A 56,079-nucleotide genomic window follows, 5' to 3' on the forward strand; every position below is an offset into this window, starting at 1 on the left:
CCTGGCAGAGGCAGGTATTAAATTTATTGTAAATCCTGCACCCTGTTACATAAATCTAGTTAATTTATCAAATTCCAATCTCTTTTAGTCTACAGTATTTCGGAATTGAAATATTTCACTGAAGATATGGTGTTTAATCAGGTGATACCATGCATGCCCAGAAGAAAAAGAAGAATAAAATATTACATGGGTCTGTCAAGTGGACTGGGATATTTCAACCCTTGTGAAAAAATTTGGATAATCGACCCGAGGCTTGCAGAGGGTTGATAGTCGAAATCATTCACGTAGGTTGAGATATTTCTGTTCACCTGAATGGTCCATGTAAGATTCTTTTTCTCCCACACTTTAACCAGAAATGGTGAAAATTCAGTCGATATGAACGTCACTGTGCATGAAAATGGTCAACGCATGTATTGATGAGGTCACTGTCTAGTGCGTGTGAGCTGTCTTTTCCCTACCCCGGAAAAAGACAGAGTTATCTTTTCCCTTCTAATCGCGGGATAACCCTGTGAAGTATGGGAGAAATTCTTATGATTTAACTCAATCAACACCCTATACGCAGAAAAGCATGAAATATTTATACCCATTGCCAGTTATTGGGCTGTACAGGGTTATTCAAATATACCTTGATTATCTTATTATCATAGGTATAGGCTATTTACAAGGTTAATGGAGTAATAAAGTTTATAAAGTATCACTCCTCACCTCCACAGATACTGTACTTGGAGCAGCACTGATGTTTGCACTTGTCAGGGCAATCGGTTCCTGACATGACCTGGCCAGGGACCTGATGAACAATTGATCCGGTATTCTGATCCCTATTAGGGAGACATTGGGGTTTAAACTGGGACTCAGCTCTTCTTTCCTTGTAAATACTACAGTGACAGGGCCAGGGAGCAGCTCCGACAATAACTCCCTAGAGACTGTTACATGACCCCACCTACAAGCCAGAAAGTGTTTTGATAAAAAGCTTAAAGTAAAACATAATTTTATATAGCATTTAATTAGATATATAAATTTCAGATAAAGTGTTCAAGACTATTGATTATGCGAACCATCTAATCGAAGTGTCATACTTTAATCATTCCTTTCATCTTCTCACACATTAACTGATAAATAGACAAAAATATCATTCTGCTCTCTGCAAATTGTTGATTCATTTTAAAGCAAGATTTATTTGTTAATCAAGCATTTCCATTCATATATATATATATATATATATACATGTACATACTTGTATACATCATCAATATCAGCTACACTGATAGCGATTGGTTTCTTCAAATCTCGATTTTTCAGTTGATAGATCCTACTAGTAGCATCATTCCTCTGAGCTAATCCTGCGACTCCATATATAGTATCTGTTGGCACTGCTATGATGTTTCCCGATTTGAGACTTTGTGTTGCCAAGGAAACCACATACTGTAAATCTGAAAAGGGAATAATCATATAAATATTGATCTGTATACAACTTCTTCAAGTCATCAATTGCTTGTTTGTCAAATATTCATACTTACTACACATGTAAATTTTCCTTTTTAAGAAATCTATCATTATACTTGCATCATGGGTTAAATTTACAAGCACATAATAATTATATATATCCATGAACAATCAATATTTCTGAGCTTTAAAGAATTGTTTCCATATAATGTAAACCGGATATATTAAATTGGAATTTAAGTGCACTTTAAGTTGAATGTGGTACTAGTATATGTGAATGAAGTAGCTATTGCTAAATCAAGAAACAGGAAAAACACCTGAGTTGTAACAGACAGTTTGTTACATTATATTGTGGTTTTTTCCTCATTTATATTATTTACAGTAAAGCATGCTCATAACGAACAAGCTTACAATGGATTCATGCTCATAACTTAAAATTTCCATCCCTAGTCAATGTTCTTGTTAGAAATATGCATTTGTGTATATAGGAACTATAACAAAGTGATTTTGTTGGTCCCCAAAGGTTTGTTATAAACATGTTTTAGTGTATAGAGTCCTGACTCTTGTATTGCTTTGGCCAAGGTACATGTAACTTACAACTTGTGTACATCAATTATTTGATTGACAACAACATATCTTGATATTAAAGCCCATGTTTGATTTGAAAATTACTTAGATTTAATTTGGATAACATTGGATAACATCACACAGAGGTAAAATGGTTTTCACGAACCAGTAGAAAATCAACATCAAAGATACTTTTAACATTTGATTATTGCACATGTTATACTTGGCTGGGGACACTCCAGTATATGCAAAATAGTCCTGCATTTGAAGGATCATTTAGCTACTCAAGAGCAGGATTCTGTGAAAAGTTAATGCATAAAGTTGTTTCATACATTTTAGCAAAAATGGGTGTCATATTATTACATGGCACTATACCTAATAAAACTTTCTACTGTTGCAGGATTGGACTGGGTTGATTATCGGTGACCAGGTAGCTCAGTCGGTAGAGCACCAGGCTAGTGTTTGGAGGGTCACGGGTTCAAATCCCAGTCTGGCCACTACATTTTCTTCTCTCCTCTTACAGAGTTGGCGACCAACTAATAAACCATGGTGGTGGTGACCGTGTTTAAAAGGGACTCGTATATCTACTAGGGCGCAGACTTCAAGAAAGGAGGGAAGAGTGTAGCAGGATTAGACTCAGTGGGTCGATCATCAGTGACCAGGTAGTGTTCGGAGGGTCCATGCAGGGTTAGAATCCCCGTCTGGCCGTTCCCCTACACTACATAATTACTCAAATTGGGACAAATTTTATTGTAAAAATTTCCACAAACAAATTCACCCCTATTGTTTACTATGGGGCTAAAAACAGCTGTTAAAATGTCTGTTCTATCTGTAACGATAACAAATGATTAATTCATTATAGATGCAAAATCCCTTGGTAATTCAACATAAAATTGTAACCCAATGTAAATATAAGAACTGAACATCTTTCAGTTGGCATTCATAGCCAATACGAATGCCAACTAGACAGAGGCAAATCCAACATGAAGAGCGCTTCATAGAATTTATTGGCTATAAATACCAACTGAAAGACGTTCAATGCTTGGAATTCAATCGTTTATAAACAAAAACAGTCTTAAATCATATAATTTTACACCGTATATGGTAATCTGAAAATTATGACACCCTTTTTAATGTGCAATTTTAAAACGACTTTTTCCGTTTGAATTTATCCTTCAAACGCAGGACTATTCCTCATAACGGTTACACATTTTGTACATGATTGTTCCCAACCTGTATACAGTTGGTAGTAGACTAAAGGTTACATATTGTGCACACGGTGTGAACTAGGAGTGGACACGGCGTGCACAAGGTTTAGACTACAGGTAGACACAGAGTGCACGAGGTTTAGACTACAGGTAGACACAGAGTGCACGAGGTTTAGACTACAGGTAGACACGGAGTGCACAAGATTTAGACTACAGGTAGACATGGAGTGCACAAGATTTAGACTACAGGTAGACATGGAGCGCACTACGTGTGAACACGGTGTCCACTACAGGTGGACATCATGTCCAGGTAAAATGTCCACTACATCCAGACCACAGACAGACTAGATGATGTGCCACAGAGATATGAGAAAATATGTATTTATTCTGCAGTCTATATGGACTTTGACAGATAGAAATATTTATTGCGATCAGAAACATAATATTTATTGCAACATAAAAATTGCAGTTGGTGACTGGAAATCATTCGTACTGTAATGTTTATTTGAATAGATACATATTAAGTGAAATGTCTCAATATATATATTATCATACAATTTAATTTATAAATAAGGACGTTTATTAGAAGTTATAAAAGCAAATTAACTGTGTTGCAAATTAACTGCGTACGGTAAACCACATACTGGTTATGTCTCATCAAAGGATAGTTCAAGTCTTCTTAGCTAGTAATATGTAGTTTAAAGATGAAATTCTTTTTCGTACGCATAAAGTGATGAACCTTGCGTGGAGTAAGATTTTTAGTGTAAGCAAATCGTCGCCAAAGAGATATTTTGATCGGCAAAATATTTTGATTAAAAAGAATATATTGATGGGCATAATAAAAGCAAGGACATATAAACATAAACAAATTAAATTCTTCATAAAATCTTTAACTATGTATGTATGGAATATTGTTTTCTAAACGGCAAGGTGCACGAAATAGTTTTAATCCTGTCAAATGTATAATATGTATACATTTGCTACATGGAACCTGGCGCGTTGCAAAGCATTGGAAAAATGAGAAATCGTCCATAGACGTTAAAAATCGGCATTAGAAATAACACTTTATTGTGTCAACCGATTGAGGAACCTGTAAGCACTGGCTTAAGAAAGCAAAAATTTATTATCGGGCATGTGGCCTGCTCGTGAGCATCAACGCTGTTTCAAAGGACCGATCGCTAAAATGAAGGTCACATGCCTGATAACAAATCAAACAGACAGAATAAAAATAAATCCAACTTCTACCCATTTAAACATTAGATTCATAGTTGTTGATTAGATTCTGAATTTGTCATAATTATTTTAATTCTAGAAACCTTGATAATTTAATTTGACTACCTGTATACATGAAGTACCCCTTTTCCCGTGTGTCTTCCAGTCTAGCCAACTTTTTGGGATTTTAGTGAGAAACAGGTAGGGTAAAAGGTTGGTCCCAGGGTGAATAGGTGTGTTTTAACTAAAAACAACACAGGTTCTACTAGCACAACACTGACAGCACAGGTAAATTCCAGGGAAAGGGAAAACCATATCCAGTAGATATTCATTAGATGTCGAATATTTGATTAAGAATGATACACTTTTGGTTTATGTTTGGTTTGTAATGTAAAATAAATTGTACATCCATAAACTGTAGTATTAACTTCATGAAACATACAAACAAATGCTATTCAAATGGATCATGTTGATCAAAAATAATTTTTATCAGAAAATTTGTGTACCACATATTAACATATTTAAAGAACGAAGTTAAACAAAAACCGTTACCCAACAGTATTATACATTGGACCTCTTGTCACACATTTAGTGTGTCTGAGTGAGATATAGATAGAAACATTAATCATTATGACAGAAAATTCTAATCTGACAACTTAAATACGATTGAAATTGAAATATAAGGATTGAATCTTGCTTTTGGTCGATTTCATGGGGGTGATGTGAATTGAGTTCCCTTTGAAACAAAACAAAGTTGAAATATGAACTGCCTCCAAAATTGTAGAAATCCAGTCTGTTCCCGGTGGTCCAAAATTTTCGTTTTTTGAAGATTGGAAACCCTCATTTTCAGCACCCCCATAAAAAATTTAACCATCAGTAAACATTCCGCCATAATTTTCCCCCCTCCCCCATGAAAAATAAATCAAAAATAACAATTTTTTGCCCCATCATGAATTAGTCAACTGTTCCCAATTATGTAAGTTTCCCCCATCAGGGTGGTTTTTTTTGTCCCCCCCCCCCTGCCGGAAACATTTTTGTTCAAAAATTTAAAGGTCCATTATAGACACATTGTATATTTTGATAATTACATACCCCCATTTTTTTATTTTCTGAGACATTTTAACTTTTTTACGATTTTCCCACAACATTTTGGCGAAAAGGTTTTTTTTTGCATTTCAAATTAAAGTTTTTTTCTCACAAATAGATGCACACAAATAAACAATAATGGTAATACCCCAGAGGTTTAATTTGAAATTTAAGCAATGAAATAAGGGTAAAAAACGTTTCCCATTTGAAATATGAAAAAACAATTTCCGTAATTTTAATTAATACTTTTTTCCAAAAACTGATTCAAGAGCAATTTTTTCAGAATCTCAGAATAACCCGAGAAAAATCCCCAGTGGGGGTTTTTTTTTATTTTTTGTTCCTGTCGTAAAAATAGGTCGAATAGAAAAAGAGGAAAAAAAGTGGGTTTTTTTCCCCCATCCTTGTAAAAATCAAATTTAAGATGAAAGAAAACTTGTTATTTAAGCTACGCTGAAAAGGGTAATATTTATAATATTAAAGTATCACCCAGGTTAAAATCTTGGCCGTGAACGCGTCCATTAATTTGCTGTAAATATGGTTAATATTTACATTGCAAATTATTGTTTTTTTGTTGTATTTCCGTCCCATTTCCCCCCAAATAAGTTTTTTGGTAAAAGGGTAAAATGATAAAAAAAAAATATAGTACAGATTATGTAAAATATTAAGTAATTGTGGAACAGTAAATAAAATTCCAATTATTGAAAATAAATTATAGGTAGAGTGAAAACTAACTTTTTTAAACTTGAAGACATTAATTAAATTTACCCCCTTGATGGTTTCCCAACTCATGGTATGACCCAAGTCCTTGGACCAAGGTTGTGGGGGACAAAAACAGGAAAAGTTGGCCCAGACTGGAATGATGTTCACAACTTAAAAAGTTGGCTCTAGACTGGAATGAACCCCTTATCTCCAACCCCAGGATGTCCATGTTTATAGCATGCTGTACTTAGGCGGCAGCCTCTCTACATATACATTGTACTCATCACACAAATAACGAACAGTTATACAACAATGGTAAGTCAATAGGGATATGTATTTTAACTGGTAGTAGCATTTTAATTTATTTGATAATGAAGCTTTAGTATATTAAAAATTAACAACATAAATCAAAATACCAAGTGTATAATTAACTAAAACATTTATTTCAAAAGTTATTGGAAAATCATATTTCATCCAATTATCCTTTTTCATTAATATTAATTTTTTTACACTGGCTTTTTAACATATATCAGAAACCTGATTATCATGACTATGTATATAAAATACCAAATTACAATGTTGAATAAGTACATAATCTAAATTAATTTTGATTATAATATATACATGTATTATTGGTAAATTCAAGGTTGTGACAGACATGCTTGATTTACGCATTGTACAGCTCCCGTCAGCTCCACTTCAAGGCTGTCTGTCATGACAATAATTGAGGTGTATTCAGCATCACTTACTATATGTTTTGCCAGCTATTTTTTACCTCCTTCCACCAATCTACCCCCCACCCCCCTCCCCCGGGAAAATGGGTGTACATGTTTACCCAGGCTCTACAACAAACATGTACATGTATCTAATAAGAATGGTACTTTTGTGGTTTCAAACTCACAAACCTATATGATTTTTTAAAAGGTAAAGTGTATTTGTTTGTCTTAACAAACTTCCATTGAAACAATTCTAAAATCACATATTATATAAAGATACTGCCCTCCATTCTCATAAAGCCGTGCAAACACAGAAGACAACGATTCTGCCCTCTGGCCATCTATCGATGGTCACCTTGAGGTACCTGTATAGCTGGATACTGTGGCTTACCTGTATGTTTGACAAGTTATAATTATTGGACCATGACGCAATATACGGTCAAGATAACTTGCGGGGTTGGGATTTCATAAACATATTGTGTTTACCGGTAATTAAGAATCAAAACAAACTGAATTGGGTACTTGTAGGTAGTACTATACATGTAGCTACGTCATAAAGTTTGAAGTGGATTTATTCTGCATGATCTTTTAAAAGACGTTTCAGTTTTTAATAAAGAATATGTACTTAAGCTATTTTTACGTACAATACTTTTAGAACTTGATATAGCAAAGAAAAAATATTATAAAAGTGTATATTTATGAAAGACGATCTACAAGGGTGTCGCTAGAAAAACCGATTGATAGGGACCAAATCTTTTTATTTAAAAGCTATGTATTACCCGGTATATGATTGTATTACTAATAGCTTAAATTATAAAAGAACAAGTGTCTCAAAAGCACAATAGGACTGGTTTTTTGCCGTAGCTGCAAGATTGTAGCTCAAAAGACTTTTAGACAGAAAATGGTGTCGTCTTAGCAGGCCGGGTACGAATATTCGTTCTAGTTTTTGCCGCAATTCAAAGTTGTTTTTGACTTATATTACTATTTCATGTAAAATTTAATGCAATTTACCCATAAAACATTGACTTTTGAAAACGTAATATAGAAAAATTTAAGATATGAAATGGAAACTACTGATATTAACATTAAATAGACATATACTTAATGAATACAAATTAATCTTTATTACTTTTGCAGTGAAAAGGTTTTATTCATGTATACTGAAAAAATATCGTATTATATAGTTATATATACTGTACATTAAATTGTAGATGTTGTAATTTAAAAAAAGAAAACAACTAAAAAATTATAACTATGTATTATTTTAAATTGAAGAACGTATTCTTCCCCGATCCCTAACTATAACACATCACCTTGTCTGTCTAAGTCTGAATGTACCTGGACACCATGTTCCACCTGTAGTGGACACCGTGTTCACACGTAGTGCACTCCGTGTCTACCTGTAGTCTAAATCTTGTGCACTCCGTGTCTACCTGTAGTCTAAATCTTGTGCACTCCGTGTCTACCTGTAGTCTAAATCTTGTGCACTCCGTGTCTACCTGTAGTCTAAACGTAGTGCACTCCGTGTTCTACCTGTAGTCTAAACCTCGTGCACACGCCGTGTCTACCTGTAGTTCTAAACCTCGTGCACTCCGTGTGCACAAGGGTGTAACCTTTAGTCTACTACCAACTGTACTTTGATTGGGCGATCATAATTACCTTAAATTTGAGTGACTCTCTATATACCAACACTTTTCGCTTATTGGTCAGAAGTCGACACAAAATAGGCATACAGTAAAAAAATATTCCCTTTTTATTATACAACTGTTGTGTAGTAAAGTACTCTCGTTGATTCCTTGGATTTACCGATTCATACATAATTCGACATGAGGCCAGCTTTCACGCGATGTTTGAGTTGTGCTCAAGCTGTCGACGACCACAACAGCATGCGCTGCAGTGCGATGGTTGTGATAGAATGGCAACATAGATTGTGTTGGACACTGGTAAGTTCCAATTTATTAAAATTTTAAACACTATACAAGGCTGCTAGCAGACAAAATGACCTAGCGACTTAACTAAATTAGGGACTCCAAAATGTTGTATATGGGTATGTGACAGTATCATGTATAATTTTGAGGGTTTGATTGTGTATTTTTAATTCATATTTATCATAATTATATACTGAATATTATATCAACGCGTATCTATTTAATACTTAAAAAATCGATTGAGTTGTTTAGTACAGTTAAATAAGGAATTTATAACGTACAGAATTTGTGGATAATCGAATGAATCTGAACGAACGCTCGCGAGTTTTGTCCCAGGTCGGAATACTGAAACAGTGCGTGTAGGTGTTTTCGCTTGTCGGGAGGTATGATACGGGGGCAGGTTTGGTTTGGTAACGATAATGTTTTCGCAGTCGGTTACTTATCTGACGAGCCAGGGTTTAATGCATTTTAACAGGTTTGAATTGAGAGCCCCATCCAAACATTTCAACGCGGGCGCGATTAAAACCTATTTTTGATTATTTCCCAATTCTTTCAAATGTATTTTTCATCGTCATTTAAATATGTATATTATAGGTATATCACCATTGAGTTATACCGGTGGCTACCATGCGGGGAAGAGGACGGTCTGATTTAGCATGGGTTTTGCAGAGGACTGTAGTATCCGTCATCACACTTAGTGAATTGGATACGACGGAAAGTTAGGGTGTAAATATTGAATGCCTATGTTTTTAATAGGGTGTACATTTATATTACATTATTAATTAATGTTGGTGTATACAATTCAAAATCACACAGAGTTTTTGATATCTTTTTTTTTTTTTTTTTTTTCTTTTTATTTTTTTCTTTTTATTTTTTTTTTCTTTTTTATTATGAAATTAAAAAAAAACTCGTAACGGCGAGTATATAGCAAAATAAACCATGATGTTAGATTAAAGATTATAATATATCTAGATTTGAGTGACTAATTTTGTCAATCTCTAGTCCGCACCTGTGTATGGATACTTTCCAATCGGCATCCTTCTCCAGTTGCCCGAACCCAGAGATGACCCGCCTGTGTTGGTGGGTACCGTTTCCTTGACCGATGACGCTGGCGCTTGTGATGAAGGTTAAAAAAAAATTCGGTCCACTGTGCTTTTATGCAAATTTTAAAGAGTTCACTACATAGTAATCTTATAATTTAATTTATTATTTTATTTATTCATTATTTAAATATCTGTCGCCATTCCTTAGTTTGGTTGGTTGGGGCTGTCATTTCCGTAATCACATATAATTAATGCATAATCTATTTATTTTAGTATTTTATTGATATAACGAAGCGGAGTTATATCATTTTTTTTTTCGTCTATATTCAACTAATATTTAATTTTTTATTTCTATTTCAGCCAGCACCAACTAACTCCACATTTATAGGATTCCGACCAGACATTCGTCGCAGCTTTGGTGTTTCTCCGGTTCGACGTTCCGATACATTTGTCTTACCGTCTCCCGAAGCGTCGACCACAGACCCCTGACCGCCGTCGTCGGTGATGAGGACGATGCCACATCTCCCCAGCGTCGTACCCACAGACCCCTGCCGCCGTCGTCGGTGATGAGGACGATGCCACATCTCCCCAGCGTCGACCACAGACCCCTGCAGGAGCCGCCGTCGGTGATGAGGACGATGCCAACATCTCCCGAGCGTCGACCACAGACCCCTGCCGTCGGTGATGAGGACTCAGTCGAGTAAGTTCACAAATGCAGTTATTATATTATAAGCGCATGCAATATATGAAAAAGCAACTTGTTCAGTTAATTAGATACTTTGTAACTAATAGATTACAAACCTGTGGAGAAAAGCCGAAAATTTAGTGAATATTTCCAATTGTTATTTTAGAGCATTGTGATTATTTTAAATGCAAGTTATTTTTTTTATTTTTCCAGATAGAATGCATCATTCGACATTCAATGAACCCACACCGCTAGAGGGTATCATTACAATCCTAAGCGACCGACTCTCACAGGATGGATCCGCCAATCATAGAGAGGTATATAATTAATTTGATATTGGGTTCAATTTCATTAAGTAAAAATTATCACAAAAAAATCAAAAATAACCAAGTTATTAATCAAACGCTCATTTATAAAAACAAAGCACCAATGTAGGAGAATATGACATTGATGATATGTATTTCAAATTTTGCTTAAATTGAACTTTTTTATTACAATTTAGGTTTATTTATTTGTATTGTTTGGCAGATCCCTCTCGACGGACCCGTCCTTGCCATCAGATACTATCCTGGAGGACCAGCCCGTCCGATATGAGATAGTAGAGACCGGGACCAACAAACGTCGTCGTAAGCTTGTTTCTACCGACGGCTTCTCCTACACTGTCAAGGTATAAATATAGATATAGACTCATATACATTTATGTACATGCAATTTGATGTTTATTTTTTTATATAATAAAACACAAAATACCTTATATAGTTCTTTACATAGAATGATAGCCGTTTATTAAAATGTTGCATATATGTAAACTTGTATTTTGATATATATATATATATATATATATTACATTTTATCATTTATAGTGTGCCAGCAGCAGGACAACTACATGGAGATGCAGCGTTAGGAACAAGAGCGTCTGGTGCAAGGCAACCGTTTTGCAGAGAGGAGACACCTTCGTCCAGGGATCCTGTGATCACGTTCACGCGCCAGACAACCTTGCCATGAAGAGGGTTCGGATCGCTACTGAGGTATGTAAATGTGCATAATATGTATATAACTATCATCTTATCTGTATTTTTACGGTATATATCTTATGTTTAATAATACATGATACATATATGCATATTGATATATTTATTACAAATTATTAACAAATACATCTATGTCTTATAATATTCTCATTCTAAGATATATTCATTCATTTCTTTTATTATCATTGTACAGGTGAAGGACTCAGCCTTGGCTCATATTCATCGTTCCGCCGGGAGCATAGCAGAGGCCGTGATGACAGAACATCTAGATGACCGGGACTTCAACCTCCCCAGACCCGACTACCTTGCCCGGGCCGCAAACAGACTTCGCCAGAACTTGCGACCACAAGACCCTAAAGATCTGGATTTTGATGTAAGTATACAAAATGTTAAAGGAATATTTTTTTCTGCTTTATCATAAATAGTAACAAAGAAATTATGTTGAATATGAATATGCTCTTAAAACAGCGGGTTAATTTTTTAATTGACAATGTCTTTTATAAACTAGTTTTTTTATTACAGATCGACCACGCCTTCCTCAACTGCCCAGCCTTCGTCATTGGTGACGTCTGGGTTGATAATCAGCGCCATATCCTCTTCGCCACTGCTCAGCAACTCGATCTTCTTCGCCAAGCTCGACGATGGTATCTGGACGGTACATTCAAGGTAGGTCAACTTCTGCTGACTAGTGTGATAATATTATTCATTCCAGAAAAAAGTCGTTCAAAATATCTCTATCAAAAATATGTTTACTAAGCATACTTGCGGTAATTGATAGTGTTTGTTTATACATGAACATTAATAATGATATGATATTTAATTATCAGATGAAAATGATGATGTGATCCATTTTTTATTAGGTCCGGAAAGGTCTATGTCTAATCTAATTTAATGGGGTTTTTTCAGGCTGGCATCATCGCTTGAACGGCAAAGCTGGACGCGCCAACCTCCCCTTCTACATGCTGGTTCCGCTGCTGCTGAAGGAGGCTACACTGGTGACCATCCAACAGCGTTTGGTGTCAGAGAATGCGCTTCAACGTCATCAGAGAGTCGCCTTCCGACGCATCCAGGGTCGCGTACACACCATGTGGGACCAGTACGACCACGATGAGTTGACCACGTCCCAGTTCCTCAAGAAGATAGGAGATGTCTACGCCCCTCGTCCTGTGGTCCTGGAGTAGACTGTGATAGATATGCACAACTCCCTGAAACTCCCTCACATCTTTTAGACTATATATAGACATCTGTATACCATGCTGAATATCATCCTTCCTTTAGAACGTACATTATTAATTTGACTTACTGGACTCTGTGAAATTTATTAATTGTTAGGAAAAAATCGCGTGGCTCTTGTAGAGGGGGCCTCCACGTGGCAAGAGCTGGGCAGCAATGTAACCAATTAGCCAACAAGCTAACGGTTACATTGTTGGCAGACACCCTCATATAAAGTATTTATTATGAAAATAAATCTTAATTACTTATCCGTATCTATGTCGTATCTATACATTTCAACATAATGAAATCAATCGTTTCACAACGATAACATTAATATTATGTGAAAACGGTAATAAATATATATATATATATTATGTACATTAATCTTCACAACATGTACAAAGTTTAATAAAATTTAAATATCTTTTCCCATTAATACACTTGATATAAGTATAATAATCAACTTGTATATATTTATGCATAATACTATATAAATGTAATCATTATCTTATACATATACATTGGCTTATCAATTTCAACAAATTATCTTTTTTTCGATTTATCCTTTAAATAAACTTCAATTAGAACTCTAAATGGACAACATATTAAATACATATGTCTTTAAAAGTATTTTATTACTATGGCTATTTAAAACTAGGGCCGTTTTAACTAGGGCCGTTCTGACGCTAGGGCCGTTTTTACTAGGGCCGTTATTGCACTAGGGCCGTTTTAACCTAGACCTAGAAGTTTACATCTGTAACATGTCGATATGCGCATGCGTGCTGACGGTTTTCACGGTACTTACGATTCTCACGCGACACCGCCATGGAGGCTACCGCTTGGAAGGTAAGTAACAACGACTGTTTTTATATCGACGACCTATTAAGGAAATCTAACTGACACACATGACTTAAATGACAATAGCTAAAAGACTACAATGTAGTTTGATAGAGATATTTCCTTTTTCCTTAAAAAAAATCAGTCGATGCATCGTTTGGTGGACAGTGTTTCTGGGGTTCTTTTTTTTGCGATGGTTTCTGGGGTTAACTATCGTCTGTTGTTTTTTCTGTGACTAAGACTTGATCAGATGATTGCAGTTTTCGTCGGGTAATGAGAGAAATGTAGTACTTTCTTTTAATATTTTCTTAAAATATAAATCGCATCCTTATTGACGTGAAAACATCTCCACAAAATCGGATTTACATCGTGCTAGTTTCGATGGTGTAACGTTGATACAAGGGACCCTCAATGAAAATGAAACGTCATAACGAAATATTGTCGATACAAATGGGGTGATAAAAATTGTGTTCAGTTATTTTTTGTGTTAAGTGGTAGTCGTTTCATGTTTTTTTTACGTATCCAGATCGAAAAAAACAGTTTACGTATTAATATTAAAAAAAAATTCCCGAAGACATTTGCGACTTCCGGTCGTAACAATATGGCGGAATGGCGGGTGAAACGTCTGTTTTCAACGCTTGCATGTTGTCTGCAGTTTTAGCAATTCTTATTATGATATTAGTTTTAATATTTGTCATCTATCGAAAGTGGACACGTTTTTTCAATTTATGGACATTTAATAAGGACATGTCATGATGACAACTTACTGATGACGTTCTTTGGCGACATTGTGTTTAATGTGGAGGCACGTCATTTCAGATATGCTTTGGCGTACGTGCTGTACAATGAAATCAGATGTAGTCTTTTGTTAGAGATCGTAGACTTCAGACAGTGCTATGGACTTCGATTCAAAGATATGGAAGATTTTAATCGTGTATTTGCCTATTGTAATTGTTGTTTGCTCAGAATCAAGACTCGAATGGATTGCAATAGTTTATGTAAGTACTGATTGTCAGCTGAGGCGAACTTAATAACCCTACGTGTTATGGCAGTAGTTGAAGCAAAGTACACACAATGTGATTGTGATTGCACAATTTCTAAATTTGTTTTACAGTTGTGAATATAGTCGGTGTCACTTTTTAATTATCAAGTATGAATTATTCTGTTTTCAGTTAAGAGAGGGAGATATAGTATGGAGTCGGGTCCCAGGAGTGAAGAACGTACTGTGGCCTGTTAAAGTTGATATCACAGGAGATGTTGGGTACTGCAGGAGTGACGATGCCTGGTAAGTTCACAACTCCATGCACAATCCATTGTTGATAGAATATTTATCATTGCGCATATTTAAATTTCCATGTAAATATTTTGCAAAGTTCTGCTTAGTCTAATATTAATCTAAAAAATGCATAAAACATTTCTGGATTAACAGACTAGATTACATTCCAGGTTGGCAATTTACATTCAGTTTTGTTCTTCAAAACTATGTAGGAATTTGGGTGTTGCTGGACTAAATGTGCCTAGATATTTATTAACATTTTCACCAGAAAAAGTTATGTCAATTGATTCATGGAAGCTTATATAGTGTTACAACTTACATGGTCTTAAAAGCATGGCTTTCTCACAATGTAAATACTTTTGTTCATGATTAAATTCATGCAGGTTTCCATTGAAAGATGTTCAACCATTTGAACACATTGAAGAGAAAAAAAAATTGGCAAAGAGTAAGAGGATGTTAATTGTTAAAGGATTGAAGAAAATGTGTTTAGAATATTTGCAGTTATGTTTCTGTTAGCGTTCTTCGCAGAAAGTTTTTATTACCATTTTATATTTTGTTATGCTGTTAAGAACTTTGGTCACTTATTCAGAACTTCAGTATTTGAGTACCTTTAATTTGAGACCCAATTGTCATTAAGCATTTGTTAATCTTGTATCATTAATTCAAAGCCTTCAAAGGTTTAAATTCCTCCTGTGCGGTTAGATGTAGATTTATGTGCAGTAAAAATATTAACCATGGTTTTGGAAAATGTCTGCAATCTAATTCTGAAATTTTGATAGTTAAGTTTTTTGTTGTATGTCAGGTAGTAACTTGATACAGATCTTTTAGTTACTATCATTTATTCATAAAGCAATAGGCAGGTAATGCCATTTTGCTACAACAAAAAGAGGAAAAAACACCTTTTAATTTTGATAGAAACAATGAAAATCTTAAGATAGTAATTGTCAACTCATTATGATTTCGGTTTATATCATACATACTTTCGTGCATGCAAACCTTTACTAACCTATAGATCGAGCTGTTTATCATATATCAGCATTGTGATTCATCACATTTGTATTTAAAGACTATGTCATCCAATTGTATATCTGTGACATTGCCCTCAACAAGAATGGTCTTGTTTGTTAAAAAGACGGACATGATGCATATTTAACAATGTTTGCCAAAGCTCTCGTCTGTAATGAAAATTTGCCAATATGATTGAATTAAAGTTAGAGTGTACATTGTGAGTGTGCCGCACAATATCCATATGAAAAGTTGACTATGGCGAATACATTTACACCTCTCGGCTCCCTGTTTTGAACATCCGGCACCTAGCTGTCTGCTGTGTTAAATAGGTCATGATCATACTACTTTTGACAGGGCAAAAGGTATGGTATTGTGTAGAGACTAAATGAAGATCAACACTTTCCTTCATTCAGATGACTTTATTCCAATCAAATTAAAGGATGACTGCTACCTGCAATACATATACATAATATAATGATTAGTTAGAGACGGTACCTGATGTGCATTTAAAAAAATATTAATTATGTTATTTTGGAGTTAAAATGATTAAAAGTAATAAAATTGTAAAAAAAAATGCAGTTTGATTTGACTCGATAAAAATTACGATGCAGATTTTGCCATTGATAACAGCTCTACTCACTCTATAGACAAATGTTTGTTTTTGTAATTTTATTAAACTTATATGGTTTATACAGTGCTTGAATTTTCATATGTGCTCCTTGAGTTTTACCCATAGATTGAAGAAAGTCGATTAAAAGGTCTTCTGGAAAAAGTGCATGAATTTTGTTTAAAAAAATCTGTATGAACCATGAAAGTGCATGCTTTATCATTTTATGTCCCTCATTTCCTCATTGTTAAAGAGACAGCATACTAAAATATTTGCATATAAATTAAACATCTGTACTTTTCAGTGGATAGTTACTTGTTGTATTTTAAGCTAACAATTCCAAATCAAAAGCTATTAAATGTATGTTCATTATACTCTATAGACTGATTTAGCACACAATATTCAGACTGCTTATGAATGTTGGTAGTAAAACTCCTGTCCAAATAAAACAAACTATTCACTTATGGAAAAAGGGTATAGCAAACCAAACTCTTACTAAGAATATGGTATAAGAGATCTATGTAATTCGACAATTGTTTTGGTTATATTTTGTAATTATTATTTATTTTGGTGTTTTAGAATCTTTGAAGAAGAAGCCGGCAACATATGATGCGTTCCTTTCTGACTTAATCTGGGCCATTGAGAGGACTACAAGAAAGGGTATGTTTCATTGTTAGCAACTGTTATCTGAAAATTATATTGAAATCTTATCTTCAATAATTTGATTCATATCCACATTTTCATGAGCTCTGGATATGTATATTTGGGTAAGAAATTAGATGAGTTGTAAAGCTTCCTTTTTATGAAATTTTTATTTTCCTTTGAGAATTGTTGCCATAGTCTTATTACTTTATTACACAATTGCAGAGGATGATGGTCTGCAGTTAACCACAGAGATAGGAGATGGGTCTGAAGGCTCCTTTGATCCCCAAGATGACGGTCTGCAGTTATCACAGTTAACCACAGAGACAGGAGATGGGTCTGAAAGCACTTTTCATCACCAAGATGACGGTCTGCAGTTAACCACAGAGATAGGAGATGGGTCTGAAGGCTCCTTTGATCCCCAAGATGACGGTCTGCATTAACCATGGTTTTGGAAAATGTCTGCAATCTAATTCTGAAATTTTGACACTTAAGTTTTTTGTTGTATGTCAGGTAGTGACTTGATACAGATCTTTTAGTTACAATCATTTATTCATAAAGCAATAGGCAGGTAATGCCATTTTGCTACAACAAAAAGAGAACAAAACACCTTTTAATTTTGATCGAAACAATGAAAATCTTAAGATAGTAATTGTCAACTCATTATGATTTCGGTTTATATCATACATACTTTCGTGCATGCAAACCTTTACTAACTTATAGATCGAGCTGTTATCATATATCAGCATTGTGATTCATCACATTTGTATTTAAAGACTATGTCATCCAATTGTATATCTGTGACATTGCCCTCAACAAGAATGGTCTTGTTTGTTAAAAAGACGGACATGATGCATATTTAACAATGTTTGCCAAAGCTCTCGTCTGTAATGAAAATTTGCCAATATGATTGAATCAAAGTTAGAGTGTACATTGTGAGTGTGCCGCACAATATCCATATGAAAAGTTGACTATGGCGAATACATTTACACCTCTCGGCTCCCTGTTTTGAACATCCGGCACCTAGCTGTCTGCTGTGTTAAATAGGTCATGCTCATACCACTTTTGACAGGGCAAAAGGTATGGTATTGTGTAGAGACTAAATGAAGATCAACACTTTCCTTCATTCAAATGACTTTATTCCAATCAAATTAAAGGATGACTGCTACCTGCAATACATATACATAATATAATGATTAGTTAGAGACGGTACCTGATGTGCATTTAAAAAAAATGTTATTTTGGAGTTAAAATGATTAAAAGTAATAAAATTGTAAAAAAAAATTGCAGTTTGATTTGACTCGATAAAAATCACGATGCAGATTTTGCCATTGATAACAGCTCTACTCACTCTATAGACAAATGTTTGTTTTTGTAATTTTATTAAACTTATATGGTTTATACAGTGCTTGAATTTTCATATGTGCTCCTTGAGTTTTACCCATAGATTGAAGAAAGTCGATTAAAAGGTCTTCTGGAAAAAGTGCATGAATTTTGTTTAAAAAAATCTGTATGAACCATGAAAGTGCATGCTTTATCATTTTATGTCCCTCATTTCCTCATTGTTAAAGAGACAGCATACTAAAATATTTGCATATAAATTAAACATCTGTACTTTTCAGTGGATAGTTACTTGTTGTATTTTAAGCTAACAATTCCAAATCAAAAGCTATTAAATGTATGTTCATTATACTCTATAGACTGATTTAGCACACAATATTCAGACTGCTTATGAATGTTGGTAGTAAAACTCCTGTCCAAATAAAACAAACTATTCACTTATGGAAAAAGGGTATAGCAAACCAAACTCTTACTAAGAATATGGTATAAGATATCTATGTAATTCGACAATTGTTTTGGTTATATTTTGTAATTATTATTTATTTTGGTGTTTTAGAATCTTTGAAGAAGAAGCCGGCAACATATGATGCGTTCCTTTCTGACTTAATCTGGGCCATTGAGAGGACTACAAGAAAGGGTATGTTTCATTGTTAGCAACTGTTATCTGAAAATTATATTGAAACCTTATCTTCAATAATTTGATTCATATCCACATTTTCATGAGCTCTAGATATGTATATTTTGGGTAAGAAATTAGATGAGTTGTAAAGCTTCCTTTTTATGAAATTTTCATTTTCCTTCGAGAATTGTTGCCATAGTCTTATTACTTTATTACACAATTGCAGAGGATGATGGTCTGCAGTTAACCACAGAGATAGGAGATGGGTCTGAAGGCTCCTTTGATCCCCAAGATGACGGTCTGCAGTTATCACAGTTAACCACAGAGACAGGAGATGGGTCTGAAAGCACTTTTCATCACCAAGATGACGGTCTACAGTTAACCACAGACACAGGAGCTGGGCCTGAAAGCTCCTTGGATCCCCAAGATGACGATCTTCCGTTACCACAGTTAACGACAGAGACAGGAGGTGGGTCTGAAAACTCCTTTGATCCCCAAGATGACAATCTACAGGTACCACAGTTAGTAACAGAGACAGGAGTTGGGCCTGAAAGCTCCTTTGATCCCCAAGTTGATGGTCTACAGTTACCGCAGTTAACCACAGAGACAGGAGCTGAGTCTGAAAACTTCTTTGATCCCCAAGATGACGATCTACGGTTACCACAGTTAACCACAGAGACAGGAGATGGGTCTGAAAAATCCTTTGATCCCCAAGATGAAGATCTACAGTTATCACAGTTAACCACGAAGACAGGATCTAGGCCTGAAGGCTCCTTTGATCCCCAAGATGAAGATCTACAGTTACCGCAGTTAACCACAGAGACAGGAGCTGAGTCTGAAAACTTCTTTGATCCCCAAGATGACGATCTACGGTTACCACAGTTAACCACAGAGACAGGAGATGGGTCTGAAAAATCCTTTGATCCCCAAGATGAAGATCTACAGTTATCACAGTTAACCACGAAGACAGGATCTAGACCTGAAGGCTCCTTTGATCCCCAAGATGATGATCTACAGTTATCACAGTTAACCACGAAGACAGGATCTAGACCTGAAGGCTCCTTTGATCCCCAAGATGATGATCTACAGTTATCACAGTTAACCACGAAGACAGGATGTAGGCCTGAAGGCTCCTTTGATCCCCAAGATGAAGATCTACAGTTATCACAGTTAACCACGAAGACAGGATGTAGGCCTGAAGTCTCCTTTGATCCCCAAGATGAAGATCTACAGTTATCACAGTTAACCACGAAGACAGGATGTAGGCCTGAAGGCTCCTTTGATCCCCAAGATGATGATCTGCAGTTATCACAGTTAACCACGAAGACAGGATCTAGGCCTGAAAGCTCTTTTGATCCCCAAGATGATGATCTGCAGTTATCACAGTTAACCACGAAGACAGGATCTAGGCCTGAAAGCTCTTTTGATCCCCAAGATGACGGTCTACAGTTATCACAGTTAATCGCAGAGACAGGAGATGGGCCTGGAGGTTCCTTTGATCCCCATGATGACTGTCTACAGCTACCACGGGTAACCACAGAGACAGGAGATGGGCCTGGAGGCTCTTTGATCCCCATGATGACTGTCTACAGCTACCACGGGTAACCACAGAGACAGGAGATGGGCCTGGAGGCTCTTTGATCCCCATGATGACTGTCTACAGCTACCACGGGTAACCACAGAGACAGGAGATGGGCCTGGAGGTTCCTTTGATCCCCATGATGACTGTCTACAGCTACCACGGGTAACCACAGAGACAGGAGATGGGCCTGGAGGCTCTTTGATCCCCATGATGACTGTCTACAGCTACCACGGGTAACCACAGAGATGGGAGATGGCTCTGAAGGCACCATTGAAGTCATGGATGCATATGACTGGCAAAGTAATAAAAGAAAGAAAACAATGATTGTGGAGGATTCAGCAGACACCTCTGACTCCGAAGTTTTTCCCATGTTAAGTAGACCTGCAAAGATGAGGAAATCACATTTGCTTGATACCGATGATGAAGATGATGCTGAAACTTTCGATGAAAAAAAGACAGCAAGGGACATTTCGCATAAAGACATTTATGTATCATTAGTGAAAGACAAGTATGTAAGTGGGAAACATACAAAAACAAATCGAACTTACGATTCTAGACATCCATGTATATTTTGCTCAAAGACTGTGTGTAATTTCAGCCATCACATTTTAACCAGGAAACATAGTAATGAAGATGAAGTAAAACAAATACTTAATTCTTGTGGGAAGGAAAGGAAGAACCTCATTGCTAAGTTGAGGTTAAAAGCTGCACACAATCACAACATAAATGTACTGAAAAGAAATAAGGGAGAGATTTTCCTTCTTAGGAGATCAAGATACGAAGCTGGTGAATCTGAAGAAGATGAATCTGAAGAAGATGATGAAGGAAAAGGAGATAAATGTGAACAGACCATTGACATCAGAAAGTATGGACCCTGTCCAAGATGTTTAGGGTGGATTTTGCTGGCATCTATCAAACGCCATTTCAAGGTATGCTGTGCTGCTGATCCAAATCTAAGCCTTTCCTATACCAAAAATTCTTTGATTGTACAATCTGACATTATAATGGGGAAAGTGACAGATGAGGCATCACCTGCTCTTGTGAAAGAGGTATTTCCAATAATGCTAGTTGATGACGTATCCAAGGTAGCCAAGCATGACGACCTGATTGTAAATTTAGGCAATCAGTGGATGTTGAGGAACAGAGGCAACGAAATCATGCGAAAGTATTATACAAGTTCTGTTATGAGACTAGTGGCAAAATTGAAGAAGAACTGCCAGATGATCTCTGAGTTGAATGATGAAAGCATGGATGGATTTCTCCAACCCAAACACTTTGATGTTGTGGTAAAAGCAGCACTGTTGTGTTCTGCTGGAGATGAAGAAGATCTTGAGGATTTAAAATCTCCCAGCAATGCAGTGAAATTAGGTCATGATATTAAAAGGATGCTATCGACAAAACTGGCGAAAGGAATTAAAGAGAGTGACAATCAAAAAAAGAAAGAGGCGGAGGAATTCAGGAAGCTTATGGACATTGAATGGGGTCTTCGGGTGACAAAATTGGCAAGAAGTCTAATGATTGAGGCAACATTCAACCAAGAGAGGAAGCTCCCACTCCCCAATGATCTCAAGAAGTTGGCACAATTTCTCACAAACGAGATAAAGGATCTGGATCTCGAAGATGCTACATTTGCCCAATTTCGAAAAGTGGCCAACCTGAATTTGGTTAGGATAACATTATACAACAGAAGAAGATGTCATGAAGTTCAAGCCATGAGGTAAATATTAATGTTCATAACATTTAAAAACCAGCTCAGTTTTAATGCTTTGGTTTTCATTAGATATTGTTCAAGTTTCTTTAAATATAAGTTTTTTCAAAGATTTCCTATGAAAGCCTGGAGACAATTTCCCAATGAAAGCAATCATTTAATGTTACATTTTAAATAATGATTATAATTTAAAATAAAGACAGATTGAAATATAGAGGTTCATGTTTCCACAGACTGACAGCATATGAAATGAGGAAAACGGGCATAGATGAGGTTGGAGCAGAAATCAGAGGAGAGCTTACAAATTTTGAACGCCATCTCCTTGAGCACCAAGATGTGGTCGTACTCAGAGGAAAAGTATGTAGATTCTTCCATTGTATAAGGATAAATTAATTTTCAGCATTAGTGAGGAACAAGATTCCTGATCAAGATACCAAAAACTCAAATGCTGTTATGACCTCAAACATGTTGAAAAAATAATTGCAATCCAATTGAGACATTTTAGAGTCTTAATATAAGAGAGCAGATGTGTTTTTTCTTTAAACTTATATGTATTTTAACACAGATGCAAATTTGTTTGATTCATTTGAAACTTAAAGGTGGTTTTGATTTTATTCATGAATGAAATGTTATAACGATTGAGAAGTGTTTTTAAGTGTGTTAATGCATCATGTGATGGTGTTACTGGTTTTTGAATAAAATTGAGTGGATCTGTTCAGATAAAATGTAAATATTTAAAAGAAGCTTTCAAAGTGTTGAAAGACAAGCTTCAACAATCCCATAATTACACATTTCAGACTGGAAGAGGAGTTCCAGTAATACTTCCGAATGATGTAAAGGGCTCTTTGCAGTATCTCAGCAACAGTACAGTCAGGAAATCAGCTGGGATTCCACCAAACAACAAATATGTATTTGCAAATGCTGGTGAGTATGTGCTCAATTTAATTCTGGGTTTTTGATTGAATTACACAAGTATCTGAATTTTAAACTTTTTAAGTCTCTGATTGATATCAGATTTTCAACTTGTTTTGTGACAGTAGTAGAGTTTTGTCAAAACTTGACCTAAATATTACGTATGCCTTGGTTTATGCAGGTGCTGGTGTATTTAGGGCATATGATGCTATCAGAGATATTACACAAGATCCGAAAGCAGGATTACAGATGCCAAGCCTCATAAGAACTTCCAATATGCGAAAATATACAGCCACCATGCTACAGGTAAGGAATGCAATCATAATTGTTTTATTTGTCTACAATCATCAGATATTGGTTTGTTTAAATAGCTCTCCATCTGTGATCCATCGTCTGTCTGTTGCGAAATAATCTTTGATATCAGTTTTCCTTGAGAAACCCTGGAATGATGTTTCTGTTGTGTCCAGTCAAATTAAGAGTTTGAGCTGGTTTTATTGTTACATTTCTTAATGTGTCTTCAAAGTACCTTTTAAGTAATATTTTAGGTTTTTTTCTAAATTATACATGTACATGTATGCTTTTATCTCAATAGACGGTTCATCTTTAAGCCCTTGAGCCTTCCATTTTATTCATTAAGATTGTATTGTATGCAAACCACATGTATTTATACATATTTTTTTCAGGCAATGAATACAACAGATGCTGAAAGGCAGTGGGTAATAGATCACCTAGGCCACACCATGAACGTTCACCGGGAACACTATCGTCAGACATCAGATCTCCTAGAGAGGGTGGAGGTAGCTAAGATCCTCTTGATCCAAGATTTAAATCTTGTGGGGAAGTTTCATGGAAAGAAACTTAAAGATATTCAGTTGGATGGTAGGTTGCATTTGATTTCTATCTTGTTACTTCCTAGCAGACCAATGAAAATGTTCACCTATCACTCAAAAGTAATGACGTTTAATAATGAATGGAAAAATTATTCAGGTCTTTTCATTGCAAGGTTAGAATTTCAAGGACATATCTTGACATAACATCAAAATTGAATAATAACCAAAAATCCCAATTGTTTTTTAGCCCACCATCATCAGATGGTGGGCTATTCAAATCGCCTTTCGTCCGTGGTCCGTCGTCCGTCCGTCCTTCCGTCCGTCCGTCCTTCCGTCCGTCCGTCCGTCCGTCCGTTAACAATTCTTGTTACCGCTATTTCTCTAAAAGTACTGAAGGGATCTTTCTCAAATTTCATATGTAGGTTCCCCTAGGACCCTAGTTGTGCATATTGTATTTTGGGACTGATCGGTCAACAAGATGGCCGCCAGGCAGCCATCTTGGATTTTGATAGTTAAAGTTTGTTACCGCTATTTCTCAGAAAGTACTAAAGGGATCTTTATCAAATTTCATATGTAGGTTCCCCTAGGACCCTAGTTGTGCATATTGCATTTTGGGACTGATCGGTCAACAAGATGGCCGACCAGCCGCCATCTTGGATTTTGATAGTTAAAGTTTGTTACGGCTAATTCTCAGAAAGTACTGAAGGGATCTTTCTCAAATTTCATATGTAGGTTCCCCTAGGACCCTAGTAGTGCATATTGCATTTTGGGACTGATTGGTCAACAAGATGGCCACCAGGTAGCCATCTTGGATTTTGATAGTTAAAGTTTGTTACCGCTATTTCTCAGAAAGCACTGAAGGGATCTTTCTCAAATTTCATATGTAGGTTCCCCTAGGACCCTAGTTGTGCATATTGCATTTTGGGACTGATCAGTCAACAAGATGGCCGACCAGCCGCCATCTTGGATTTTGATTGTTAAAGTTTGTAACGGCTAATTCTCAGAAAGTACTGAAGGGATCTTTCTCAAATTTCATATGTAGGTTCCCCTAGGACCCTAGTAGTGCATATTGCATTTTGGGACTGATCAGTCAACAAGATGGCCGCCAGGTAGCCATCTTGGATTTTGATAGTTAAAGTTTGTTACCGCTATTTCTCAGAAAGCACTGAAGGGATCTTTCTCAAATTTCATATGTAGGTTCCCCTAGGACCCTAGTTGTGCATATTATATTTTGGGACTGATCGGTCAACAAGATGGCCACCAGGCAGCCATCTTGGATTTTGATAGTTAAAGTTTGTTACCGCTATTTCTCATAAAGTATTGAAGGGATCTTTCTCAAATTTCATATGTAGGTTCCCGTAGGACCCTAGTTGTGCATATTGCATTTTGGGACTGATCGGTCAACAAGATGGCCGACCAGCCGCCATCTTGGATTTTGATAGTTAAAGTTTGTTACCGCTAATTCTCAGAAAGTACTGAAGGGATCTTTCTCAAATTTCATATGTAGGTTCCCCTAGGACCCCAGTTGTGCATATTGCATTTTGGGACTGATCGGTCAACAAGATGGCCGACCGGTGGCCATCTTGGATTTTGATAGTTAAAGTTTGTTACCGCTATTTCTCAGAAAGTATTGAAGGGATTGTTCTCAAATTTCATATGTAGGTTCCTCTTGGACCCTAGTTCTGCATATTACATTTTGGGACTGATCGGTCAACAAGATGGCCGACAAGCAGCCATCTTGGATTTTGATAGTTAAAGTTTGTTACGGCTATTTCTCAGAAAGTATTGAAGGAATTGTTCTCAAATTTCATATGTAGGTTCCCCTAGGACCCTAGTAGTGCATATTGCATTTTGGGACTGATCAGTCAACAAGATGGCCGCCAGGTAGCCATCTTGGATTTTGATAGTTAAAGTTTGTTACCGCTATTTCTCAAAAAGCACTAAAGGGATCTTTCTCAAATTTCATATGTAGGTTCCCCTAGGACCCCAGTTGTGCATATTGCATTTTGGGACTGATCGGTCAACAAGATGGCCGCCAGGTAGCCATCTTGGATTTTGATAGTTAAAGTTTGTTACCGCTATTTCTCAGAAAGCACTGAAGGGATCTTTCTCAAATTTCATATGTAGGTTCCCCTAGGACCCCAGTTGTGCATATTGCATTTTTGGACTGATCGGTCAACAAGATGGCCGACCGGTGGCCATCTTGGATTTTGATAGTTAAAGTTTGTTACCGCTATTTCTCAGAAAGTATTGAAGGGATTGTTCTCAAATATCATATGTAGGTTCCTCTAGGACCCTAGTTCTGCCTATTGCATTTTGCGACCACCATCTTGGATTTTGATAGTTTAAAGTTTGAAAAGCAGAAAAAAGAATTGTAAGTTTGAAAAGCAGAGAAAAGATCCCTCTTTCATTTGTCAGACATAGATCAATCTTTGGTGGGCGCCAAGATCCCTCTGGGATCTCTTGTTTAGTTATGATTACTATTATGACTATTTCCAGAAATAACAAGATCATTCTCAATGGAACTAACTTATTCAAGATAATCTGTTCCTGCTTCATTCCGATTCAAGTCCAAAACAGTCTTAATATTTTTAATTTTTCAAATTAACAGATATTGTAGCAACAGCAGATGTAGATGCAAATGCAGACCACCCAGCTGCAAGTGACGAGCCAACTGAACACATTCCTGTAGCAAGGGCAGCAGCAATTGGCCAAAATGATGAATACATTCCTGACTTGGATGAGATGCAGCAGTCAGAAGAGGATGATTATTGTAATGAGAATTACTCCAAAAAGAAAAGGAAGAAAGCAGCATCTTCATGCACACGACAGATTTGGACACAAGAAGAAAAAGAGTAACTTGAAATTCTCTTCAGTAAAGAATTGAAGACCAATAAACTTCCAGGGCAGAAAAGGATTGAACAATTAATGTTCAAAAGTAAATGTCAAAAAGGAGTGATCCGTCTTAGGAAAAGGGACACAATTAAAAAGAAGTTATGTAACATGATGACCACGAAAAGGTCACAACAATTCACATAGACAAATGTTCACAGGACATCGGCAAGTGTCTAAACTCCACTCTGGCAAGGTTTTGTTGCTGACTTTAAAAGTTTAACGCTTTCATGTTTTTTTGGGGGTTTTTTTGTCAGAGCATATTCCATTGAATACATCGACTTTTTATCAACTATGGCAACTATTTTGTATGATACAACAACAAGGATTTATTTTGAAAGACTATGAAAATGAAAGATGAACTTTACACGTGATTTTTTTTATCTTATGGGAAAGTTTGCTGTTGTTTCAGTGTGTTGTGATTGTTCCCTGAGATTTATTAGAAGTCTGCTATGAATGACTGTGTAATTGTTAAGTGAGAAAAAACTGAATAGGCAAGCAATGTGTGTCTTACACCATTTCTGGTGAAGAAAAAATAGTACTAGTGGCACTTTGCTAGAATTGAACCAATATTTTCAATGCTAGTAGTATTTCTAGTTTTCAAGTTATTATTTTGATTTAATGTTGTATGATTTGCCCTTAGGTACATGGGATAAAATGTCCTCAAAATAATTATCTCAGCCTATCTCTACCTACCTGCTCCACACTGTAATGTTATGAACTTATTTTGCTAATATTTAGCTCACCTTTATGACTTACATCTGGGTGAGAGATTTTTTTTATAGTATCTTGTTCAAATAGATAAAGATATAATATTACTTTTCTTTCGTAATAAACTATTTCAGTTAAAATGAGAATTCATTGTCTTGGGTTTTTTTTTTAACTAGAATGTCTAAAGAGTAGATACTGCCAAAGCCAATTTTTGGCCCAATTACTTGAAGACAGCAGTACTGATTATTGTTATTTCCAGTAGATGAAATTTTTCACTTGATGAAATTTTAATCCAGATTCAGATTTTCAATTTTTGGGTCAGAAATCTTGCTGTATCTTACTTGACAACATTGTGAGGTTGATGTCCTAGACTGGGGTTTATCGACTGATATAGTACCAAGTACTACAGATTCCTTGCGAGGTTGTTGTCCATGACTGTGGGGTTTATCGACTGATATGATACCAAGCACTACGTATTCCTTGTGAGGTTGTAGTCCATGACTGTGGGGTTTATAGACTGATATAGTACCAAGTACTACGGATTCCTTGTGAGGTTGTAGTCCATGACTGTGGGGTTTATCGACTGAAATAATACCAAGTAATACGGATTCCTTGTGAGGTTGTAGTCCATGACTGTGGGGTTTATCGACTGATATAATACCAAGTACTACGGATTCCTTGTGAGGTTGTAGTCCATGACTGTGGGGTTTATCGACTGATATAATACCAAGTACTACGGATTCCTTGTGAGGTTGTTGTCCATGACTGTGGGGTTTATCGACTGATATAGTACCAAGTACTACAGATTCCTTGTGAGGTTGTAGTCCATGACTGTGGGGTTTATCGACTGATATAATACCAAGTACTACGGATTCCTTGTGAGGTTGTTGTCCATGACTGTGGGGTTTATCGACTGATATAATACCAAGTACTACGGATTCCTTGTGAGGTTGTAGTCCATGACTGTGGGGTTTATCTACTAATATAGTGCCAAGTACTACGTATTCCTTGTGAGGTTGTATTCCATGACTGGGGGTTTATTGACTGATATAGTACTAAGTACTACGGATTTCTTGTGAGGTTGTAGTCCATGACTGTGGGGCTTTTCGACTAATATAATGCCAAGTACTACGGATTCCTTGTGAGGTTGTAGTCCATGACTGTGGGGTTTATCGACTGATATAGTACCAAGTACTACGGATTCCTTGTGAGGTTGTTGTCCATGACTGTGGGGTTTATCGACTGATATAATACCAAGTACTACGGATTCCTTGTGAGGTTGTTGTCCATGACTGTGGGGTTTATCGACTGATATAGTACCAAGTACTATGGATTCCTTGTGAGGTTGTTGTCCATGACTGTGGGGTTTATCGACTGATATAATACCAAGTACTACGGATTCCTTGTGAGGTGGTAGTCCATGACTGTGGGGTTTATCGACTGATATAATACCAAGTACTACGGATTCCTTGTGAGGTTGTAGTCCATGACTGTGGGTTTATCGACTGATATAGTACCAAGTACTACAGATTCCTTGTGAGGTTGTTGTCCATGACTGTGGGGATATAGTACAAAGTATGACGGATTTGTTGTGAGGTTGTTGAACCATTGCAATTATGGGGTTGTTAGACCATGGCTGTTGTGGGGTTGCAAGACCATGGTGGTTGTGGGGTTGTTAGAATGTTTTGGTTGTGGGGTTGTTAGACCGTGACTGCTGTGGGGTTGTTAGTCCGTGTTTGTTGTGGGGTTGTCAGTCTGTGTTGGTTGTGGGGTTGATAGATCATGACTGTTGTGGGGTTGTTAGTCTGTGTCGGTTGTGGGGTTGTTAGACCGTGACTGCTGTGGGGTTGTCAGTCTGTGTTTGTTGTGGGGTTGATAGATCATGACTGTTGTGGGGTTATCAGTCTGTGTCGGTTGTGGGGTTGATAGATCATGACTGTTGTGGGGTTGTTAGTCTGTGTCGGTTGTGGGGTTGTTAGACCGTGACTGCTGTGGGGTTGTTAGTCCATGTTTGTTGTGGGGTTGTGGACTAAAACCCCACTGGGTTATTGGACATTTCATACCCATAATGTAGCTCTCGTAAGAATTCTTGATGCAACCCCATAAATACCTGCTCAACAGGTGACAGGAACCCCACAATGGAGTCCAACATTTCATCCCCATAATGTCCCTCTCGGCTGTACGTCCGTCCTTCCGTACGTCCGTCTGTTAACAATTCTTGTTACCGCTATTTCTCAGAAAGTACTGAAGGGATCTTTCTCAAATTTCATATACAGGTTCCCCCGGGACCCTAGTTGTGCATATTGCATTTTGGGACCGATCAGTCAACAAGATGGCCGACAGGCGGCCATCTTGGATTTTGATAGTTAAAGTTTGTTACCGCTATTTCTCAAAAAGTGCTGAAGGGATCTTTCTCAAATTTCATATGTAGGTTTCCCTAGGACCCTAGTTGTGCATATTGCATTTCGGGACCAATCGGTCAACAAGATGGCCGACAGGCGGCCATCTTGGATTTTGATAGTTAAAGGTTGTTACCGCTATTTCTCAAAAAGTGCTGAAGGGATCTTTCTCAAATTTCATATACAGGTTCCCCCGGGACCCTAGTTGTGCATATTGCATTTTGGGACCGATCAGTCAACAAGATGGCCGACAGGCGGCCATCTTGGATTTTGATAGTTAAAAATGTGTTACCGCTATTTCTCAAAAAGAACTGAAGGGATCTTTCTCAAATTTCATATGTAGGTTCACCTAGGACCCTAGTTGTGCATATTGCATTTTGGGACCGATCGGTGAACAAAATGGCCGACAGGCGGCCATCTTGGATTTTGATAGTTTAAGTTTGTTACCGCTATTTCTCAAAAAGTACTGAAGGGATCTTTCTCAAATTTCATATGTAGGTTCCCCTAGAACCCTAGTTGTGCATATTGCATTTTGGGACCGATCGGTGAACAAGATGACCGACCGACGGCCATCTTGGATTTTGATAGTTAAAGTTTGTTATCGCTATTTCTCAGAAAGTACTGAAGGGATCTTTCTCAAATTCCACGCATAGTTTCCCCTTGTACCCTAGTTGTGCATAGTACCTTTAAGGACTGCTCCATAATGCTTTTTGGGACTGATCCGTCCGTCCGTCCGTTAACAATTCTTGTTACCGCTATTTCTCTAAAAGTACTGAAGGGATCTTTCTCAAATTTCATATGTAGGTTCCCCTAGGACCCTAGTTGTGCATATTGTATTTTGGGACCGATCGATCAACAAGATGGCCGCCAGGCAGCCATCTTGGATTTTGATAGCTAAAGTTTGTTATCGCTATTTCTCAGAAAGTACTGAAGGGATCTTTCTCAAATTTCATATGTAGGTTACCCTAGGGCCCTAGTTGTGCATATTGCATTTTGGGACTGATCGGTCAACAAGATGGCCGACCAGCCGCCATCTTGGATTTTGATAGTTAAAGTTTGTTACCGCTAATTCTCAGAAAGTACTGAAGGGATCTTTCTCAAATTTCATATGTAGGTTCCCCTAGGACCCTAGAAGTGCATATTGCATTTTGGGACTGATCGGTCAACAAGATGGCCGCCAGGCAGCCATCTTGGATTTTGATAGTTAAAGTTTGTTACCGCTATTTCTCAGAAAGCACTGAAGGGATCTTTCTCAAATTTCATATGTAGGTTCCCCTAGGACCCTAGTTGTGCATATTGCATTTTGGGACTGATCGGTCAACAAGATGGCCGACCAGCCGCCATCTTGGATTTTGATAGTTAAAGTTTGTTACGGCTAAATCTCAGAAAGTACTGAAGGGATCTTTCTCAAATTTCATATGTAGGTTCCCCTAGGACCCTAGTAGTGCATATTGCATTTTGGGACTGATCGGTCAACAAGATGGCCGCCAGGTAGCCATCTTGGATTTTGATAGTTAAAGTTTGTTACCGCTATTTCTCAGAAAGCACTGAAGGGATCTTTCTCAAATTTCATATGTAGGTTCCCCTAGGACCCTAGTTGTGCATATTGTATTTTGGGACTGATCGGTCAACAAGATGGCCACCAGGCAGCCATCTTGGATTTTGATAGTTAAAGTTTGTTACCGCTATTTCTCATAAAGTATTGAAGGGATCTTTCTCAAATTTCATATGTAGGTTCCCGTAGGACCCTAGTAGTGCATATTGCATTTTGGGACTGATCAGTCAACAAGATGGCCGCCAGGTAGCCATCTTGGATTTTGATAGTTAAAGTTTGTTACCGCTATTTCTCAGAAAGCACTGAAGGGATCTTTCTCAAATTTCATATGTAGGTTCCCCTAGGACCCTAGTTGTGCATATTGCATTTTGGGACTGATCGGTCAACAAGATGGCCGCCAGGTAGCCATCTTGGATTTTGATAGTTAAAGTTTGTTACTGCTATTTCTCAGAAAGCACTGAAGGGATCTTTCTCAAATTTCATATGTAGGTTCCCCTAGGACCCTAGTTGTGCATATTGCATTTTGGGACTGATCGGTCAACAAGATGGCCGACCGGTGGCCATCTTGGATTTTGATAGTTAAAGTTTGTTACCGCTATTTCTCAGAAAGTATTGAAGGGATTGTTCTCAAATTTCATATGTAGGTTCCTCTTGGACCCTAGTTCTGCATATTACATTTTGGGACTGATCGGTCAACAAGATGGCCGACAGGCAGCCATCTTGGATTTTGATAGTTAAAGTTTGTTACCGCTATTTCTCAGAAAGTACTGAAGGGATCTTTCTCAAATTTCATATGTAGGTTCCCCTAGGGCCCTAGTTGTGCATATTGCATTTTGGGACTGATCAGTCAACAAGATGGCCGCCAGGTAGCCATCTTGGATTTTGATAGTTAAAGTTTGTTACCGCTATTTCTCAAAAAGTACTAAAGGGATCTTTCTCAAATTTCATATGTAGGTTCCCCTAGGACCCCAGTTGTGCATATTGCATTTTGGGACTGATCGGTCAACAAGATGGCCGCCAGGTAGCCATCTTGGATTTTGATAGTTAAAGTTTGTTACTGCTATTTCTCAGAAAGCACTGAAGGGATCTTTCTCAAATTTCATATGTAGGTTCCCCTAGGACCCCAGTTGTGCATATTGCATTTTGGGACTGATCGGTCAACAAGATGGCCGACCGGTGGCCATCTTGGATTTTGATAGTTAAAGTTTGTTACCGCTATTTCTCAGAAAGTATTGAAGGGATTGTTCTCAAATATCATATGTATGTTCCTCTAGGACCCTAGTTCTGCCTATTGCATTTTGGGACCACCATCTTGGATTTTGATAGTTTAAAGTTTGAAAAGCAGAAAAAAGAATTGTAAGTTTGAAAAGCAGAGAAAAGATCCCTCTTTCATTTGTCAGACATAGATCAATCTTTGGTGGGCGCCAAGATCCCTCTGTTACCACTTTTTCTTAGAAAGTACTATAGCGATCTGTCTCAAATTTTATATGTAGTGTGTTTGAAAAAGTTTGAAAAGCAGGGAAAAGACCCTCTTTCCATTGTCAGACATAGATCATTCTTTGGTGGGCGCCAAGATCCGTCTGGGATCTCTTGTTAAAGGGTATGATAAACGGCAAGTGTATGATACAATGTATTACCATTTCATTGCATGAGTGTACTGTAATTGATTCTCATCACATATTTGTTCTCCATATATATGCATTACCTGTACAAATAGGTAGTTTTTTTTATATGTATATATATTAGGTACCATACATACATGTAACCTGGGCTATATTTCACTGTGTATATATTAATTCTTGTGGCCATTTCAGGTGATTTTCTAAATTCATATTAGACTTCTAAGTGATGAAACACTTGCAAGCTGTGAAATATCATACCTGCCCTTTTCTTTATGGGAGTTAGGGTTTAGACACCCTCTCAGCAGCAATAATCTTATTATATTTGGTGGGCATGCCCCAGGAACCTATTAATCTTTTTATACTTTTATATAATTGACTCACTTAGCTTCAGTACTTGGTTTGGTGTAGTGTAAGTTTCTGTTGTCCGTGTCATTAACTGGAGAGTCAAACACCAGTGCACCACAGTTGTTACTTCTCTTCACTCCAAAACAAATGAATAAATTATGACACAATTAATACTTTCCATCATGCCTTTGAGTTGTTTGTTCTTAAAAAAAGTAATATGTTGAAAATATCAGAAAAAAATAATGCCGACATTGACACATAGTTGTTAAAAAATACATTTTAATTTTGCCTCTCAATATAATGTTGACAGTGACACGTATAATGTTGACAATGACATGGTATTATGTTGGCAATGACATGGTATAATGTTGACAATGACATGGTATAATGTTGACAATGACATGGTATAATGTTGACAATGACATGGTATAATGTTGACAATGACATGGTAGAATGTTGACAATGACATGGTATAATGTTGACAATGACATGGTATAATGTTGACAATGACATGGTATAATGTTGACAATGACATGGTATAATGTTGACAATGACATGGTATAATGTTGACAATGACATGGTATAATGTTGACAATGACATGGTATAATGTTGACAATGACATGGTATAATGTTGACAATGACATGGTAGAATGTTGACAATGACATGGTATGTTGACAATGACATTGTATAATGTTGACAATGACATGGTATAATGTTGACAATGACATGGTATAATGTTGACAATGACATGGTATAATGTTGACAATGACATGGTATAATGTTGACAATGACATGGTATAATGTTGACAATGACATGGTATAATGTTGACAATGACATGGTATAATGTTGACAATGACATGGTATAATGTTGACAATGACATGGTATAATGTTGACAATGACATGGTATAATGTTGACAATGACATGGTATAATGTTGACAATGACATGGTATAATGTTGACAATGACATGGTATAATGTTGACAATGACATGGTAGAATGTTGACAATGACATGGTATAATGTTGACAATGACATGGTATAATGTTGACAATGACATGGTATAATGTTGACAATGACATGGTATAATGTTGACAATGACATGGTATAATGTTGACAAACAAGTATAACAATGACAATGTATAATGTTGACAACAACAATGTATAATGTTGACAATGACATGGTATAATGTTGACAATGACATGGTATAATGTTGACAATGACATGGTATAATGTTGACAATGACATGGTATAATGTTGACATGATGACATGGTATAATGTGAATGTGACAATGACATGGTATAATGTTGACAATGACATGGTATAATGTTGACAATGACATGGTATAATGTTGACAATGACATGGTAGAATGTTGACAATGACATGGTATAATGTTGACAATGACATGGTATAATGTTGACAATGACATGGTATAATGTTGACAATGACATTGTAGAATGTTGACAATGACATGGTAGAATGTTGACAATGACATTGTAGAATGTTGACAATGACATGGTATAATGTTGACAATGACATTGTATAATGTTGACAATGACATGGTATAATGTTGACAATGACATGGTATAATGTTGACAATGACATGGTAGAATGTTGACAATGACATGGTATAATGTTGACAATGACATGGTATAATGTTGACAATGACATGGTTTAATGTTGACATTGACATAATGTTGACAATGACATGGTATAATGTTGACAATGACATGGTAGAATGTTGACAATGACATGGTAGAATGTTGACAATGACATGGTATAATGTTGACAATGACATGGTATAATGTTGACAATGACATGGTATAATGTTGACAATGACATGGTATAATGTTGACAATGACATGGTATAATGTTGACAATGACATGGTATAATGTTGACAATGACATGGTATAATGTTGACAATGACATGGTAGAATGTTGACAATGACATGGTAGAATGTTGACAATGACATGGTAGAATGTTGACAATGACATGTATAATGTTGACAATGACATGAATGACAAAATGTTGACAATGACATGGTAGAATGTTGACAATGACATGGTAGAATGTTGACAATGACATGGTATAATGTTGACAATGACATGGTATAATGTTGACAATGACATGGTATAATGTTGACAATGACATGGTATAATGTTGACAATGACATGGTATAATGTTGACAATGACATGGTAGAATGTTGACAATGACATTGTATAATGTTGACAATGACATGGTATAATGTTGACAATGACATTGTATAATGTTGACAATGACATGGTATAATGTTGACAATGACATGGTATAATGTTGACAATGACATGGTATAATGTTGACAATGACATGGTATAATGTTGACAATGACATGGTATAATGTTGACAATGACATATAATGTTGACAATGACATGGTATAATGTTGACAATGACATGGTATAATGTTGACAATGACATGGTATAATGTTGACAATGACATGGTATAATGTTGACAATGACATGGTATAATGTTGACAATGACATGGTATAATGTTGACAATGACATGGTATAATGTTGACAATGACATGGTAGAATGTTGACAATGACACGTATAATATGGTATAATGTTGACAATGACATGGTATAATGTTGACAATGACATGGTATAATGTTGACAATGACATGGTATAATGTTGACAATGACATATGGTAGAAAACTGCATATGAGGACGTATGTGTGTGATATTGTAGAAAAACTGCATATGAGGACGTATGTGTGTGATATTGTAGAAAAACTGCATATGAGGACGTATGTGTTTGATATTGTAGAAAAACTGCATATGAGGACGTATGTGTGTGATATTGTAGAAAAACTGCATATGAGGACGTATGTATGTGATATTGTAGAAAAACTGCATATGAGGACGTATGTTTGATATTGTAGAAAACTGCATAGAGACGTATGTGTGTGATATTGTAGAAAAACTGCATATGAGGACGTATGTATGTGATATTGTAGAAAAACTGCATATGAGGACGAATGTATGTGATATTGTAGAAAACTGCATATGAGGACGTATGTATGTGATATTGTAGAAAAACTGCATATGAGGACGTATGTGTTTGATATTGTAGAAAAACTGCATATGAGGACGTATGTGTTTGATATTGTAGAAAAACTGCATATGAGGACGTATATGATTGATATTGTAGAAAACTGCATATGAGGACTATGTAACGTGATATTGTAGAAAACTGCATATGAGGACGAATGCACGTGATACTGTAGAAAACTGCATATGAGAAATGGACGTATGTATTTGATATTGTAGAAAACTGCTATATGAGGACGTGATATTGTAGAAAACTGCATATGAGGACGTATGTATGTGATATTGTAGAAAACTGCATATGAGGACGTATGTGTTTGATATTGTAGAAAAACTGCATATGAGGACGTATGTATGTGATATTGTAGAAAACTGCATATGAGGATGTATGGTTTGATTTGTAGAAAAACTGCATATGAGGACGTTATGTACGTGATTGTAGAAAAACTGCATATGAGGACGTATGTACGTGATATTGTAGAAAACTGCATATGAGGACGAATGACGTGATATTGTAGAAAACTGCATATAGAGATGTACGTGATATTGTAGAAAACTGCATATAGGACGATGTTGTGATATTGTAGAAAAACTGCATATAAGGACGTATGTACGTGATATTGTAGAAAACTGCATATGAGGACGAATGTACGTGATATTGTAGAAAACTGCATATAAGGACGTATGTACGTGATATTGTAGAAAACTGCATATGAGGACGTATGTACGTGATATTGTAGAAAACTGCATATAAGGACGAATGTACGTGATATTGTAGAAAACTGCATATAGGACGTATGTGTGATATTGTAGAAAACTGCATATGAGGACGTATGTACGTGATATTGTAGAAAACTGCATATAGAGGACGAATGTACGTGATATTGTAGAAAACTGCATATAAGGACGAATGTACGTGATATTGTAGAAAACTGCATATGAGGACGTATGTACGTGATATTGTTGAAATGTGTGCGTATGAGGACGTATGTACGTGATATTGTTGAAATGTGTGGATATGAGGACGAATATATGTCAAAATCTTGAAATGTGTGCGTATGAGGACGGGTGTACATGATATTGTTGAAATGCGTGCGTATAAGGACTTATGTATGTCAAAATGTTGGAAAGTGGTCAAGTGCAAATGTTGTTCTATGAAAATGTTAGAAAGTTGGCATATGAAGACATTTTATATGAAATTGTTGTGAAGTGTGCATATAATTATATGTTTGTGATGTTGGAAAGTGGTCACGCGCGGACGGATGTAAAAATGTTAAAAAGTTAATGAAATGACATATAATGTGACCATATCGTGCGTGTGGTATTGGTATTCAGAGACATATCGACTATATACTCGGTATTGTTACATGAACGAATAACAGAAATGAGAAACCAGCAGCTAAATTCAAAACACAATTTAATTATATATACAATATTATACAGAGATGGTTAACAATATCTAAAGTAACTGGTGGTGGTACAAGAGTAATACGATGATTTAAAGTGTTACTTATCTGTATGCGAAAGTCCTGGTATAATCCTTGATCCTTCCAGGTTTCAAATTAACAATAATCACAAATCCACAAGGAAATTGAATGTCCACAGATTATTTGTAAAGTTCCAGGCAATATGAATAAATCCACACAAAGTGTTGTAATAATCCACAGATAAAGTCACAATAGCTCTCCCAATAGAATCCAATATGGCACTGTACAATTCTTGATATGTCTCATTACAGGTCTCATTACAGTTCTCATTCTTCTAGAAATATCTAACTAAAAACAGTAAACAAATAAACACACAGAACTTTCTGGAAATAGATCATTCTAGATCTCTACTTATAATCAACATGTTTACAAACATATTTGTTTATACATGATAATATTCTAGAAAATTCTATAACCTAAATCAATAATATGACCTTTATAGGATGTATTGATAATAAAGCTATAGGAGTTATCTCCCTTATCTAATAACAACATGTATTTAGTGTCATACATAACACACCCCTCCTTAAAGAAAAGAAAGTTTTCTTGGAAAGGAAACTTTCTTAAAATATCAAGTTACATTTAAATCCTTGATAACGCATCAGCCAGAATATTGTCTTTCCCTTTGATATGTTTGATGTCAAGATTGTACTCTTGCAAAGTCAAACTCCACCTGAGAATTCTTTGATTTTTGTTTTTTTATTTTCCCAATGAATGTCAAAGGGTTGTGGTCGGTGAAGACCAACACAGGCACAACTGTAGTGCAGAGATACACATCAATTTGGTTCAAGGCCAAAATCAATGCTAAACATTCTTTCTCAATGGTGGAATAATTTCTCTGGTGTTTGTCAAATTTTTTCGAGAAATAACAGATTGGATAGTCAATTTGTTCAGAACCTTCTTGCATCAAAACAGCACCAACACCTACATCGCTGGCGTCAACAAACAGTTTAAACTGTTTATTAAAATCTGGAGCAGTCAGAACTGGTGAGTTTAATAGTATGGCTTTCAATTTCTCAAAGGCAGACTTACATTCGTCTGACCAGACAAATTTGACATTTTTCTTTAACAAAGCAGTAAGTGGAGCTGCTATAACAGAGAAATTTTGACAAAATTTTCTGTAGTATCCAGCCATACCAAGAAATCTCATCAGCTCTCTCTTGCTTCCAGGAGATGGAAAATCTATAATTGATTCTACTTTGGCCTGAACAGGTTTAACCTGCCCCTGTCCTACAACATGGCCTAAAAATTCAACAGTTGCATGACAAAATTCACATTTCAATAAGTTTACAGTCAATTTCATGGTAGTGAGTCTCTCGAAGAATTCACGAATCCCGCGTAGATGGTCTTCCCACATGTCGTGGTAGTTGATGACGTCATCAATGTATCCATCACAGCCTTCCAGGTCTGATATCACGCTGTTAAGAAGACGTTGAAATGTTGCCGGGGCATTCTTCATACCAAACGCCATAACTTTGTACTGGTACAAACCTTGTGAGGTTACAAATGCCGACACTTCTTTAGCTCTTTCTGTTAATGGCACCTGCCAATATCCTTTCAACAGGTCAAACTTGCTTAGGTACTTGGCTTTGCCAACTTTGTCAATACACGAGTCAATCCTTGGAATTGGATAAGAGTCTGTTTTACTGACAGAGTTTACTTTTCTGAAGTCAGTACAGAACCGGTATGTCTTGTCTGGCTTTGGTACCAGAACACATGGAGAGCTCCATTCACTTTTGCTTGGTTCAATAATATCATTGTCCAACATGTATTGAATTTCTTTCTTTAAATGTTCTTCTTTCAAAGGATTGACACGGTAAGGATGTTGCTTGACAGGTGGCGCATTGCCTACATCCACGTCATGATAGATAGCATCTGTTTTGCCTGGTGTATCCGGAAACAAATGTTTATACTCAAGTATCAAATCTTTCAGTTCATTGCGTTCCTTTTCTGATAGATGACATAGTTTCTTGTCCAAGTTCTAAACCTACATCTTGTACACCACCATCTAATTCTAATTTACAAATATCAGCTGTACTTTCACTTTGTGATGGTACAGAGGCCAAAGTAGCAATAGGTTGAGAGGTCTTGCTCTCTTCTCTAATTACATATTTCTTAAGCATATTAACATGACATAATTGAGTTTTCTTGCGCCTCCCTGGAGTTTGTACAATGTAGTTAACATCATCGACCTTTTTCTCAACAACATAGGGTCCAAAATATCTAGCTTGCAAAGGCTGACTCGGTATTGGTAACCTGGATCAAAACTTCTTGCACGGGCATCTTTATCATACCATGTTTTCATTTTGTTTTGAGTAACGGCCAAATTTTCTTTTGCCAGTTCACATGCCCTTGTAAATCTTTGCTTAAAGTTAGACACATACTCTTAGAGATTCACTTTAGAATCTTCGTCCAAAATTTTGCCTTTCAAAATTTTCAAAGGACCACGTACAGTTTGTCCAAACACAAGTTCAAAGGGACTGAAGCCAAGAGATTCTTGTACAGATTCTCTAACGCCAAACAACAACGTCCAAACACAAGTTCAAAGGGACTGAAGCCAAGAGATTCTTGTACAGATTCTCTAACGCCAAACAACAACATGTGTATCCCCTGTCCCAATCTCTTTTGTTTTCAAAACAATAAGATCTCATCATATTCTTCAATGTCTGATGAAAACGTTCTAAAGCACCCTGAGACTCTGGATGATAAGCACTAGACTTATACTGCTTGATCTGGATCTGGTACACGACTTGTTGAAAAATACCAGACATGAAATTCGAACCTTGGTCCGATTGGACAGCTTTTGGAAGACCAACCAGTGTAAAGAATTTAACCAAAGCCTTGACTATGTTAGAGGCCTTAATATTTCTGAGTGGAATGGCTTCAGGAAAGCGTGTGGAAACACACATAATAGTTAAAAGATACTCTTTCCCAGACTTAGTTTTGGGTAGAGGACCTACACAGTCTATAATGACTCTACTAAATGGTTCCTCAAATGCTGGAATGGGGTGCAGAGGTGCCACAGGGATTTTCTGATTAGGTTTTCCTACCACCTGACAAGTATGACAAGACCTACAAAGATCAGCCACATCCCGTTTCAACTTGGGCCAAAAGAAGTGATCTAAGATCCTGTTATAAGTCTTGGTCACACCTAAATGCCCTGCCATAGGTACATCATGAGACAAACTCAGAATATCTTGCCTATACCTTGGTGGGACAACTATTTGATTGACGACCTTCCAGTCTTCCTCGGGAGACACATCAGGGGGACGCCACTTGCGCATCAACACACCTGACCGACGGAAGTAACAAACCGGGACTTTCTCAGCCTCTTCTTCACTCAAAGCCTGATTACACAATAAGGAGATTTCAGGATCTTTTTCCTGTTCTACTATAAGCTCCTCTCTAGACAAAGATGATTTACTCATCATGTCAACCAATGAAGTACCTTTGTTAGGAACAACTCCATCACTATCAAAGTCTACAGGATTGCTCAAAAGATCACACTTACCCCCGACATCCTCTATATCATGAGCCAAGAAAGTGTCACCTAACCCTGGACTATTATGATCCTCAACTACTGCAACATCAGAAACCTTCTTACTCATTGAACGAGTTACAGCACAAGAAGGGAAAATACCAGGAAATTCCTGTTGAATAGTCTCAGCAAAATAGCTTTCAAAATAGCTTTCAAAATAGCTTTCTTGACTACTTGGTAATTTGAAATCTCATCTACAGACAAAGAATAAATGTCTCTAGCTTTACCAATCAAGACACTTTGAAGAAGCATTGTAAGCTTATCTTCAGGCCATTTCATACTATCAGCTATTTTCTCAAAATGCAGAAAATACTTGTCAACTTCTTTCTCTTGAAAAGGAGGAACTAACCTAATGTTTCTACTGACATCAAAACCTCTGTTTCCTTGTGAACCCCTAAAAGTTGGATTACTTTAACTGTCCTGAGAAGCTAGCTCTAATTCTTTAATTCTAAGTTCTGTTTCAGGTTTAATTTTCTGCTTCTCTAGCTCTAACATCTTATCTCTCTCAATCTCTTTTTCTCTTAACTCCTTTTCTATTTCTCTTTCTCTCATTTCTTTCTCTATTTGTTTCATTTTCATTTCATGTTCAAGTTCCATTTGTCTAATTTGGATTTCTGAAGTGACTGTTTCCTCTATGTTATCTAATGCACTAGAGTCAAATTTGCCATTGTCAACAAAATATCTTATAATTACATTCCGAATTTCAGCTTTCCTCAAATTAGTTTTGATAGCTAGGCCTAAATGTTTACTCAATAACAGTAAATCCTTCTTATTAACTTGCAAAAGAACTTCCAGGGATGGTGCTTTAACAAACTGTTCTACCTCCATAGTAGTCATGTTTATCTAGCTGTTGGTTTCAAATGTAAACTCAAAGTTTGTACACAGTTTTTAAAAATTTCTTAATTAATTTTTCAAAGTTAGATTTCACAAATTAAATATCGATCTCGGACACGAGCCCCCAATTCTGTTATGACCCAGAATAACAGAAATGAGAAACCAGCAGCTAAATTCAAAACACAATTTGAATTTATATATACAATATTATACAGAGATGGTTTACAATATCTAAAGTAACTGGTGGTGGTACAAGAGTAATACGATGACTTAAAGTGTTACTTATTTGTATGCGAAAGTCCTGGTATAATCCTTGATCCTTCCAGGTTTCAAATTAACAATAATCACAAATCCACAAGGAAATTGAATGTCCACAGATTATTTGTAAAGTTCCAGGCAATATGAATAAATCCACACAAAGTGTTGTAATAATCCACAGATAAAGTCACAATAGCTCTCCAAATAGAATCTAATATGGCACTGTACAAGACGCACATTCGGATACCCTCTAAACCATTAATCTCGAACCAGTTTTGGGGAATTTCTTTTTGCAAATGTGAAGCCTGCATATAATTCTCTAGATTGAATTCGCCAATTTTAGGACATATACATTTTTTAATTTTTTATGCATATAATAAAACAGGGGCTTTCTGCTTAATAAAAATCTCACCCATGGCCATTCGGTCTTACTGTACACTGCTACCTTATACAGCATGTTTTGTATTTCTAAGTTTTCCGAAAACCCAAAATAATGTCTAAACAAAGTTGTAACGAACAAAATGACCTATCCGGATACTGTGTATCTCTAATAGTCACCGAGTAATGCCAATTTCCCTACAAGGTATCTTTTCGCCAATATTCCTCCAATACAAGTAACAAGGGGAGGTAATTTGAAAAAGTAAAAAGTTAAATAACTATGCTGTTTTCTGAAATAAAATTATTCTGCAAATTGAATATGGTATTTGGAGTTTCTCTCTATGCAGAAAAGTGAAAAAACACTGGGTTGTTATGAAATCTGACCCTGTTCTGTGACGTCATAGCAACCATGACGTCATAATAATTGTGACGTCATCATTATCTGCGCAAATGACGTCATAAATACTTTAGTGTTATTATTTCTGACAATACAAATCCTATTTTACTTTACCATAGCATTAAATATACTTATTCTGATATATAAATCTTAACATGACATTCAAAATGTCATAAACTTTCCAGCATAAATTAATCACAATATTGAGTTTTCAACCTTGAAATACAGAATATTACATGTATTTCATACAAAACTGTACGCTATTCCCATTTTTTTGAAAAAAATGCCCCTTTCCCCTCTTTTCATAAGACAAGAGGCCCAGTATTTGACAATGCTCTGTATCGCTCACTGGTCTTGTAAATGCACAATGCCAAGTGGTTCTGCCAAGTACATGTTTTTGTTGCATTGATTTCTTTTCTGACCAGGAATTTTTAATATTAACCTCTAATTAAATCCCCTATTAGGCCCACCCCTCCTGCCCCCAGGGGGTCAGAGCCAAAATTTAAATCAAGTTCTGGTAGCCCCTTCCTCCAAGGATGCAAATGTGGCCTAATTTGGTCACAATCAGCAAAACCAAGGACAAGTATGCAATTTGTTATAGGAATTTACCTCTATTTTATTGGGGCCCACCCGTCCTGTATACCTGGGGAAGGCCAGATGCCAAAACTTATACAAGTTCTGTTTCCCCTTCCCCCAAGGATGTTTGTGTGCCAAATTTGGTTACAATGCCATACAGAACTCTATGAACTATAGCGATTTAAAGAAGACTTTTTCACCTCTATTTGCCCTATTGGGCCCCGCCCCTCCTGCCCCCGGACCAGAGCCAAAATTATACAAACTCAGTTTTCTTATTCTCCCAAGATATTTCTGGCCAAATTTGGTTACATTCCATGCTGCGGAACTCTGTGACTAGTATCGATTTAAAGGATTTTTACCTCTGTATTTCCCCTATTGTGAGGCTCCGCCCCTGACACAGCCCCTGGGGGGGCCAGAGCCAAAATTTATACAAGTTCTGTTTCCCCATCCCCCCAAGGATGTTTGTGGCCAATTGGTTTCCAAATCCTGTTGCAGAACTCTATGACTAGTAGCGATTTAAAGGATTTACCTCTATTTCCCCTTTATTGGGCCCCGCCCCTCCTGCCCCCGGGGGCCAAGAGCCAAAATTTTATACAAGTTCTGTTCCCCTTCCCCCAAGGATGTTTGTGGCCAAATTTGGTTACATTTCATTCACAAACTCTATGACTAGTAGCGATTTAAATGGAATTTACCCTCTATTTTCCCCTATTGGGCCCCGCCCCTCCTACCCCCGGGGGGGCCAGAGCCAAAATTTTTATACAAGTTTTCTGTTCCCCCTCCCCCAAGGAAATGTTTGTGGCCAAATTTGGGTACATTCCATTCACAACTCTCTATGACTGAAGTAGCGATTTTAAAGGAATTTACCTCTATTTCCCCTATTGGGCCCCGCCCCTCCCTGCCCCTGGGTGATCATGAAGCCAAAATTTATTTACAAGTACTCTTCCCCTTCCCCCAAGGATGTTTGTGGCTGATTTTGGTTACATTCCATGCCAAACTCCTAGGACAAGTCAAGCGATTTAAAGGATTACCTCGTATTTCCCCTATTGGGCCCCGCCCCTCCTGCCCCGGGGGGGCCAGAGCCAAATCTTTATAACAAGTTCTGTTTCCCCTCCCCCAAGGATGTTTAATGGCCAAATTTGGAGTACATTACCATGGCACAACTCTATGACTAGTAGCGATTTATTTTAAAAGGATTTACCTCTTATTTCCCCTATTGGGGGCCCCGCCCCTCCTTCCCCCCGGGGGATCACTTGAGCCAAAATTTATACAAGTTCTGTTTCCCCTTCCCCCAAGATGTTTGTGGCCAAATTTGGTTTACATGATTTCATGTCATTCAGAACTCTATGATGACAAGTAGCGATTTAAAGGATTTACCTCTATTTTCCCTATTGGGAACCCCGCCCCTCCTGCCCCTGGGGGGCCAGAGCCAAAATTTATACAAATTCTGTTCCCCTTCCCCCAAGGATGTTTGTGGCTGATTTTGGTTACAATCCATGCCCGAAAACTCTAGGACAAGTAGCGATTTTAAAGGATTTACCTCTAGTTTTCCCCTATTTTTGGGCCCCGCCCCTCCTGCCCCCCCGCCGCCCCTCATGGGGGGCCAGAGCCAAAAAATTTATACAAGTTCTGTTCCCCCTCCCCCAAGGATGTTTGTGGCCAAATTTGGGTACATTCCATTCACAACTCTATGACTAGTAAAGCGATTTAAAGGATTGTTACCTCTATTTCCCCTATTGGGCCCCGCCCCTCCTGACCCCTGGAAAGATCAAGTGTCAGACAGCCAAATTTATACAATTACTGTTTTCCCCTTCCCAAAAATGTTTTTTTGGCCAAATTTGGTTACATTTCATTCAATGAACTCTATGGTCCTCAAGTTGCGATTTTAAAGGATTTACCTCTATTTCCCTAATTGGGCCCCGCCCCATCCTGGTTTGTTCCTACAACATGGACAAGCCAGAGCCAAAATTTATACAAATTCAGCCCCCTTCCCCCAAGGATGTTCAACTTGGGCCAAAGAATTTTGGTTACAATCCATGCAATCTCTAGGACAAGTAAAGTCGATTTTTAAAGGATTTACCTGATTTCCCCTATTTGACCCCGCCCTCTGCATGAGACATTCAACTCAAAATATACAAGTTATGTTGTCCCCCAAGGATGGGAGACAACTTTTGATGACCAATGCCAAATTTGGTTAAATCCATGCCAAACTCTGGGACAGTAGCGGATTTAAAACGGAAGATTTACTGGGGACCCCTCTATTTCCCAAAATTGGTATACCCATTCTGTAGCCCCTCCTGCCCAAAGGATGTTTGGGGGGTCAGAGCCAAAATTTATACAAGTTCTGTTAGGCATAGGACCCCTCCCCCAATTTGACATAAGATGTTTGTGGCTCAAATTTGTTACAATCCATGCAGAACTCTAGTAACAAGTAGCGATTTAACTAATTCTTTAATTCTAAGTTCTGTTTCAGGTTTAATTTTCTGCTTCTCTAGCTCTAACATCTTATCTCTCTCAATCTCTTTTTCTCTTAACTCCTTTTCTATTTCTCTTTCTCTCATTTCTTTCTCTATTTGTTTCATTTTCATTTCATGTTCAAGTTCCATTTGTCTAATTTGGATTTCTGAAGTGACTGTTTCCTCTATGTTATCTAATGCACTAGAGTCAAATTTGCCATTGTCAACAAAATATCTTATAATTACATTCCGAATTTCAGCTTTCCTCAAATTAGTTTTGATAGCTAGGCCTAAATGTTTACTCAATAACAGTAAATCCTTCTTATTAACTTGCAAAAGAACTTCCAGGGATGGTGCTTTAACAAACTGTTCTACCTCCATAGTAGTCATGTTTATCTAGCTGTTGGTTTCAAATGTAAACTCACAGTTTGTACACAAATTTTTAAAATTTCTTAATCAATTTTTCAAAGGTAGATTTCACAAATAAAATATCGATCTCGGACACGAGCCCCCAATTCTGTTATGACCCAGAATAACAGAAATGAGAAACCAGCAGCTAAATTCAAAACACAATTTAATTATATATATACAATATTATACAGAGATGGTTTACAATATCTAAAGTAACTGGTGGTGGTACAAGAGTAATACGATGACTTAAAGTGTTACTTATTTGTATGCGAAAGTCCTGGTATAATCCTTGATCCTTCCAGGTTTCAAATTAACAATAATCACAAATCCACAAGGAAATTGAATGTCCACAGATTATTTGTAAAGTTCCAGGCAATATGAATAAATCCACACAAAGTGTTGTAATAATCCACAGATAAAGTCACAATAGCTCTCCAAATAGAATCTAATATGGCACTGTACAATTCTTGATATGTCTCCTTACAGGTCTCATTACAGTTCTCATTAGCTTTGGACAGTTGGAGTATATATATATATAGCTAAACCCTAATTCAAGAATATTGGAGAACCTTCTACTTCTAGAAATATCTAACTAAAAACAGTAAACAAATAAACACACAGAACTTTCTGGAAATAGATCATTCTAGATCTCTACTTATAATCAACATGTTTACAAACATATTTGTTTATACGATGATAATATTCTAGAAAGTTCTATAACCTAAATCAATGATATGAACTTTATAGGATGTATTGATAATAAAAGCTATAGGAGTTATCTCCGTTATCTAATAACAACATGTATTTAGTGTCATACATAACAGTATATAACAGGCAAATTGCATTGTCAGCAAAATTGTATATTTGTCCGTAGTTAGTGTGTATATGTAAAACTATTGCCCAAAACAAGGGATTATTTCCATGTCAATTACTCACCAGTATGTAGTTCGTACCCAAACCTACATACCGGTATATCCCACCATTTAGAAGTCATTTCTTGAACTAACTCCATAAGACGATACCTACAAATCGAAAAATCAACTGTAGTTAAGAACAAAGGCTATCCGCCAACCACAGTCAAAACCATTTATTTGAACAAACTGGACATGCTACAGGAAAAAAATTGAATTAAAAACTCATGAAGTTACATAGGGAGCAATACTTAAGTTTGCACTTTTGTTTCGAGCGAGAAGTCGGGGCCAGACTTCATAGTGATTCACAATATGTTGTTTGCAGATTTTCGCCTGTTTGACCAATGTGACCGTGAATGAAGGTCAAGATAATTCATTTGAACAAATTTTGTAGTCCTTTATACCAGCATGCCACATGCCAAATATCAGTACATTGGGCCTTTTTGTTATTGAGAAGAAGTCGTTTGAATGAAAAGTTTACGGATGGTGGACGTGCACGACGGCCAATGATGCATGATGACAAAAGGTCATCCAAAAAATGCAAGTTACCCTTCAGGTCAGAGGGTCAGATGACCTAAAAATGAAATCAGAGAGACATTAAATGAGCAACACCTTTTATTGAATACATGTAGAAATGAAATATATACAATTTTATCAATAATTTTGTCATTATAATATTTCTTTCATAATTATAAGAGGCAATGTAATAAATTCTGACAAATTTATAATTCAATGAATTCTGACAAAACATTAATGTAACAAAATCTTGTGCCACAATTATGTTGCAAATTATGACAAAACAGTAATATTTACACAATCTGATTAAAACCATTAGTTCATGGCTTCAAAGCAGTCTCATTCCATTATCTTGTATCTAATGGTTCACCAAAGTCGATTAAAACTGTGCTTTTGATTGGCCTTGGTTCATTAATGCTTTATCAAATTTGCCATTGTCCATTTGGCATTCAACCCTCATAATTATATACTGAATGTTCTCGAATGCTATCTAGTGACATTAATAATTTATGACATCATAACTAGTACTAGAAGTTGGAAATTACAAAATCTTGATTGTCAGCTTATAGTTTGTTTGGATTTACACAGAAATAAAAAATATAGATAACTTAATACTAAATTTGTACATGTATAACTTTAAAGTGAATAGTCGGGCAAAGAAAACCAGTCTAAATGCGTTCATTGGCCATCCAAAAGTTCTCACATATTAATACGACGGTCAAGTTCTGCTTAGTTTCCCAGTTCTGACCATTAAAGTTAAGAAAATTTGAAAGCATTGAAAGCGAGGCTGTGTGGAAATGTAACCACGGACATAGTGAGCCGGGAGGTTGTTTTAGAATTTCCATACTTTAAATTAATTTCTTCGTACGCAGACAGATTTTGACGAGATATTTTATTTTTCCATTTCATAAGAAATTATACTGGATACATTCACACCATTTTTACCGACTTTAGCCATCCTTACCCGACTGTTCACTTTAAAGTCCCAATATCTGTATCTGTCTTATTTTTTTCATGATTTAGAAGAATGTTGGAAAAATATTGTTGTAAATCATGCAGAGACATGACTAAATCGAAGTCAAGATGAGCGATAATGATTCCGAAACTTTTGATAACAAGAGGCCCATGGGCCTTAACGTCATCTGACTTATGGCACAAAACAACAAAGTTACAGTATAAAGTAGTGGTTAATAATTAATATAAGCAATACAAGGAACTCCTTTGTTGAATATGTAAGTTTCTGAAATAGGTAAATGTCATTTGTTGAACAAACTTGGTAGCCCTTTGTCCATATATAGTTGTAACCCATTCAAGGATTAAGGAGGAGTAAGATTTTAAAGCCAAATTTCAGCAAAGCTACAATTTTGGACCCCCGCCGTTCCATCCTGATGTTTTCATGTTGTTTGCCATCCCTTGAAACCCATATAGATCAATTTTCGTTGAGATCACAGACCGAAACCTTAAAACAGGAAGTGGGCCATTTTGGAATACCAAAATCTCTACGAAAATGTTTGCATGTTGTTTGCCATCCTTTAAAACCCCTATAGACCCATTTTCAGCAAGATCGGAGAAAGAAACCTGAAAACATGAAGTGGGCCAGTGGCCTTCTTGGATTACCGAAATCTTTATATAAAATATGATTGTCCTTCCCTAATGATGTTTTACGCCAAATATGGAAAAAAGCCACTCAAGGGTTAAGGAGGAGTAGGATTTTAAAGATAAATTTCATTGAAGTTCCCCCTTCTGAGCCCCATCCCTCTGTCCCCAGGGGTCACACCTAACTTGTTCATATAAAATATGATTGTCCTTCCCAAATGATGTTTCACACAAAATATAGATGAAATCCACTCAAGAGTTAAGGAGGAGAAGGATTTTAAAGCTTAAATTAAAAAAAAATCCCCTTTTGGGGTCAGACCCCTCAGTCCCTAGGGGTTCAAGCAAGCTCATTTATAAAAGATATGATTGCCCTTTGCCCATGATATTTCACCCCATTTGGATGAAATCCACTCAAGGGTTTTGGAGGAGTAGGATTTTAAAACTAAAATTAGAAAATTTTCTACTTTTGGTGCCCAACTCCTCAGTCCCTAGGGGTCGGACCTATCTCATTTATATACAAGAGATCCCAGAGGGATATTGGCGCCCACCAAAGAATGATCTATATCTGACAAAGGAAAGATGGATCTTTTCTCTACTTTTTAAACTTTTTCAAACATACTACATATAAAATTTGAGACAGATCGCTTCAGTACCTTTTGAGAAATAGCGGTAACAAACTTCAACTATCAAAATCCAAGATGACTCCTTGGCGGCCATCTTGTTGATCAATCGGTCCCAAATCACAATATGCACAACTAGGGCCCTAGGGGAACCTACATATGAATTTTGAGACAGATCCCTTCAGTACTTTCTGAGAAATAGCGATAACAAACTTTGAATAACAAAATCCAAGATGGCTGCCTGGCAGGCATCTTGTTGACCGATCGGTCCCAAAATGCAATATACACAACTAGGGCCCTAGGGGAACCTACATATCAAATTTGAGAAAGATCCCTTCAGTACAATCTGAGAAATAGCCATAACAAACTTTAACTATCAAAATCCAAGATGGCGGCCTGGCGGCCATCTTGTTCACCATTTGGTCCAAAAATGCAATATGCACAACAAGGGCCCTAGGGGAACCTACATATTAAATTTGAGAAAGATCCCTTCAGCACTTTATGAGAAATGGGGATATCAAACCTTAACTATCAAAATCCAAGATGGCCGCCTGGCGGCCATCTTGTTTTTCCTATCAGCCTCAAAATCTGTATGGCACAAATAGGGACCAAGGGTAACTTCCATGTGAAGTTTGAACAAAATTCCTTCAGTAGTTCTCAAGAAATATCGATAACAAACTTCAACTGCCAAAATCAAAGATGGCTGCCTGGCCGCCATCTTGTTTTTTCCGATCACCCTCAAAATCTGTATGGCACAACTAGGGACCAAGGGTAACCTCCATGTGAAGTTTGAACAAAATCCCTACTGCAGTTCTCAAGAAATATCGATAACAAACTTCAACTACCAAAATCAAAGATGGCTGCCTGGCGGCCATCTTGTTTTTCCGATCAGCCTCAAAATCTGTATGGCACAACTAGGGACCAAGGGTAACCTCCATGTGAAGTTTGAACAAAATCCCTTCAGTAGTTCTCAAGAAATATCAATAACAAACTTCAACTGCCAAAATCAAAGATGGCTGCCTGGCGGCCATCTTGTTTTTCCGATCAGCCTCAAAATCTGTATGGCACAAATATGGACCAAGGGGACCCTCCATGTGAAGTTTGAACAAAATCCCTGCAGCAGTTTTTAAGAAATAGTGATAACAAGCATTGTTTACGGACGGACGACGGACGGCGGACCACGGACGACGGACCACGGACGCAGGGCGATTTGAATAGCCCTCCATCTGATGATGGTGGGCTAAAAATATGATTGTCCTTCCCCAATGATGTTTCACACCAAATATGGATGTAATCCACTCAAGGGTTAAGGAGGAGTAGGCTTTTGTATACGACGGACAAAACATGATGACAATAGGTCATCCTGACCTTCAGTCAGATGACCTAAAAATCAACTTAATATTGAATATTGCTAGGTAGGTCCCATTTAGTTAAACAGACTGAAGTTAGCAGACACTGTAACGTCGTTGCCGAGGACGTCATGTGACTATCGTAACTACGTAACGTCTGTCTAAACTCTTCCGAGAACGGGTCATGAACTCTCTGATTTCCGTTCGGCAATAATCGTAACTTCTATGGCGACCAGTTTAAAACGAAGGCATGTTTACAAGTATCGACTTTTAACAACTGCCGTACCAAAGCTATTAAGAAATCATTATAAATATTCTTTGATATATTATAATTTCAAATACATCTACAAATACTAACTTGAATTTTTGTTGATAGTTAAGTATAGTGTGGCTTTAATAGAATTTCCCCTATTGGGCACAGCCTTTTCAAGTTTGCAAGATATATACACAACTGTCATGTGCATGACAATGTCAAAATGAACTCAATATCTAGGCTTTTGTAAAGTCGAATACAGTAAAACAAATGCTCCTTGTACCTATGACATACTAATTTGGTGGCAGCAATATATTCCTAACCTTTTTTTTTAAAAATGAAATGTACATTTTTTTCGCATATTTTGCCAAAATTCGCGAGCTAAAAAACCAAAATTTACAAGTCAACAGTAATACATATTAAGTGGCAAAGAAGCATACACACATTTTATCTTCTTAGTTATGTTCAAGATATATAGTATGAAAGGAATACAAATATCACTAGTTTAAATAGGTGATATGACCTTAATAGACATTTCATTTCAGCAATCGTTACATGAAAAGACCTTTAAACTCGAAGCAATGCTAACAATTACATACTTGCTCCACGGTCCATACCAAATATTGATACCCTACTCAACTTTATCCTTCGATAAAACCACCAGAAAGATACTTTAATCCGTAAGTAAATTAAATTGGAAAAAAGTTTATGCTTTATTGTAATAGGATGGAAAAACATACATACATGTATATGTATATACAAGTTTAGTAAAAAAAAAGTCTGGTGTTGTTACCTTTTACAGTTTTTGCACTGGTTAAAACCCTGAAATATTTTTAACTATCGTTTTTAAGGCTTAATCAATTAATTCTATAAAATCTCATAATCATGTAATGAAAACACCATTTGTACAAAAAATGTGTACATGTCAAAAACGTTCTGTTTGCAAATCTACTGAATCCTTACACCAATTAACATTCCTTTGTTCTGTGATTTTTCATTACAGCATATTATGTCTAAATATATCGACCAATCATAATACAGAGAAGGAATCCCCGACAAAAGAAAACAGTTGTGTAGTGGATATTTAAAGGCAATTGGTCTATATTACCAACGTTGGGGGTTTGATGTGCGCCAATGATATCATTTCCAATTATTTTTTGTCATTTGAAGACTGAAATGTACAATATGTACGCTGTACTCACACCCGAGCCAAAGTCACAAATGTTAAACAAATGCAATACATAACCACAGAAGTGTTGATGAAATTGGTTTTTGGACAGGAGCATACACCTAGTAAAGTAAACATACTACTGTAAGTAACGTGTCACTTCACACACATTTCACTACCATGGTCTTTTTTGGCATATCACAGAAAAACCATATATTTCCTATATATATGTGCAAATTTTAATGTTCTCTTAAACTGATTTGTCCCTTTAATACTAAAACGTTGGAACCTTGTACATGAATCCAGTATATCATTTTAACTATATAGCTTCATTTGACTTGGTAATGATTAATTACAGAAGGAAGGAATTTTAATTGGTTTCTGGATTCTGTAGATTTTCACTAACAACACTCTTTGACATATACAAATGTATATGTACAAAATAACTCTACTACTAATATAACAATAGGATTTTGACACATAATTTCACGGTACTTATTTTGTTGTCGAAAAACGTGCTACAACTAACATAACATAATTGTATCAGTCTATTTTCTGATAATGTTATTTCCTGCATGGCACAGTTTGGTTATATGCAATAGTGACAAGTAAAAACATCACATCGGTTAAGTTACTGGATGTCAGGCCAATAATGCCAGTTTTCAAATGCTTTTTTTACAGGAGCTTTTTTCTGCAAAGTCTTGTGTCACACATGGTTCATTGCATTCTTCTGTCACACATGGTTCATTTCATGTCAAAGCGTTCTGGAAAATAAATTAACTTATATAATAAGATGAGACTCTAACAGAACTAACTTCTTTAAAAAAAATATCTGGTCTAAAAATGAATGTAGACAAAACTGAAATAATTTGGATTCGTAGTATGAAATACAGTAACGAAAGGATGCTTCCGGAATTCAATTTTAATTGGGGAAAAACTAAATTTACGCTACTTGGTATTGACTTTGATATAAATCTGGATGATATACCAAAGCTAAATTTTGACAAAAAAATTGTTAAACTGAAAAGTCTGATCAGCACCTGGAAAAAAGGAAACTGACTCCTATTGGTAAAGTCCATATCATAAAATCACTAATGGTTTCTCAATTTAACCACTTATTCATATCTCTTCCCAACCCAAGTGAAAAGGTTATAAAAGAAATAAATACAATTTTATTTGAATTTTTATGGGATAGTAAAACAGACAAAGTTAAAAGAGCCAATATAGTTCAAGAATATTTTAATGGTGGCTTGAAAATGGTAAATTTAAATGCTTTTATTAATTCCCTTAAATTAGGTTGGATCTGGAGATTATTCACCTGCGAAGGGAAATGGAAATCTATTTTAAAGGAACACATTGATTTTGATTTACTATTAAATGTTGGTGGTGAATATATTTTAAAATGTATTAACCTTTGTACAAATGATTTTGGAAAGATACTTTTAAAGCCTGGTATAAATAGAACAGTTCCAAAGAAGTTAAAGATTTACAAAATAAATCCTTCTTAACAGAAAGTATCTGGGATAACAAAAATATAATTGTTGATGGTAAACCTGTTTTCTACAGGGCTTGGTATAGATTAGGAGTTCACACAATTGCTGATCTTCTGAAATATCAAATTAACATAATTTTTTACTCTTTTGAAGAATTTTTACAAAAATATGATAATTTACACACCAACTTCCTTCAATTTCAAGGACTAATATCTGCTGTTCGTAAACGTCTGCCTAACCCTCAGCCGCAAAACCTATTACCACTTATACGTCCATATGTTCCCCTAAATATACGGATTTTCTTTTCAAATATGAAAAATTCAAAATTTCTATATGCTATTCTTAATAAGTCAGAAACTGAACCTACAGGTAAGCTGAAATGGCAAGAAGAATTTTTATTAGATGAAGAAGAGTGGAAGCATATTTATAACATTCCTTTTAAAGTAACAAAAAACACTAAACATCAATGGCTTCAGTTTCGTATTTCTCATTATATTCTGACAACCAATTCAAATTATTTAAGTATAGCATAGTAGCTAGCCCTATGTGTACTTTCTGTAATTCAGAGAGAGAAACAATGATTAATTTAATGTGGGAATATCGAGAAGTACAAAATCTATTGCAAAACTTTGAAACTCTTTTAGATGCTCTTTATATTCCTTTTTAAATTAACAAACAATCTTTTCTTCTTGGTCTTAAAACTATAACAACATTAATGCATCAGTCGATAATGTTATACTTTTAATCATTAAGCAATACATTTACAGAACAAGGTGTTTTCATAAAACCTTAAATATAAACACATTGGCAAAAAATATAAAAACAAATGTCTATTCATAGACATATTTTTGTACCATAAAGATTCACACATAATTGATTCCATTTACAACTATGTTAATTAGTCCTAATTTGATTGGCCATAGGTCACTGACCGCTGTAAGCCCCATAGTAGATTTATACGTCTTCTGATTGGTCAAGCCCCTGATTTAGCCCTTGTAAGACAAAGGGAGTCCCCACTATAGAGCCCC

The 56,079-nt window shown here is 36.4% G+C and overlaps 4 protein-coding genes across 4 annotated transcripts; 3 read left to right on the forward strand and 1 right to left on the reverse strand.

Annotated features, from left to right (window-relative positions):
• Positions 1-705: 705 nt before the first annotated feature.
• Positions 706-6,444, reverse strand: LOC138312758 (threonylcarbamoyl-AMP synthase-like; the record flags this gene model as incomplete). The annotated part of the gene is made up of 3 exons (XM_069253522.1): positions 6,282-6,444; positions 1,235-1,430; positions 706-940 (listed from the first exon to the last, which is right to left on the reverse strand). Coding segments are annotated over exons 1-3 (594 nt in total), but the record flags the coding sequence as incomplete, so codon positions are not given.
• Positions 6,445-11,770: 5,326 nt separating this feature from the next.
• Positions 11,771-12,799, forward strand: LOC138312759 (uncharacterized). Its single transcript, XM_069253523.1, has 2 exons — positions 11,771-12,365; positions 12,521-12,799. Exons 1-2 carry the CDS (start codon positions 12,057-12,059, stop codon positions 12,797-12,799), a joined length of 588 nt encoding a protein of 195 aa, XP_069109624.1. The 5' UTR covers positions 11,771-12,056.
• Positions 12,800-13,685: 886 nt separating this feature from the next.
• LOC138312760 (papilin-like) lies at positions 13,686-20,782 on the forward strand. Its single transcript, XM_069253524.1, has 5 exons — positions 13,686-14,955; positions 17,141-17,221; positions 17,429-17,635; positions 19,035-19,181; positions 19,390-20,782. The coding sequence occupies exons 1-5, from the start codon at positions 14,925-14,927 to the stop codon at positions 20,766-20,768; spliced, it is 1,845 nt and encodes a 614-aa protein (XP_069109625.1). The 5' UTR covers positions 13,686-14,924; the 3' UTR covers positions 20,769-20,782.
• Positions 20,783-20,990: 208 nt separating this feature from the next.
• LOC138312757 (uncharacterized) lies at positions 20,991-27,853 on the forward strand. Its single transcript, XM_069253521.1, has 6 exons — positions 20,991-22,462; positions 22,687-22,810; positions 23,251-23,377; positions 23,547-23,671; positions 24,049-24,244; positions 26,807-27,853. The coding sequence occupies exons 1-6, from the start codon at positions 20,991-20,993 to the stop codon at positions 27,052-27,054; spliced, it is 2,292 nt and encodes a 763-aa protein (XP_069109622.1). The 3' UTR covers positions 27,055-27,853.
• The last annotated feature ends 28,226 nt before the right edge of the window (positions 27,854-56,079 follow it).

Source organism: Argopecten irradians, unplaced genomic scaffold (genome assembly GCF_041381155.1).
Source record: "Argopecten irradians isolate NY unplaced genomic scaffold, Ai_NY scaffold_0460, whole genome shotgun sequence".
NCBI classification, from domain to species: Eukaryota; Metazoa; Mollusca; class Bivalvia; order Pectinida; family Pectinidae; genus Argopecten; species Argopecten irradians.

Bases quoted from the DNA above. Each gene is read 5' to 3' on its own strand.
- LOC138312759 (XM_069253523.1), top strand. From the start codon at position 12,057: ATGTTGAATATGAATATGCTCTTAAAACAGCGGGTTAATTTTTTAATT. The intron at 12,366-12,520 runs GTTTACTAAGCA...AATGGGGTTTTT, and splicing joins AATATCTCTATCAAAAATAT to TCAGGCTGGCATCATCGCTT.
- LOC138312760 (XM_069253524.1), top strand. From the start codon at position 14,925: ATGTTGGGTACTGCAGGAGTGACGATGCCTG. The intron at 17,222-17,428 runs GTATGTTTCATT...ACACAATTGCAG, and splicing joins TGAGAGGACTACAAGAAAGG to AGGATGATGGTCTGCAGTTA. The intron at 19,182-19,389 runs GTATGTTTCATT...ACACAATTGCAG, and splicing joins TGAGAGGACTACAAGAAAGG to AGGATGATGGTCTGCAGTTA.
- LOC138312757 (XM_069253521.1), top strand. From the start codon at position 20,991: ATGGGAGATGGCTCTGAAGGCACCATTGAAGTCATGGATGCATATGAC. The intron at 22,811-23,250 runs GTATGTAGATTC...TACACATTTCAG, and splicing joins TGGTCGTACTCAGAGGAAAA to ACTGGAAGAGGAGTTCCAGT. The intron at 23,672-24,048 runs GTAAGGAATGCA...TATTTTTTTCAG, and splicing joins ATACAGCCACCATGCTACAG to GCAATGAATACAACAGATGC.